We start from the raw sequence: 72089 nt of genomic DNA on the forward strand, positions 1-72089 counted from the left end.
CGCACTCAAAAATCGTGTTCCCTGATCCCGTCGCGGAAACACGAGTGCGCATGCACGGGTTTTACGTCACCTGCTCTCCACCTCGCGCCGCCAACGATCTCTGTTCCTCTTCCACCATGGCACGCCAAGCATGTCCGCCGCCGACCTCGAGCTCCTGAGGGCCGGCGCCACGAGCCGCCCGGCCGGTGCTGAGGCCCCGCCTCCCGCTCTGCACCACGATCGAGAGAGGAGCTGCGGCGGCGGCTTTCAACTAAAAAAAAAATACACAACTGCAGGTCGCCGCTCTCACCCGGCTCTCAGGGTGCGGCTGAGCGCTGGCGGCCGCAAACCCTAATTGCAGCGGCGGCTTTCAACTACAAAAAAAAACAGCTGAAGATAGCAGCTCTCACCCGGCTCTCACAGGAAAATGGACAGGGGAAGAAATGCTGCTGCAGCTGCTGTACAGGGAAGTGGGGAGGGAGGAAAATGCTGCACAGGGAAGTAGGGAGGGGGGAAATGCTGATGCACAAGGAAATGGAGGTGGAGGGAATGCTGATAGGAGCCGCATGCTGGACAGGGGGAGCAGGTAAGGAGTGCTGCTGGATAGGGGGAGCAGGGAAGAGGGTCAGGGGGAGAAAGTAAGAAGTGCTGCTGGGCAGGGGGAGCAGGGAAGAGGGTCAGGGGGAGAAAAGAAGGAGTGCTGCTGGACAGGGAGAGCAGGGAAGAGGAACAGGGGAGCAGGGAAGAGAAACAGGGGAGCAGGTAAGAAGTGCTGCTGGACAGGGGGAGCAGGGAAGAGTGACTGGGGAGCAGGGAAGAAGTGCTGTTGGACAGGGGGAGCAGGTAAGGAGTGCTGCTGGACAGGGGGAGGTAATAGGAAGGGAGAAGGCCTACTGCTGGACAGGTGGAACAGGCAAGGGGTGATGGTTGACAGCCGAGGAAAGAGAGAGACAGAAAGCGGCCAAGGGGAGAGAGAGAGAAAGAAAGAATGAAAGACAGACATACATATATTCTAGCACCCGTTAATGTAACGGGCTTAAAGACTAGTAAGTATATATTTTTCTTCCCTGTTTGGTACAAATGAAAAATTGAGCGGGGGGGGGGGAGGGGGGATTTATTATTGAAGAAAATGATTTTATGAAATATAAAAGGGAGGGAGGGGGATAAATTTAATTTGATAAAGTTTAATTGTAAAATCTCAAGTGAATTATCTATGTTACAATGTTAATATCAATATTGATGTACTTAATGTAAGTTATAAAATGAATAAAGAATTGGAAAACAAAAATGTAATGACCCCATCCTTGCCTTTAATTAAGGGCTCCTTTTACTAAGGTGCTACACTGCGCGGTACGCTTCTAGAATAATGCCAGCTGAATGCTGGCGTTAAGGTCTAGCGCACGTGTCAATTTAGCGTGCGCTATTCCGTGCATTAAGGCCCTAACGCACCTTAGCAAAAGGAGCCCTAAGTTGCAATAAGAAATGGCTTTTGCACACAATTATGGGGGCCTTTCCCACATGCTAAGGCCATTTTTACTGTGGCCATGAAAGAGGACTATTTTTTATTTATTGTTAGAATTATATCACTACAAACAGATTGAAATCAAATACACGGGGACATATATCAATCACTCTCTATAAAGGTATAAGTGCTTAGAGAACCGTTGTTACTAAGAGACTGTTGGGAGAGCAAAATTTGCTCACTACTTAAAAGGCTCATTTCTCAATCACTGCACCAAAAGTACCTTTTAAAATATTGAAAACATGGTCTGCTTTAGAAAGTTGCGCGGGGACAGAAATCCCACCCCTCCCCACCCGTCCCCGCCAGGATCCTCTCAGTCCCCACCCATCCCCGCCTGTCCTCATAAAAAGCGCTGCTGTTTTCCTTGTGGAATCTCTTTGGTGGAACCCTTTTTTTATTTTCTGTTCAGGTAATTAACTTATAAACCCCCTCTTTTACTAAGGCTGACATGCCCATTATATTATATGGATGAACCCTGCTTCCAAAGCCTTCCATCCCCGTGGGAGTCCCGTGGGCCATAGAGGGATCCCCATGGGAGTCCAATGGGTTAGGGGGGATTCCCGCAGGACCCCCACAGGACCCGCGGGATTCCCGTGAATCCCATTCACGTGCAGGCCTCTAGTCTGCTTTTCATATACACAACATGCTTTATACTTTTAAATAGGTAATAACCAGACTTAGCTTATGGTGGAGACCTCATTGAAACATTTCAGTGTATCGTATAAATATAGTAAAAGATCTCATGCCCCGTTTACTTTTCCGTCAGTGCAGGGCTGTAAAAGCAAGAAATTTCGTGGCCAAACTTTAGCATTCCAAGCGGCTTCCCATGATAGAGAATTTCGATTGTTATTGCTTGGAGCTTGTTCTTATAAACATTTCAGAACCCAATTGAAAACTCATCTTTTCTCAAAATATCTGGTCAAATAATTTTCCTGCCATTATCAAATTGTCTTTAGTTTATAGGGCTCCTTTTAGGAAGGTGCACTAGGGCCTTAACGCACGGAATAGCACGTGCTAAATTGCTGCGCACGCTAGCCGCTACCGCCTCCTTTTGAGTAAGCGGTAGATGTTTGGCTAGCGTGCGCTAATCCGGTGCGTGCACTAAAACTGCTAGCGCACCTTCGTAAAAGGAGCCCATAATCTTCTTTTCAACCGCGTAGAACTTATGGTTACGCAGTCAAGAAGTACATTGTTATGTTAAGTGAGGGGCCTGACACGTTTCGCTAATCACTGCTTCAGAGAACCCACACTAATACAGGCCCACACTGTATCTATTCCTAGTATATTTACTTCACTATTAAGTAGTCTTAATAATGAAGGAAATATACTAGGAAGTGGTTTAGAGTGGCTTATGGGCCTGGGTCCTCCTCTCTATGGTTCGCTAGCCCACCTACCAGGCTACCAGGTGCTGCTGTTTTAGAGACAGGTATGTACTGTTTTTTTCAGACCTTTGTTGGGTTGGGGGGGGGGTAGTGACTACTGGGGGAATGTGGGAGGGTCTTAACCTAATCCTTCTAGTGGTCATTTTGGGTACCTTTTTGGCACTTAGACGCTTTAAAACAGGTCTAGCTCAGAATGTCTAAGTTCTCTGCTGGATGTCTTGGGAAAGTTTTGATTACTACCACAAGATGTCCAAGTCTATGCATGCCCAAATGCTTCCCAAAATCTACCCAGAACACACCTCCAACAGCCCCCCCCTTTTAGTTTTGGCTAGGGGTGGTGGCGGGAGAGAGTGGATATCCCTCCTGCCAGTCAATTTGGGGTGGGGTTTGGGGTTTCCCTGCTGCAGCTACTCAACTGATCATAGCAGGAAGATTTCCTTGCTATGATCAGTTTAGCGGCCGCATCTATTTGAAATGTAGTCCACCATTTTGATGGCCTACATTTAGGTTCCTATTGTGGCCTTAGGGAGTTGCCTAGGGCTGCTTATGTTCGCTGGGAAGAAACAAGGGACAAATTACAGGAGTCGACTAACCCAGAAGTGGAGGTTAGAAAGATTGTAGCAAAAGAGAAGACACCAAAGACCGAAGCACAGGGAAAGGAAATGAGAAGGATGAAATGCCAGGATCTAAATTGCATATATGCTAATGCAAGGAGCCTAAGAAACAAAATGGAGGAACTAGAAGCCATGGCCAATGCAGAGGACATAGACATCATTGGAATCTCTGAAACGTGGTGGAATGAGGAAAACAGATGGGATACAGCACTGCCGGGATACAAGCTCTATCGCCAGGACAGGTCAGGACAGAAAGGAGGAGGAATAGCCCTATACGTAAAAGAAAGCATACAATCGACAAGAATGGACACAGCGGAGACGACCAACAAACTGGAATCGCTATGGGTTAAAATACCGGGTAGGAAAGGGCATGAAATAAAGATGGGCTTATACTATCGTCCACCCGGGCAAACCAGAGATATTGATAAAGAAATGGATGCCGAGATGAAGCGAGAATGCAAAAGAGGTTACACGGTTGTTATGGGAGACTTCAACTACCCCGGGATAGACTGGAGTCTTGGAAGCTCAAGATGCGCCAGGAAGACAGAATTCCTGGAGGCTATACAAGATTGCTTCATGGAGCAGCTTGTTAGAGAACCGACGAGAGGAAATGCAACTTTGGATCTAATCCTAAATGGGCTAATGGGACCTGCAAAGGAAGTGGAAGTAGTGGGACCGTTGGGAAATAGCGATCATAATATGATCAAGTTCAAGGTTGAAGTAGGAATACCGAACGGAAAGAGAACCATAGCGACAACTTTCAACTTCAGGAAAGGAAACTATGAAGCAATGAGGGAAATGGTAAGGAAGAAAATTAGGAACACTTCCAAGAAATGGCAAACGGTAGAACATGCCTGGTCTTTTTTCAAGGACACGGTGAGCGAGGCGCAAAATCTGTACATCCCCAGATTCAGAAAGGGGTGCAAAAAGAGTCGAACAAAAGACCCGGTATGGATGACTAAAATAGTGAAGGAAGCGATAGCCAATAAGAAAAATTCATTCAGGAAATGGAAGAAGGACAAAACTGAGGAGAACTGGAAAGAGCATAGGAAGTATCAAAAAGAATGTTACAGTGTGGTTCGAAAAGCCAAAAGAGAGTACGAAGAGAAGCTAGCCAGGGAGGCACAAAATTTCAAACCGTTCTTCAGATATGTTAAAGGGAAACAGCCAGCTAGGGAGGAGGTGGGACCACTGGACGAAGGAGACAGGAAGGGAGCGGTGAAGGAGGAGAAAGAAGTCGCGGAAAGACTTAACATGTTCTTTTCGTCTGTATTTACAAACAAAGACACAACCAACATACTTAATTATATTTAATCAGGTTTCCGACTTTGTTGAATCAACCAATGTATTACATCCCAATCAGACAGGTTTCCGCAAGTACCATAATACAGAACACTCCCTAATTGGCTTAACAAACAACATTCACTATTTTCTGGATCATCACAGATCCGTAGTCTTGTTTTCCCTAGATATCTCCGCAGCATTTGATACAATAGATCACGATTTACTTCTTAGGAGATTAGAATCAATAGGCTTTAGTGACCAAGTCCTTAATTGGTTTGCTTCTTATCTTACTAATCGAACTTATCTTGTGAAATTTAATAAGGGATTTTCAGAAGAATATACGACAACCTTTGGTATCCCTCAAGGATCTATCCTATCGCCTCTGTTATTCAACATTTATCTTGCACCATTACTGAATCTGTGCCAGTCTGTTGGTTTCACTGTTTTTTCATACGCAGACGATATACAATTAATTCATCCATTTAATCCTGAAAATCATGAAGAAATCAAAACTTTAAATGCAAAAATTGAACAAGTTCATAATTGGCTTAATAATAATAAATTATCATTAAATATAAATAAAACAAAAGCTATGATTTTTAACTGGAAAAGAGACATTAGACTTAATTCTCCTTTCCTCCTTAATAATAAACCAATCGAAATCGTTCCTAAAACGAAAATCTTGGGTGTTATAATTGATGAAAGACTAGAATTTAAAGATCACATTAACAATATAGTTAAAGTCTGCTTTTACAAATTACGTCTAATTCGATCTATTTCTAAATTTCTCGAATCCAAATCCCGCAATATCTTAATTCATTCATTGGTAATATCAAAACTGGACTATTGCAACTCTTTGTTGCTTAATATCACTCAAAAGGAAAAACGACAACTGCAAATTGTTCAAAACACGGCAATAAAACTAATCTATGATGCTCGGAAATTTGATCACGTCACTCCACTTTTCAAAGACGCACACTGGCTTCCTATTTGCCAGCGTATACAATATAAAGTTTTACTACTTATTTTTAAAAACTTGATTTTCAAAGAACCTCAGTACATTTCTAAAATGCTAATTCCTTATAGCTCCGCACGCGCACTTAGGTCATCTTCCCAAAACTTATTAGTTATTCCATCTTTAAAAATTATAGGCACCCGTAGATTAGACATGTTTTCGGTCGTGGGCCCCCAATGGTGGAATTTATTGCCCCAATATATAAAAAATGAAAAAGACATTCCCTCTTTTAAGAAATCTTTAAAAACATTTCTTTTTAAAAAGATTTTTAATACATAAAAATTTTGCTTTTTAATAAAATTTTTTCCGTTTCAAGAATTTTACTACCTCCTTAATGTTTTACCCTTAAATGTGTTTCTTATTATAAGATATGTAACTTTAACCTCCCTTTCCTCCCAATTGTTGTCTGTCTTGTCCAATATCTAATGTTTATATATTTATTGTATGTTTTTATCTTAATTAATTGTTTTTTTTTAATGTACATCGCTTTGTATAAAGATATAGCGATTTATCAAATATTTAATAAACCTTGAAACCTTGAATACCGGAACCTGAGCAAATCTTCAATGGAAATCAAGCAGAAAAATTAACATCCATGGAAGTGAGCCTTGATGATGTATACAGGCAGATAGAAAAACTTAAAACTGACAAATCCCCTGGTCCGGATGGAATCCATCCAAGGGTTTTGAAAGAATTAAAGGAGGAGATAGCTGAACTACTGCAGCAAATTTGCAACCTATCCTTGAAAACAGGCATGATCCCGAAGGATTGGAAGATAGCCAACGTCACGCCCATCTTTAAAAAGGGATCAAGAGGTGACCCGGGAAACTACAGACCGGTGAGGCTGACCTCGGTTCCGGGGAAAATGGTGGAAGCACTGATAAAAGAAAACATCGATGAACATTTGGATAGAAACGAACTTCTGAAAACAAGCCAACATGGTTTCTACAGGGGGAGATCGTGCCTAACTAACTTATTGCACTTCTTCGAAGGAATTAACAAAAGGATGGACAGGGGAGACCCCATAGACATCATATACCTTGATTTCCAAAAAGCCTTTGACAAGGTGCCTCACGAACGTCTACTCCGGAAACTGAAGAATCATGGGGTGGATGGAGACGTACATAGATGGATTAGAAACTGGTTGGCAGGTAGGAAACAGAGGGTAGGAGTGAAAGGCCACTACTCGGACTGGATGAGGGTCACGAGTGGTGTTCCGCAGGGCTCGGTGCTCGGGCCGCTGCTATTTAATATATTCATAAATGATCTAAAAACAGGGACGAAGTGTGAGATAATAAAATTTGCAGACGATACAAAAATATTTAGTGGAGCTGGAACTAAAGAGGAATGCGAAGAATTGCAAAGGGACTTGAACAAACTGGGGGAATGGGCGGCGAGATGGCAGATGAAGTTCAACGTTGAGAAATGTAAAGTATTGCATGTGGGAAGCAGAAACCCAAGGTACAACTATACGATGGGAGGGATGTTATTGAATGAGAGTACCCAAGAAAGGGACTTGGGGGTAATGGTGGACATGAAAATGAAGCCGACGGCACAGTGCGCAGCGGCCGCTAAGAAAGCAAATAGAATGCTAGGTATAATCAAGAAGGGTATTACAACCAGGACAAAAGAAGTTATCTGGAATACTGCATCCAATATTGGTCGCCGTACCTTAAGAAGGATATGGCGTTACTCGAGAGGGTTCAGAGGAGAGCGACACGTCTGATAAAAGGGATGGAAAACCTTTCATACGCTGAGAGATTGGAGAAACTGGATCTCTTTTCCCTGGAGAAGAGGAGACTTAGAGGGGATATGATAGAGACTTATAAGATCATGAAGGGCATAGAGAGAGTAGAGAGGGACAGATTCTTCAAACTTTCTAAAAATAAAAGAACAAGAGGGCACTCGGAAAAGTTGAAAGGGGACAGATTCAAAACGAATGCTAGGAAGTTCTTCTTTACCCAACGAGTGGTGGACAACTGGAATGCGCTTCCAGAGGACGTAATAGGGCAGAGTACAGTACTGGGGTTTAAGAAAGGATTGGACAATTTCCTTCTGGAAAAGGGGATAGAAGGGTATAAATAGAGGATTACTGCACAGGTCCTGGACCTGTTGGGCCGCCGCGTGAGCGGACTTCTGGGCATGATGGACCTCAGGTCTGACCCAGGAGAGGCATTGCTTATGTTCTTATGTTCTTATTTCCAGGCAAAACCACACCCACACCCAGCCTTAGGCGAGCTTAAGCGCCCCTAGGCACCTCCCTAAATCAGCAACAGATGCCTACAGTGTAGGAGGCCTGCCTCGGGTTGTTTTTTGCAATAGAAAACGTGTGTCTTGATTTGCTGGTTAGACAGCAATAGGATGGCTACCGCTGCCTACAATCAGGATGCAGTTTATAGAATTTGGCCCTTAGATCGGGGCCCCTACCGCTGTAGACGCCTAACAATGTTTTGCTAATTGGCTAACTGGTGCTGATAATTGAAAGCACCATTAAATACTGATTAGAAAAACAATTAAAAAAATTAATTATAGTAGACTCTCAGTTAACTGACACTCTTGTGGATTGATGGATACCGGATAAATGTAGTTTCTGGTTGCTTGAGAGTTACTAAAAAAATAGTCCTAACTAATACTATACCACATACTATGCCATACCATAAACTATTCCAGACAAACTACTGGACATGTGGTAGGAAAAGCGTGGGTGTTCTCAGGTGTGGTATGCCATGTTTACACTTAAATTTCTGCCAAAAATCTACTAGTGCCTAACTACAAGTTATATTTTGTACCCAATATTTCCCACTAATAACCAACTATGAATAAGTTGGTATCTATCATAGTCTAAGAGAGTTAGCCTCAGTAATGGAGCCTACGCGTAGCCATTCAATGACTGGGGAATTCAGCGTAGCTATACTTGCTCCTTTAATCTCCATCTCCAAAGGAGCAAGTATAGCTACGCTGAATTCCCCAGTCATTGAATGGCTACGCGTAGGCTCCATTACTGAGGCTAACTCTCTTAGACTATGATAGATACCACCTTATTCATAGTTGGTTATTAGTGGGAAATATTGGGTACAAAATACGATTTATATGTTTTCCCATTGGGGATCTCTATCTAGTGTGGTAACTACAAGTTATAGCCAGATTCTAGTGCACTTTAGTAAAAGGACCTCTGTATATACTGGCATATATGTACATGAGTGAATATAGGCAGATTTTTGGTATTTAAGTGCATTAGCATTATTTTATAAATACGTGCATATCTTATATAGCCCATATTTAACACATAGGCATGCACATAGATGGACTCTGAGCAGGGCTTCCACTTTTCACTGTTCCCTCTAAGCTGAGCAGGTGTCCTCCAGCTGCATTGCTACCACTAGGGGGTGGAATATTTTCAGTCGCTAAGGACAGGTATGTTCCCTGGAGTCCTGCAGAACTTGCCTGTCCCTCACAATTGAAAAATGTGACAGTAAAACAGCACCCTCTATTGGTGAGACTGTGGGTGGAGGACTCCTGCTCAGCTTAGAGGGAACAGTGAAAAGTGGAAGCAATTTATTTCTGGGGCAATTCTCTAAGCTTGTGCCTAGAGATATGTGTGCATCAAAGGCACCCTTACTATTTCTGCATATAAGTGAACTAGGTGCACTTTATAAAGTAGCACGTAAATACTATAATGGGGGAGGAGCATGGGTAGACCATGGGCATGGTACCAAGTAATGGACATAACTTATAGAATACTATCAATTATGTGCATCACTTCGCACACCTAGGCGTGACCATTTATACCTGTAAAGGGTTATACCTAAGTTTTGGTGTGCCAATGTGGGTTTGCACTAGTATTCTATAGCACCTATGGTTGGCATAAGTGCTCATGCCTAACTGGATACATATGCTACTATTTTATAAGGGAAAGTATGCACCTACATTCCTTTATAATATATGCTTCTATCAGTTGCCTATATATAGGTGCACAGTTATAGAATCAACCCCCATGTGTAGCAGAGTAGCAGTGATGGCAAGAATACAGACGCTGAAGTTAAAATGGAAAATATGCTGCCACTGGGATGATATAGATAGAATTATCTTTGCACAATTGTTCTAATTAGCATCCCTCTGCAGATCTAATTATTCAGTCTATATTTTTGAAAGAATTTGATGAACTTGTAACAGATTTCTTAAAGACCAATTTCTAAGCCTTAAATTGCTCCATTTGCAAGTAGAGACGTAAACAATGGATATCTCAGCTGCACATAATCTGTCATTTCGGTACAAATTTCCCACAAAATTAGATCTAAATAAGCATCCTTAATTTTCATGCAAATTCTTACCATTTCCCATCACTGCCTCATGTGCAACATTTTCTTTAAATATGCCATATATATTTGCACCTCTAATTTCTTCTGTTTTAAAAAAAACATAAATATTCACTTCCACAAATTCCCTAGAGATGGAGCTGCATATCAAATCCAGAAATATACTATCCAGTGTTGCTCAAAATACTACAGCTTATGATGTGCATGATTAAATGGTTCACTCTAGGTATGTAATGGAAATACCTACTTCATATCAGCTTATGGAACAGATGTAAACACTGTTTTTTGCTTAATTGGGCAAGAATCTCAGTTATTTGCACAAGTTTCTCCTGCAGCTCTTTTTTTTTTTGCGGGAAGGGAGGTTTGAAGAATTGTTTGAAGTAGCAAGAAATTGATGGGTCATCTTACAAAGCTGCGCTGTCAAGCAGCGCATACTTTATTAATAAATGTTGAGCCGCCCATTCTATTTCTATGGGTGGCTGAGTATAAAAGCCCACCTAAATGCTTAAGCCAGACTTGGTCTATCCAGGCTATGCAAATAAATTTGATTTTTAAATTGTTTGTTGTATTTTTGACTAGATGTTAAATTCTGGAGTCATGAGTTCCATGTGATTAGAATGCATTGAAATTAATGTATTTGCTAATTGCCAGTGGTTTGCATGTTAGTTAATGGTTTCAGCACTAAAGGCCAACATGGGGCAAAAATTCATTATTTTGCACATACGAATGCAAGCGCTTTAAAGTTTAAATGCCTGTATATACTAAACTGGGGGATAGCAATTTTAAAAAGACCTTTACCTGAGCAAATAACCCCTATGTCTATGTCAGTGGTTCCCAACCCTGTCCTGGAGAACTCTCAGGCCAGTCAGGTTTTCAGGATAGCCCTAACAAATATGCATGAGAGAGATCTGCATATAATGGAGGTGCCAGGCATGCAGATCTGCTCCATGCATTTTCATTAGGGCTATTCTGAAAATCCGACTTGCCTGGGGGGTCCTCCAGGATAGGGTTGGGAACCATTGGTCTATGTTCTACGTATACTAATACGCAAGCCAGTAGTCTTTGCTAATTTTTAAGCGAGGGCTATTTTGGGTCCAAAAGAGCTAAAGGAGAGTTGACAAATGTCTTCCTACTTGGGGCCATGACAGAGGTGAGCTTTGAGGGCACTACAATGATCCCCCCAGGGCTTTGATAGTTCTCCTCTCATTTTGATCATGCAAGATCTTGTCTCTAAAATAACCCGTGAAACTGTAGGGTCATGAAATGGTTAACTGTTGTTTAAAATATTGCTCTGGCCTACATAGCTGAAGAAAGTGTACAATCTATTGACTTCATCTGCCTAAAATGTATGTCTCTACCTTACCACATTGTAAGCTAAATAGATAAGAGTTTGAGCCATGATGTACCCTGCCCTTCTGTACATTTAACTGTAAGAGTTAGATAAGTGTCCTGCTAGTGACCTGCTAGTGTGAGCTTAGAACCAATGAGTGTTAAGAAAAGTAACACGTGAAAAGCTTTTTCTAGAATTCAGTTGTATAGCCAGAAAAATGAATAAATATCTCTGTAACTTCCTGGTTTCGGCACTTCTGAGCCAGCTTGGAGCTCAGGGGTCCAGCATGCATGCTGTGAATAAAACTCTTGTACTTTCTTCACGCCTCTGACTTTGTGTGTCCAAGTGACCTTTCAAAACCAACTGAGAACCCTGTCTTGAATTCCAAATTCATGCAGGATAGCAATAATTGGTGGCTGGTCAAGTCAAAGGCACTAGTAAGATCAATTGTTTTATTAAAGAACAACATCCTACATCAAGGCCCTGTCAGTGGTTTACAAAGTCCAAAAGGATTTACTCAGCCAGAATGAACTAGACCTAGAAGAATGGGAGCTTAATGATGAATTTTTTTGTAGCTTGATGGCCAGGTAAGATTCCTATTATGGGCCTGATAGCATCTGCCAGAAAACCAAGATGAACAATTTATATAGTAGAAGGAGATAATCCAAGACCAGTGATATAGATGCATTGGTATAGCCATAGCCTTAGGATGAGGTCCTCATGGTGGTCCATATTATTGAAAAGTCCCTTCCAACCTTAGTTATCATAATAGCACTGAATTGACCCAGAAGATCTCATGAGGCTCTGATGCAGAAAATTGCATTGACTCCCTCTGGCCAGTAGTCTAATGCATCAAGATCCAGTGGATCGGGGGGGGGGGGGGGGGGAGGGGAGGGGGAGTGCATCTAGGGCCATTCTTGCTTATGGCTTGGCACTTGAGAGGTGTTAGATAAAGAACATTGTAGTAGTAGTAGTAGTAGTTGGGAGCTACTTATTACTTAAAATTTCCCAGTTAGTGTATAATTAAGCTCCAGGAACATGAGTACATTTTTGGGATGTTAATCAATTAGAACAGTTTATAATCCAATGGGAACAACATTTAATGCTAAATAACAGATTTATTTTTTTTTATTGAGAAGTCAAGAATTAGTTTACACTGTGATTCTATAGAGAGTATAGTATTGGCTATTTTTGTTTGATATGGATAATATCCTTTTTCTTTTGTCTGTATAAATACTCTCTGGATTACCTTGTTATTGATATATATAAAGATGAAATGTCCTTAAATAATGTGGGCTAGAGGGATATTGATGTAAATTACAGTAACATAACTGAAATATTTTCTTATATTATGTTGTTCTTGATCTATTTCCTTGCTGTATATGCAGAATTGTAATAAAATGTAAATAATAATAAAAAGAACATGGTAGTTGTGATAATACTCAATGTCTGGTGTACTTCTGAGGCTTGGTGTAGGGTGAAATCACTTTATCCTGGAGGTGTTCAATACCAGAAATTCCAGCCTTTTATCAGGCTAGGGGGCAAGTGGCTCACTCTGAACATCTTCAAGGTTCAGATAATTATGATCTCATACTACTGGGGCCAGTGCAGGGTAGGACCATGACCATGCATCAGGATGTGACTGAGATCCTAAAGGGGATGAATCATCTGTGCTCCTGTGAAAAGGGTCATCCTCTCACATAGGATCTGAATGTGGTCTTGTAGGCATTGTCTTCGGTACGGTTTGAACCGGTTTGAACTAGTGTACCATATAATTATTAAGGGTTTGACCTGGAAATGCTTTGTTTACCAAGATTTATAATCTGCCTATACCTTATCATGGATTGCATAAAACTAGCTAGAAAATTTTGGCCAGGAATTTCAATAAAATCTATTATTAACCCCAATTAAAATTTATCCACAGACAGATTACATTTATGAAATAAAGTTTTTAAATTCTTTCAAAATGAAAAATAGAATCCGCAGGATCTTAGAGAAACTGGAAGTTGGTTTCATAATTCAGCTATCTGGTATTGTATCGAAGAAGAACTATGTCTAATTGATTTCATATTTTAAACATATAATACTCAAAATCTCTTTTTATTAAAGTTTCCTATCTTAAATTGGAATGTAATTGGGTTAATAAATCTAACATATAGGCCCTCTTTTACTAAGCTGCAGTAGAGGTTTCCACCAAGGCTCAGGTGCTAAATGCTCTGACGCTGCTCCAATGCTCATAGGAATTCTATGGGTATCAGAGAATTTAGCACTCCAGGCCACAGTAGAAACCTCTACCATAGCCTAGTAAAATAAAAGGGGGAGGGGTTGTGAGGTGGTTCTCCAATTAAAATTTTAAAAATAGTGACACGTAGTTTAAACTGTATTTGTGTAATTATAGGAACCCAATGAAGCTGGATAGAACATTTTTTAGGTGATTCATATTTAGATAAGCCAATGATCAACCTTACAGTGGCGTTTTGAACTATCTGTAGTCAGATCATAAGTGATTTAGAACAGATGATGATGATCCTAGTTGTTTATTCTGTGTAGAGTGTTGGAGTTGCAGTGCAGACACTGTCTTTCAGAGACCCATTTGTGTTCTTTACTGTCAAGAAAGTGACAGTTAGGTCAATAGCATCCTTTTGGCTTAGGTGGTTTCTTTGCTTCTCTTGAAATAGAAGGTGGTACTCCTGCATTCCATAGTACAGCCAAAGAAGAAAAAGAGGCAGGACTGCATGCCTTAGATGTATGCAGGACTCTGTTGTGTTATATGAAGGTAACTAACCCCTTCAAGAAGTCAGCCAGGCTTTTTCGTGTTTGTGGGACCTCACAAGGATGAGATGTATCCATTTAGAAATGGTTGACTTGGATGCAGAGACTATCACCATGGCCTAAATTTCTCTTACAAGGAATTTGAGCCCATTTGAGGACACAAGCATTATGGTTTACCATAATAGAAACCTGTGCAAAGTAAGCAGAGTAGAAGTCTTCCCCCTCAGCACACAGTGTCTTCCTTGCATGCCTTTATGAAAAACTACTACGTGATCAGTGGAGTGCCGCAGGGCTCGGTCCTGGGCCCAATTCTATTCAACTTATTCATAAGAGATATGACGCAGGGACTTAGAGGAAGGGTATCACTGTTCGCCGACGATGCCAAACTTTGCAACATAGTAGGCAAAAGCTTATTACCTGATAATATGACACACGACCTACTGTTGCTGGAACAATGGTCGACTACTTGGCAGCTAGGCTTCAATGCTAAAAAATGCAAGATAATGCACCTGGGTAAGAGAAACCCGCGTAGAACTTATGTACTAAATGGTGAGACCTTGGTTAGGACCACGGCGGAACGCGATCTAGGAGTGATCATTAGCGAGGACATGAAGGTTGCCAATCAAGTGGAGAAGGCCACCTCCAGGGCAAGACAAATGATGGGATGTATCCTCAGAGGTTTCGTCAGCAGGAGACCTGAAGTTATGATGCCGTTGTACAGAGCCATGGTGAGACCTCACGGAGTACTGTGTTCAGTTTTGGAGACCACACTAACGAAAGGACGTGCTGAGGATCGAGTCGGTTCAGCGAACGGCCACCAGGATGGTCTTAGGGCTCAAGGATCTCACGTATGAAGAAAGACTAAAGAAATTACGGCTGTACTCACTTGAGGAAAGAAGAGAACGGGGAGATATGATTGAAACATATAAGTACATCATGGGACGCATCGAGTCAGAAGATGATATCTTCTGGCTCATGGGACCCTCGACCACCAGAGGGCATCCGCTGAAAGTCAGGGGAGGGAAGTTTCATGGCGACTTCAGGAAGTACTTCTTCACTGAGAGAGTGGTGGATCATTGGAACAGACTCCCACTCCAGGTGATAAAGGCCAGCAGCGTGACGGATTTTAAGAGAAAATGGGATACTCACGTGGGATTTTTAAGGGAGTAAACTCAGGGAGGAGGGATACTTGGAATGGGCAGACTTGGTGGGCTATAGCCCTTTTCTGCCGCTTTTGTTTCTAGGTTTCTATGTTTTCTATGTTTTTCTACCACTTGGATGTGCAGTCCAAGGCTTATGCGGCCTTTGAGCCTCTGTCTTAAGGGAACAACGGTTTTCGTTCCACCCAGTTAATGGAGCTTGCGTACATCCTCTATGTGTTGACTGGTCTGTCAGAATGAGAAGGATGATAACAATTTGACTTACCATTACTTTCCTTTTCTTATATCCTGCCATACTAGTCCAGGACCCAGCAAGGAAGTCAGAGGCTGCCAAGAAAGAGAGCAAGAGTTCTAAAAGAAGAGATGTAGTACAGATAAGTTAATGGTGGCACACAGATCTGCATATTAGGCTTTGGAGTGCTCCGAGTCTAGAGGAGGGAAACAGACCACCTTGGAGTTATAAAAAAAATTAGAAGAGTAGAAGTTGTATTGCAGTAAGTTGTTTCCAACATGGCATCTTGGCTTTTTCTATAACTGCCTATGCAACTCAGGATGTAAATATGGATAATTCCTCTCTGCCTCAGTCTGCTGGTTGAAGAACAACCTAAACTGTCTGGACTGATCAGGCAGAATTCAAAGGGGATAAAGAGAAAATAACAACAGTAAGTGCAAATTTCATCTTTGTTTGTATACACTGGCTTTTTTGAAACAAAAAAATATATTTTATAAAATTACCACCTCAATGTTCTTTGTTTCACCATCAGCTAAAAATTTGCTGACTTCATAACAAGCAGCTGCCTGCAGGGTAGGCTGGTCAAAAAAATGTGATTTGTCCTGCAGCTTTCTTGTCCCACCTCAATGAATTCTGCTCAGTCTACGGTTGAAGTACACAAAATACATTGCTTTCCTTTCTCCATAAGCTTTAATGTGGATGAACTAACCCCCTTTTACAAAACTGTGCGGTAATAACCATGAAGCCCTTTAAATCCCTATAGTCTTTGGGGCAGTTACTGCAGTGGCTCGCGCTACCAGGCTTTGTAAAAGAGTAGGTAAATCAGCAAAACATTTGGAAATTTGGGGAGAACATTAGAATAGCCATAATGAAGCAGACTGATGGTCCATCTAGCACAGTATCCTGCTTCCAACAGTGGCCAATCCAGGTTACAAGTATCTGGCAGAATCCTAAATAGTAGCAAGATTCCATGCTACTAAAACCAAGGACAGCAGTGGCTTTCCCAATTTCTATCTCAATAACAGACTATGGATTTTTCCTCCAGGAACTTGTCCAACTCTTTTATTGTTTACGCATCCTCTGGTAACGGGTTCCAGAGCTTAACTATTTGTTGACTGAAAAATATTTCCCCCATTTGTTTTAAAAGTATAACCATGTAGCTTCATTGGCTGTCTCCTAGTCTTAATACTTTTTGAAGTACCATGAATGTTTGGTTTGGAATCTAAAACTGGCTATTCTGGATCATTTCTCCTTTTGTAGAAACATAGAAAACATGATGGCAGATAAAAGCCAAATAGCCTATCCACAATTTGTCCATCCACAGCATCCACTATCTCCTCTCCCTAAGAGACCCCACATACCTGTTCCAAGCTTTCTTGAATTCAGACACAGTCTTTGTCTCCACCACCTCTCCTGGGAGACTATTCCAAGTATCTTCTACCCTTTCTGTAAAAAAGTATTTCCTTGGATTACTCCTGAGTCTATCACCTCTTCATCCTATGCCCTCTCAGTACGGAGCTTCCTTTCAAATGAAAGAGATTCGCCTCATGCACATTTATGCCACATAGGTATTTAAACATCTCTAGCATATCTCCCCTCTCTCCCCTTTCCTCATATACATATTAAGATCTTTAAGTCTGTTCCTATATGCACACTATAACTGTAAATGTATGTGAACATTGATCTGATTTACTGTAGGTTGATGCAAGGATATCATTCTACAACCAGGTCCTTTCAATTTTCCCCCTCAAAGTGTGTAAGCCCTTTTTTGAACAAAAAACTATTGCATCTCTGCCCCAAAGTCCCTCTGTGAGTCCTGCTGAACAAAGATTACACAGACGCAATCAGTCTTCTTCATCAAATGCTTTGACGACAAAAAGGAAACATATGCATTGCTTCTACTCTTCAATCTCAGACTCTTTTCTGTGCTTCACATGTAGAGATATAGTTGAATCGATCTTGTCCCTTAAATGCACTACAAAACTCTTAGCCTTCCTCAGCTTAGATGAGACTGTGCTTTGAGTATGTTTTCCTTTCCCTGCAGTGGTAAATTGATCTTATGCTGTTAGCCTAGGGAGAGAATGTTCATGATTTTTTGCTTTTCAGAGCAAGTTTTACTAAGACTCCAGTTTTATCTAGGACCAAAATGGCTACTTGAGTTATTTATCAAAAGACTTGCTTTTCCTGAAATCATTCTCATAGGGCTCTTTTTACTAAGGTGTGCTAGTGTTTTTAGCGCATGCACAAAATTACCGCGCACTAAACCGCATGGTACGCTTCTAGAATAATGTCAGCTCAATGCTGGTGTTAAGGTCTAGTGTGCACGGCAATTTAGCGCACGCTATTCCTCACGTTAGGGCCCTAACGCACCTTTGTAAAAGGAGCCCATAGTTTACCATAATGGAAACCTATGCAAAGTGCACATGGGAAAGTATAAATGAGGATTTGAAAATGAAATGACTAAACTAAAAATTAAAATAAAACTTAATTTTATAGACCGGGTCTTCAACCAAAGGTGCTCAACTCAGTTCACAATAATGTAAATATAGTACATAAATATAGAAGAAGAATGTAATCTAGAATGGCTTAGTTTCAAAAATGTTTAGTAAACAAGAAAGTTTTCAAAGTGTTCAGAAATAAAACGAAGGGGCCTAGACTTCTGAATGAAAGCGGTAACTCATTTCAGACCTCAGTTAGTTTGAACATAAGAACATAAGAAGTGCCTCTGCTGGGTCAGACCAGAGGTCCATCCTGCCCAGCAGCCTGCTCACGCGGCAGCCCACCAGGTCTAAGACCTGTATAGTAACCCTCTATCTATACCCTTCTATCCCCTTTTCTTTCAGAAAATTGTCCAATCCCTTCTTGAACTCGAATACCGTACCATGTCCTATCACGCCCTCTGGAAACGCATTCCAGGTGTCCTTCACCCGTTGGGTGAAGATGAACTTCCTAGCGTTGGTTCTAAATCTGTCCCCTTTTAGTTTTGCCAAATGCCCTCTTGTTCTTCCAGATTTTGAAATTTTGAAGAATCTGTCCCTCTCCATTTTCTCTATGCCCTTCATGGTCTTATAAGTCTCTATCATATCCCCTCTAAGTCTCCGAATCTCCAGGGAAAAGAGCCCCAGTTTCTCCAGTCTTTCAGCATATGAAAGGTTTTCCATACTTTTTATCAAACGTGTTGCTCTCTTCTGGACCATCTCAAGTATCAACATATCCTTCTTCAGGTACGGCGACCAATATTGGACGCAGTACTCTAGATGCAGGCGCACCATTGCCCGATACAATGGCAGGATAACTTCTTTCGTTCTTGTTGTAATACCCTTCTTGATTATACCTAGCATTCTATTTGCTTTCTTAGCAGCTGCTATGCACTGTGCCGACAGCTTCATTGTCTTGTTGACTATTACCCCCAAGTCTCTTTTTTGGGTACTCTCACTTAGTTACAGCCCTCCCGTCGTGTAGTTGTATCTTGGGTTTCTGTTTCCTACATGCAAGACTTTACATTTCTCTACATTGAACTTCATCTGCCATCTCGTCGCCCATTACTCCAGTCTGTTCAGGTCCCTTTGTAAATCTTCGCATTCCTCTATAGTCCTAGCCCCACTAAATAGTTTGGTGTCGTCTGCGAATTTTATTACTTCGCACTTCGTCCCTGTTTCTAGATCATTTATAAATACATTGAATAGCAGCGGTCCAAGCACCGACCCCTGCGGGACACCACTCGTGACCCTCCTCCAGTCTGAGTAGTGGCTCTTCACTCCTACCCTCTGCTTCCTACCCGCCAGCCAATTTCTGATCCATCTGTGTACGTCTCCTTCCACCCCATGGTTCCTCAGTTTCCGAAGTAGGCGTTCATGGGGTACCTTGACAAAGGCTTTTTGGAAATCTAATTATACGATGTCTATGGGATCCCCTTCGTCCATCTGTTTGTTAATTCCTTCGAAGAAGTGCAATAAGTTCGTTAGGCACGATCTTCCCGTACAGAAGCCAGGCGGTGGTGGAGGATAGGGATTTTAAAAACTTGATTTTACGATTGTACACATGTATTTTACTTGAATAAAAACTTTGGGGGGGTCAGTTTTCAAAAGCACTTTTGTAGTTGTAGTGTGTATCAACCACACAAGTGATTTTGTTTTTCAGTTTTCTGTCATGGAGAGTATACAGCTTTCGGCTCTAAATTCACTATATGGTCAAGCTGTTTGGCCATTGTGAGGCAGGATTAGGGGCTTTTGAGTTATATGGAAAGATGCAAAATTCAGCTATTTTTCATATAAATTATTCATTCAGGTGTGGCCACAGAAATAACAGGCCTAGCTTGAAAACATAACCATGATCTCTGTCCCTACTAGTCCCATATTTTTAGAAAAAAAATAGTTGAGACTACATGCTCCCTTCCCCATCCCTATTATAAAAATTATAGTTGCAACAGAAGCTTCCCTTTTCTACTCTTATTTATAAAATGAAAATACCAATGGACCCTCCCATCTCCCATGCCTCCCCATCACCCATCAGAATCCTTCAGGAAGCCCCCTCCCACATAGTCACATTGTATATTTAGGAATGACATCTTCTGATGTGTGTGCTACAAGTTGTCCAAAACTCTATTATTTGAACTTTGGGATTGGGAAGTATGAACATGTTATTTCACATTTCTTGGGGAGCAGAGCAGAAGAAAAGGCAAGGGAGATGTCCATTCGACCAAACAGGAGTCTTCTTATTCAAAACACAGTCCCAACTAGGATCCCTTCCTCAGGGGACACTACAAAACATATAAAACATGGATGGACTGATATAAGTTTTCAAGTTTCAAGTTTTATTAGGATTTTATATACCGCCTATCAAGGTTATCTAAGCGGTTTTTACAATCAGGTACTCAAGCATTTTCCCTATCTGTCCCGGTGGGCTCACAATCTATCTAACGTACCTGGGGCTATGGGCTAACATAGTAACATAGTAGATGACGGCAGATAAAGACCTGAATGGTCCATCTAATCTGGCCAACCTGATTCAATCTAAAAATTTGTTGGTTTGCTTTTTTTTTTTTTTTCTTCTTAGCTATTTCTGGGCAAGAATCCAAAGCTCTGCCCAGTACTGTACTTAGGTTCCAACTGCTGAAGTCTCCATCAAATCTCACTCCAGTCCATCTACACCCTCCCAGCCATTGAAGCCCTCCCCAGCCCATCCTCCACCAAACATAAACCCATGTGTATACAGGCATATCAGTGTATTAAAACACATTAATCATGAAGAGAACATGAAAATAAAATCATGCAAATGCAAAGCATATGAATTAACATAAGCAATAACCCCATATGTAAAAATCCAAATACGGATTGCCAATAGCAAAATGAATATAAATACAAAAACACAAGTGAATAATTGAGACAAAAGAGAACAAGTCACCAAACGTAATTTAGACACAGAAAGGGATGGTCCAAGATAAAAACAAACCAACCTCCTGGCAGTCACAAAGAGACCCCAAGATACAATGATAATAATTTTAAAAAATTTGAAAAAACTTCTTGGAAAACTGCCAGGTGAAGTTCTTTTTTTTTTTTAAATATCTTTATTACATTTCCAAACTATCAACAGTGCATTTACAATTATGTGTACATATAATAAATCCAAATAAAACACTTTCAACTTTCAATGAACCATGAACAATCATTTTTACCCCTCCCGTCCTCCCATCCAAATCACTAAATATAGCGCTTATGTGAATGCTGAGCAGTGAAAGTGAAAGTAAACAATAGAACAAGAATGAAAACACCAGTGACATATTTAATAGTGTGACCATATGGCTCCAGAAAAAAGGGGACGGATTGAGACATCCGGGTTTTACTTCTATTGAAAGCAATGGAAATAAGGAGAACAGATTACCGTATTTTCGCGGATATAACGCGCACCATTGTAAAACGCGCACAGGGGTATAGCGCGCAGAAATCACGATGATATGTACAAAAACTTTTCTATACCGCGCTCAGGCATATAACGCGCATGCTGCCCGACTCTCCTCTGGCCACCCCGACTCTCCTTTCGCTCTCCCCGACTCTCCTCTGGCCACCCCGACTCTCCTTTCGCCCTCCCCGACTCTCATCTGGTTGCCCCGACTCACCCTGACTTTCGGTGCACTGCCCCGACTCTCCTCTGGTTGCCCCGACTCACCGTTCACCCGCCCTGACTTTCGGTGCACTGCCCCGCCTCTCCGTGCCTGTCCCCCTTGAAGTCCTGTCCCCCCTTGAAGGTCTGCCTGTCCCCCTTGAAGATCTGCCTGTCCCCCCTTGAAGTCCTGTCCCCATCCTGAAAGCCTGATGCCCCCCCTCGACGTCCGATTCTTCTCCCCCCTCGGCAGGACCACTCGCACCCCCACCCCGAAGGACCGCCGACGCCCCGACAATATTGGGCCAGGAGGGAGCCCAAAGCCTCCTGGCCACGGCGACCCCCTAACCTCACCCCGCACTACATTACGGGCAGGAGGGATCCCAGGCCCTCCTGCCCTCGACGCAAACCCCCTCCCCCCAACGACCGCCCCCCCCCAAGAACCTCCGCCCGTCCCCCAGCCGACCCGCGACCCCCCTGGCCGACCCCCACGACACCCCCACCCGCCTTCCCCGTACTTTGTGTAGTTGGGCCAGAAGGGAGCCCAAACCCTCCTGGCCACGGCGACCCCCTAACCCCACCCCGCACTACATTACGGGCAGGAGGGATCCCAGGCCCTCCTGCCCTCGACGCAAACCCCCCTCCCTCCAACGACCGCCCCCCCCCCAAGAACCTCCGACCGACCCGCGACCCCCCTGGCCGACCCCCCCACCCCCCTTCCCCGTACCTTTGGAAGTTGGCCGGACAGACGGGAGCCAAACCCGCCTGTCCGGCAGGCAGCCAACGAAGGAATGAGGCCGGATTGGCCCATCCGTCCTAAAGCTCCGCCTACTGGTGGGGCCTAAGGCGCGTGGGCCAATCAGAATAGGCCCTGGAGCCTTAGGTCCCACCTGGGGGCGCGGCCTGAGACACATGGTCGGGTTTGGCCCATGTGCCTCAGGCCGCGCCCCCAGGTGGGACCTAAGGCTCCAGGGCCTATTCTGATTGGCCCACGCGCCTTAGGCCCCACCAGTAGGCGGAGCTTTAGGACGGATGGGCCAATCCGGCCTCATTCCTTCGTTGGCTGCCTGCCGGACAGGCGGGTTTGGCTCCCGTCTGTCCGGCCAACTTCCAAAGGTACGGGGAAGGGGGGTGGGGGGGTCGGCCAGGGGGGTCGCGGGTCGGTCGGAGGTTCTTGGGGGGGGGCGGTCGTTGGAGGGAGGGGGGTTTGCGTCGAGGGCAGGAGGGCCTGGGATCCCTCCTGCCCGTAATGTAGTGCGGGGTGGGGTTAGGGGGTCGCCGTGGCCAGGAGGGTTTGGGCTCCCTTCTGGCCCAACTACACAAAGTACGGGGAAGGCGGGTGGGGGTGTCGTGGGGGTCGGCCAGGGGGGTCGCGGGTCGGCTGGGGGACGGGCGGAGGTTCTTGGGGGGGGCGGTCGTTGGAGGGAGGGGGGTTTGCGTCGAGGGCAGGAGGGCCTGGGATCCCTCCTGCCCGTAATGTAGTGCGGGGTGGGGTTAGGGGGTCGCCGTGGCCAGGAGGGTTTGGGCTCCCTCCTGGCCCGATATTGTTGGGGAGTCGGCGGTCCTTCGGGGTGAGGGTGCGAGTGGTCCTGCCGGGGGGGGGGATGTATCGGACGTCGGGGAGTCGGCCGGGCAAGAGGGCTTGGGCTCCCTCTTGCTCCGATCGTGGATGCGGGTGCGGGTGGGAGCGCGTGCGAGCGGTCGTTCGGGGTGGGGGTGCGAGCGGTCCTGCTGGGGGGGTGAATCGGGCGTCGGGCGGGGTGGGAACTATGTTTAAAAACTTTTGTATACCGCGCTCAGGCATATAACGCGCGAGGGGTATGCGCGGTACGTAAAATCACGTATAACGCGCGCGTTATATCCGCGAAAATACGGTAAGACATCTTGGTTGCTTTCAATGGAAGTAAAACCCGGATGTCTCAATCCGTCCCCTTTTTTCTGGAGCCATATGGTCACAAATAAGTATGAAAATGTAAACTCATCAAGATAACAAACAAAACACATTGCTGCCACAAAATGACCCCCAGAGACAGTAATGTTGATAAAAAAATGTAACCAAAAAATAACAGAAAGCTCTGTGCAAATACCAAAAAGTGAAAGTGAAAATATAAAGGCCAAGAAATAGAGAAGCCGGAGACATGAGAGCATACCTGAGACAATTAGAAGATAAATGAAAAGCACTGCAAGAAAAGAATGAATGTATATATTAATGAACAGCACTAGCATAGCGGCAGGCTAAAGCAACCATAAAAAAGAAGCTGCTCCTAGCTTGCAAAATCAAAATCTATTAAAATGGTGGCGCATAAAGCACAGTTACTTACCGTAACAGTTGTTATCCAGGGATAGCAGGCAGATATTCTCAACATGTGGGTGACGACATCCATGGAGCCCCGTAGCGGACAGCCTTGCAAGAAGACTTGCTTGTAGAACTTTCAAAGAGTTTGCGAGTGCTGCACCGTCCCTTCTGCCTTACTGCACCATATGCTTGGAACAATCTGCCCGAATTCCTATGGTGGGCTCCGTCACTGCCAGTGTTCAAGGCCTAGTTAAAAGCCCACCTCTTTGAGAGTGCTTTAGACTCTTAACTCCTCTCACCTTGGGTTCTGCATCCCCAGTCCTATATGCCATGTCTGTCTGTCCAAGTTAGATTGTAAGCTCTTCCAAGCAGGGACCATCTATAAATGTCAAAATGTACAGCGCTAAGTAATAGTAGTACTAAAGGTGCAGTGTGAGAGATAGGAAGAGAACCAGGAGAGAACAGGGCCCTGGAATCCAAGTGAGGACAGCATGTCAAGGAGAAGGCAGTGATCTACAGTGTTGAAAACAGCAGATAAATCAAGAAGATTGAGAATAGAGCAGTGGCCTTTGGATCTGGCCAGGAAAAGGTTATTGGAGACTTTGGCCAGGGCAGTTTCAGTAGAGTGCATGGGGTGATAGCCTGATTAGAGTGTGTCAAGGATGGCTAGGGATGATAGGAAGTCCAAGCAGCAGTGGTGATCAGCACACATTTGAATAGCTTGGATAAGAAGGGGAGGAGGGAATTGGTCAATAGTTGGCATGGCAGGTAAGGTCCAGTGAAGGTTTTTTGTAATTTGAAGGCATCGGGGACGGTTGCAGTGGAAAGTGATAGGTTGAGGATGTGACAGATCGAAGGGGTGACTGTGAGAGAGATAGCATTGAGTAGAGGGGTGGGAATTGGGTCAGGGGAGCAAGTAGTGAGTGTGAAAGAGGAGAGAAGATGTGCAGTTTCCTCTAACGAAACTAATGAAATAAACTACAATAACACTCTTTTCTGCTACAGGGCAAATAACGTCAGATTGAGGAAGTTGGTTGGGCTGAGAACTTTTCAGAACCCCCTTGGAGAAATGGAGAGTGCATTTAACTCTACCAGACTTAATACCTTTGGCCCTCTTTTACTGAACTGCGGTAGAGGCTTCTACCGCAGCCTGAGGCGCTAAATGCTCTGACGCTCATAGGAATTCTATGAGCATTGGAGCATTTAGCGCTCTGGGCTGCAGTAGAAACCTCTACCTTGGCTGGGGGGGGGGGGGGGGTGTTGTGAGAACTCCATCTCTTTTAAAGTGTTATTTGCTGCTTGGGGATTTGTGAGGTGATGATTTTCTTTTCTCATCCCTTCCTTGTTTTTTTGTTACTGTTTTGTAAAGAATGAACTAAAAAAAATGATGTAGATTCAGGTATGATGGAGAGATACACTATCAAATTCTTGGAATATGTATCAGGATGTCCCAAAGGGTTCGCTCCTCTTTCCCATCCTCTTTAATTTATACCTCAGTAAAATGGGTACTTCAAGTAACAGAGGGAGGTTGATTATTTCTCTTATGCTGATGGCATTCTGTTGATTTTCCCAAAACTCTTGAATTTGATGACAACGATGGGACTAATGAACAACATCTTTTCTGAAAATTATGCAAGATGATATGATATTCTTTAAAGAAAAATCCTGATAAAACAAATGTACTTTAGTTACGATCAAGTTTGATGACTCTGCCGTTGAAAGCTTTAAAATACAAGGGGCGGAGAATCTTGTTAAAACAGAGATAAAATTATTGGGTATTTGGTCAGATTCAGGTGGACAATGGAACTTCATATAAATTATTTGGATAGAAAGATCTTTTTTTAGGTTGAAATTGCTTTAAGGATTGAAAGTTTTTTTGGGGGGGGTAAATATCAATTCATTCATTATTTGACAATTGCAATATCTGTTTATTGGAGGAAAGGCAGGAGAGGGAAGATATGATAGAGATGTTTAAATACCTACGTACTATAAATGCGCATGAGTCGAGTCTCTTTCATTTGAATGGAAGCTCTGGAATGAGAGGGCATAGGCTCAAGTTAAGAGGTGATAGGCTCAGGAGTAATCTAACGAAATACGTTTTACAGAAAGGGTGGTAGATGCGTGGAACAGTCTCCCAGTAGAGGTGATGGACACAGAAACTATGTCTGAATTCAAGAAAGCCTGGGATAGGTACGTGGAATCTCTTAGAGAGAGGAAAAGATAATGGTTACGGCGGATGGGCAGACTGGATGGGCCATTTGGACTTTATCTGCCATCATGTTTTTATGTTAAACAATTACAAAGAATTCAGGTTCTTCAGAAAGTATCTGCTAAACTGATCGTGGGAGGAGGAAAATTTGATCATGTTACGCTGTAATGTGAATTGCACTAGCTACCTGTCATAAGAGGACTGGATTTAAGGTGTTGACATTTGTTTTTAAGCTTTTACATGGCATCAGTCACATTCACCGTACAAATTTGGTATCAGTTTTTCAGACACTATTTTCTTTAAGATCTTCAAGGGAAATGTTATTGGCCTTACCATTTCTGTCATTTACCCCCCCCCACCCCCCCACCCTTTTTACTAAGCTGAGGTAGAGGTTTCTATAGTGGCCCATAGCGCTAAACGGCCAATCAAGTGGAGAAGGCCTCATCCAGGGCTAGGCAAATGCTGGGTTGTATCCGGAGAAGCTTTGTTAGTCGGAAGCCCGACGTCCTAATGCCCTTGTACAGAACCATGGTGAGGCCTCATCTGGAGTACTGCGTACAATTCTGGAGGCCACATTACCGTAAAGATGTGCTGAGAGTCGAGTCGGTACAGTGAATGTCCACCAGGATGGTCTCGGGGCTTAAAGATCTATCATACGAAGAAAGGCTGAAAGAATTGCAGCTATACTCTCTCGAAGAACGTAGGGAGAGAGGAAACATGATTGAGACGTTTAAGTATGTCACTGGTCGTATCTAGGTAGAAGATGATATTTTCCTTCTTAGGGGACCCTCCACCACAAGAGGACACCCGCTGAAAATAAAGGGCGGGAAGTTTCATGGCGACACCAAGAAATACTTCTTCACCGAGAGAGTGGTTGACAGCTGGAATAAGTTCCCAGTGCAGGTGATCGAGGCCAGCAGTGTGCCGGATTTCAAGAACAGATGGGATGCTCATGTCGGATCTCTATGAGGGAAAGGTCATCAGAGAGCGATTAAATAGGGGGGTGGGTCAGTGGTGTGGGCAGACTCGATGGGCCTCGGCCTTTTTCTGCCGTCACTTTCTATGTTTCTATGTAAATGCTCTGACACTGCTCCGATACTCATAGAATTCTTATGAGCATCAGAGCATTTAGTGCCCCAAGCTGTGGTAGAAACCTCTACCATGGCTTAGTAAAAGAGGGCCTTAATGAGTACAAGAAACAGGACTTTAATTGGAAAAGACACTGGATTATGCATTTATTTGGGGTTGTACTACATGCAGAGTCTTGAATCTTAGGGTTTCTTTATATACAGTGGCGTACCTAGGGTATGTGGCACCCGGGGCCCATCATTTTTTGACACACCCCCCCACCCAAGTAAAAAAATTTTTTTTTTTTTTTTTTTTTTTTTGCAATAACCATGAAATGGAATAAATGGTCAGAATAGAAACAGGCAGTGAAAATTTTCTTTTATTGAACCTCATATATGTAACCATTATTCCAAACATAACATAACATAAATTATGTCTAAATTGTCATGACATTAGAAGTACATATGGAGTAGTTGCAGGTGATGCTTGGGACAGTTCTGATTGTGTTAGTTCGGTTTTATGTGTTTTTTGAATAGAAGGGTTTTTATTTCTTTTTGAAGGTTTTGCAGTCTGTGGTTGATATCAATTGGTTGTAGAGTTGGGGGTCGAGTGTTGCAGCTCGAATGGCTAGGAGGTTGTCGAACAGTTTTTTTCTTTTGACGTTTTTGGTTGGAGGGTGTGTGAATGGTGCACAAGTTCTCCTATGTCTGTTTGAAGTGGATTGAATTATTTAGCTGAAGAAATTAGTTACCCCCCATTCCACACACATTAATTCTCTTCCATTTTTGTTCCCATTATAAAAAACACTGATAAGTTCCCAGAAAAAAAATACATTAAAATAAGAAGTGAAAACAAAGGCCCCTACAGATGAGAACATAACATAAGAATAGCCTAACTGGGTCAGACCAATGGTCCATCATGCCCAGTAGCCCATTCTCATGGTAGCCAATCCAGGACACTAATACCTGGTCAAAACCCAAAGAGTAGCAACATTCCATGCTACCGATCCAGGGCAAGCAGACACTTCCCCCATGTCTTAATAACAGATTATGGACTTTTCCTCCAGGAATTTGTCCAAATCTTTCTTAAAACCAGCTACACTATCTGCTTTTACCATAACTTCTGGCCACTTCATTTTTAAGTTTAGATCTTTCCTTTCAAACAGAGACCTTGCTAGATGTCAAATACAGCACAAGGTAACTTCACATGGACTTAGCTGTGCAGGAAATGTGAATCTCCTCATACACCCACCATATAGTGCAAAAATGTGCAAAGGTCTGTTTTTTTCTTTCGATCACTACATAGCCTAATGCCACACAAGCAGCGCTGTTACAAACATATTCTGTAGGTCAATGCTAAGGATAACAAAGTTTCCTTCCTTGGACCAGAAGGAGATAAACCACTGGAAGAGATCCCAACACAACACCCAAAGACCCACTCAGTGTGTGAATCAGTTGAGTGGAGTGGACTAACTGGGGGGTGGAAATGGGCCCGGAGTTTGCTCAGCAGAATTTCCCAGACCACCTCTTCCTCTCAACACATTGACACGCTGCCACCATCACCACTAGGAACACCTCACTGGGTAGGCCAGCTATGCTATAAACTTTATAAAACACATTATTATATTTTCTTATAAAGCAAATATTTTAACTGACCTCTCTGACATCCTCAGCCTTTCCATTCACAAAATAGAAGGAAGAAAAGTTCCCATTTCCTGCTGTCTCATGTCCCCGGCCTATACAATATTTTTTTTCTGCAGACCCTTCAAAAGTCTGACCAAATCCTCGTTTCACTTGCATTATAAAGTACTGAGGATGCCATCTCTCCCCAATCCCAGGTCCTAAAGTCTAAGACAGTAGCGCAAACTAATGCTGCCAGATACAGGAAAAAAAAATTTTGATTCGATTCAGCCCTATTGAATTGGTTTTTCAATTCGATTTTCCTGCCCAGTTGGGTGATTTTTTTCAAAACTCCTGGTGGGTTTTATAGCTTTTTCACCCCCTTTGGCTTCTCCTAACCACACTGGCGCTGTGGTGTAAATAAAATAAAGAAACAAAAAGGACTTTTCCTCTTTCTGTTAAATCCTAGCTCACGTTTGCAGTCCAACACCAGCTCTGGCAGGATACACATTTCAAATCTGACATGTTATAATCACAAAACAGAAAATAAAATTAATTTTTCTACCTTTTGTTGTCTGGTTATATTTCAAATCTTGTTGGTCCAAGGCTCTGGTTTTCTTCTGATAACTTGCTTGCCAGGGTCTCCTTCTTTCTGCATGCTAACCATCCATCTGCCAACTCTGTCCTCCCTTTCCATTTCCCTTCCCTTCCCAGGAAGTCTGGTATCTTTCCTTTTTTTCATCTCCCTCCACAGATCCACCTTTTCTTAAATACCCTTTCATCCGGCATCTCTCCCTCCTTCCCCACCATCCCAGAGTCCACCATCTCTCCGTTTCTTTTCCTAATTACCCTCCTATCCAGTATCTCTATCCCTCCTCCACACCATCCCTTGTGTCCAATTTCTCTCCCTTTCTGTTCCTTCCCTCCCTAAATCCCATGGTCCATCATCTCTCTCCCTCTCCTCTATTTTCAGACCCATTATTTCTTCCCCCCCCCAAAGTTTGGCATATGCATGTCTCTTTGAACACCCCCTTCCCTCCGTGTACTTCTAAATCATGGTCCCCCCCCAAAGGCCTGTCCCCCCTTAAAGGTCTGCCTGTCCCACCTTGAAGGCCTGCACCCCCCTTGAAGGCCTGTCCCTTCCCCTTGTAGGCCTGTCCCCCCCTTGAAGGCCTGCCTGCCTGTCCCCCCCTTGAAGGTCTGCACCCCCCGAAGGCCTGCACCCCCCCGAAGGCCTGTCCCCCACTTGAAGGCCTGTCCCACCCCCCTTGTAGCTTCTCCCCCCCCTTGTAGGCCTGTCCCCCCTTGAAGGCCTGCCCCACCCCCCTCGAAGGCCTGCACTCCCTTGAAGGTCTGCACCCCCCCCGAAGGCCTGTCCCCCCACTTGAAGGCTTGTACCACCCCCTTGTAGCTTCTCCCCCCCTTGTAGGCCTGTCCCCCCCTTGAAGGCCTGCCTGCCTGCCTTTCCCCCCCTTTGAAGGCCTGCACCCCCTTGAAGGACTGCACCCCCCCCCCGAAGGCCTGCACTCCCTTGAAGGTCTGCACCCCCCCCGAAGGCCTGTCCCCCCCTTGAAGGCCTGTCCCACCCCCTTGTAGGCCTGTCCCCCCCTTGTAGGCCTGTCCCCCCTTTAAGGCCTGCCTGCCTGCCTTTCCCCCCCTTGAAGGCCTGTCTCCCCCTTGAAGGCCTGCACCCCCCTTGAAGGCCTGCACCCCCCCTTGAAGGCCTGTCCCCCCCCTTGTAGGCCTGTCCCCCCCCTTGTAGGCCTGTCCCCCCCCTTGTAGGCCTGTCCCCCCCCCTTGTAGGCCTGTCCCCCCTTGAAGGCCTGCCTGCCTTTCCCCCCTTGAAGGCCTGTTCCCCCCCTTGAAGGCCTGCACCCCCTTGAAGGTCTGCACCCCCCCAAAGGCCTACACCCCCCCCGAAGGCCTGCACTCCCCTGAAGGCCTGCCTGCCCCCCTTGAAGGCCTGCACCCCTTGAAGGTCTGCACCCCCCCCCCGAAGGCCTGTCCCCCCTTGAAGGCCTGCCTGCCTGCCTGTCACCCCCTCCCCCTTGAAAGCCTGCTTGCCTGCCCGCCCGCCCCACCCTGAAGGCCTGATGCCCCGACCCACCCCGAAGGACCGCTCGCCCCCCTGGCCTCCCCGCACCACCTATGAACAGCCGCAGCAGGATCGCGAAGTCAGCGTCAGCGATCCCTGCGCTGCTTCCTGCACCACGGTCCCGCCCCTCCTCTGACGTCAGAGGAGGGGCGGGATCGCGGCGCAGGAAGCAGCGCAGGGATGCTGACGCTGACTTCGCGATCCTGCTGCGGGCTGCTTCACAGGTGGTGCAGGAAGGTCAGTGGGGCGAGCGGTCCTTCGGGGGTGGCGGGGGACTGAACGGCAAGGCCGGGAACACCCCCTTAGGGCTGGTACCCGGGGCGGCCCGCCCCCCCCCCCCCCCCCCCCCTAGGTACGCCACTGTTTATATATACAGTAAAACTTTGGATTACAAGACAAGCAAAACATTTTATTAAATTTTAACTTGATATACAAGCAATGTCTTGCAATACAAGTACGTACAGTATACATATGTCACATCATCACAACTGAGCTGATGGTTCTTCTCTCTCTGACAATGCGGGAGTGTAGTGACTGTTCTAAATGAGCGAGGTCTTGCAATACATGTACGTATAGTATTTTATATTGAAGTTTTTGGGTTGTGGAACAAATCATCTGAGTTTGCATTATTTCCTATGGAGACATTTGCTTTGATATAGGAGTGCTTTGGATTACAAGCATGATTCTGGAACGAATTATACTCGCAAACCAAGGTTTTACTGTATTAGTATTTTTAGTTTGTGGTTCCGTATTTGCATAGGGGTTATCTGTGTTCTGGTAGGAATGAATGTTGAGAAGCATAAAGTGTGCTTTGTGTAGTTTAATTTTGTGGTTACCTATTATGTGTTGTTAATAAGATTATATTGTGTGTGTATATATGAAAAATAAATGGAAAAAAATGGTATTACACTTAGTACTATTATGGGGGCTGAGGTTGGGTGTGGTCTGGCGCAGAGATTGGGTGTGGTCTGGGGCAGAGTTTTCGGGCCTCCCCCAAACAAAAAGCATTCCGCTGCCTATGCTTACAATGACTATTTGAATAAAGTTGGGATTGGTAACATCTATGTCTCAGGGTGAGGAAGGATCTATACTTCTACTAAGACTAAGGGTTCCTTTTACAAAGCTGTGCTAGCGGTTTTAGCGTGTGATAGACACTAACGCCTGCATTGAGCTGGCATTAGTTCTAGTCGCATAGCACGGGTTTAGTGCATGCTAAAATTCTGCCTGCGCTAAAAATGCTATCGCAGCTTAGTAAAAGGAGCCCTAAGGGATCCTTTTATCAAGGTGCGCTACGGAGGTTAGCGCGTCAGACATTTCATCACGCGCTAACCCCCGCGGCAAGCCAAAAAACTAACGCCTTGTCAATGGAGGTGTTAGCGACTAGCGTGGCAGGTGGTTGAATGCGCGGTATTCTGCACGTTAACCGCCTACCACACCTTGATAAAAGGAGCCCTAAGTATCTTAATAAAAAAAATTTGGCCTGTGCCTTAACCTGTGTTTTAGATTGAGTTTGACACCCCTGCTCTAGGGAAACTGATAGCTAGTAAATTTACATTGATAATGAAGCAAGTATCTGCCAGGGAATATGAATGTAAAAGTATCCCCCTTGGCTCAAGTCACTTTACTTTTACCAGGTCATTGAAAGTGGGACAAAGTGCTCTGGGTTTCCTGCTCAACTAAAAGAAACAGCTTTGTTTATGTGCTGATGCCATCATTTGCTGGGAAACAGAAATGCAGGAATGCTTTTGGGTGGATAAGCTCTAAAACACAGTTCAAAAAAACATCATTTAGAATCAACACATTTTTTTCTTTTGTTAGATGCACTTAACTATATGTCTTGTCCCTGAAGAAATACATTTAAATAGGGCTATAGTCTATTGGCCTAGCAGCACTTAACAGTAATGCAAAATATTCTCTGTTTAATGGTAAGATGATGGGCAGGTAACACTTCTCTCTAAATCTGATATCTCATTTGTTGCATCCAAAACTAAAAACTTAGAAAGAGGTACAACTGAAAGATCTTTAAGGCGGAAACGCAGTTGATATGTTTGCAAATGTGAAACAAAGGTAGTGTTCAAGAAAAACAAACATAAATACAAATAAACCAGATAATTAAAAAAATTATAGAAAACTGGATGCTTTGAATGGTTGAATCAACTATATTCATAACACACAGAATGACAAATAAAACACAAAAATGGGCCCTTTTACTAAGCTGTGCTAAGGAATGGGTTTAGTGCGCCTTTACCTGGGTTTTTCCCATATTCTAAGATGAGCATTTTCGAAAGGACATCTAAGTCAGAGTTTGGACATTTTGAGAAAGATGTCCAGAAATTCTGTAGTAAATATGTCCATTTTCAAACCTTCCACAAGTCTAACTTTAAAAAAAAAGGCCAAAAAACTATATATTTACCCCTTAGTAGTTCTATTTTTTTTTGACATTCCCAAATATAAAGATGTCCACATGAAAAACACATAAAAGCAAACTGTTTGGATGTAGTTCTACTCTGTCAGAACAGCTTGCCATCAGCTGATTGTGGCAGGGGGATCCCCATCAGCTGAGCCGGTTTCAGGGATTCCTGCCAGCTCACCCCAAACTGCGGCATAGCTGAACTCGTTCCACTCCACCCTGACATCCCTGATCCCGTTGCACGCTTGGAAGGGAGGGAGGAAGGGAAAAAGAAATCTCCCTGCAGGCTCAGCTGATCCTGGCGGGGGAATCGCCATCAGCTGAGCCAGCAGGAATCCCCAAAACTGGTTCAGCTGATGAGGATTCCCCTGCCATGATCAGTTGATGGGATGCTTACTATTTTTTTCCCCTCCACAGGTGGTAGGAGGGGGTCGTGACTACTAGGGGAATAAGGGGGGGGGGTTATGCCTTAAATCCTCCAGTGATCATCTTATCAGTTTGGTTTCCTTTGGAACACTTAGATGCATGTAAAACAGGTCTAAGTAAGTTCCTCCTTGAACATCCTGAGAAAGTTTAGAATATTGTTGCAGGATGTTCAAGTTTAAGCCCGCCCAAGGCCCACTCATAACACACCTCCCAACACGTTCCTTTAGGCTCTGGATATTCAGCAGCTTGGAAGTCCTTCTGGACATCCAGAAAGTTGGCTTTGATTATCGGCACTTGGACGTCCAAGTGCCAACTTAGGCTGGTTTTTGGATGTTTAAATATTTTGATTATAAGCCTGCAAGCCATAATTTATCATGGTCACCAAAAAAGGGCTTTGTCAATTTGTCTCATTAAAGGCTGTGCACTAATGTTAGCATTAGCGCATGACCATTTCAAGAAATTGCTGCAGGATTGCTTAGTGCCTCCTATTTGGGTTCCTGTGTTATGGACACGCTAATCTGTTAGCACTGCAATAATGTGCATGTGTTAGCTGATTAAAGCATCCATGCCCATTCTCTGATGCTAACACACCTCCACCCAGTCCCCTCCCCCCCAAATAATTACTGCTTGGTTAGCACATAAAGATGGCAAAATTAACACAGAATGCTTTAGTGCATCCAATGGCACAGCGATGGTGTCACCCTGCGCCCTCCTCTCTGCTTCCCTGCTCCTTCTGTGCCTCCCCACTCCTTCCCCATCCACAATGCCACATTCACGCCCTCCCTTCCCCCCTATCTCTTTAAATCTTTGCCAGAGTGAGCAGCTTATCTGGTCTGCTGCTTGTGTCAGTGTTGGCTTTCCCTCTGACGTCACTTCCTGGTCCTGCAACAGGAAGTAATTTCAGAGGGGAACCAGGCTGGTGTGAACAGCTAGCCAGAGAAGTTGCTTGCATTGGCAAAGGTTTAAAGAGCTCCAAGGGTGGATGGGAGGGCTTGAAAGTTGTGTGTGTGGGTTGGTAGGTGGGGCAGAGAGCTGCTGGTGTCCCACTACGAAGGCAGTCCGCCCCTCCTTACTATGTCACTGGTGCATCCCACATTAGGCTATTTTTATTATGCTAGGTGCAGATTAGTGCCTAACACAAGCATAGTAAAAGGACCTCAAAGAATAAAGCCCACAAGTTGGTAGAATCACTTTCAGTATATTGCCTTGTAGGATGTTATTAATTTTGGATGTAATATTCCATCATATTGTATGCATCATGGATAACATTTGCAGTACAGAGTAAATAGCAATTCAGAAAAAAAAAAACCTATTGTATAGAAGACACTGAGAATAGGTCCATATATCATTAACAGCCTAATTCTATAAAAAGCGCTAAAAATTTAATTTAATTTGATAGCATGTGCAATTTAATTGAGTGAGCCATTTAGCACTGATAATTGGGATCTTAACAAGCAAATACTGATGTGGTAGTATTTGATGATCTTAAGGTAGCCATACAGATTGAAAAGAAGACTGAAAGCTAGAAGCATGCTTGGGTGCATAGGAAGAGGAGTGGCCAGTAGGAAAAAGGAAATATTGGTGCCTCTGTATAAGATTCTGGTGAGACCTTATTTAGAATATTGTGTACAATTCTGGACATCACACCATCAAAAAGATATAAAAAGGATGGAGTCGGTCTAGAGGAAGGCTACTAAAATCGTGTGTGGTCTTCATGATAAGGGACAGACTTAAAGATCTCAATCTGTATACTTTGGAGGAAAGGCGGGAGAGGGGAGATATGATAGTCACTTAAATACCTACGTAATGTAAATGCGCATGAGTCGAGTCTCTTTCATTTGAAAGGAAACTCTGCAATGAGAGGGCATAGAATGAAGTTAAAAGGTGATAGGCTCCGGAGTAAGCTAAGGAAATACTTTTTTACAGAAAGGGTGGTAGATGCATGGAACAGTTTCCCAGAAGAGGTGGTGGAGACAGAGACTGTGTCTGAATTCAAAAGGGCCTGGGATAGGCACGTGGGATCTCTCAGAGAGAAAAAGAGATAATAGTTACTATGAATGGACAGACTAGATGGGCTATTTGACCTTTTTCTGCCATCATGTTTCTATTGTGTATTAATTAGTGTAGATAATCTAAAAGCTAACAATTTGGAAATATTTTACCCTCTACATTTATCAGTAAAAGTGGGTGGTAATTTGAGGCATTTAAAGGATCCCTCCCAGGTATGAGCAATTCTATTGTTAAGGTTTCTGCCATAGAACCAAATATCACACCCTGAGATTTCATATCAATAGAGGTTGTAAACATATTTGGTGTGAATTTTCTATGTAATGTTATTCAATAGTTAGGCCATCCATGCCCGGCGTTTTGCCATTTTGTAACAAATTTATAGCTTCCACAATTTCCTACTATGTGATCATCTAACAATTTGTGCCTTTGTCTAGTTCCAACGGCTGGAGAGCTTGTACATGTTTAAAAAATGTATCACAATCAGAAGTATTTACAGGTGTCTCAGAAGTATATAGCTTGTTATAAAAGTTAGCAAACTGTTCAGCTATTTCTACTTGGATGGTTCAAATTATTCCTTGGCTGTCTTTCAAAGTGTTAATCCTTTCCCTATTTCCTTCCCTTCAAATAAGCAGCCAATATCTTCCCTAGCAACAAAACGAAAGAACCAAAAGTCCAACTTCGTCTGCAGTAAAAAACAGACCAGAGCAAACAAATCAAAACTGCAGGCTTGTACACGATGCAAGCAAATTTTATTATGACAAATAAATCTTAATTAAAAACCTTTTACCAGACAGGGGACCCAACACGGTCCGTGTTTCGGACAACCTTCATCAGGGGTCCATAGTGATAAAGGAAAAAAGAAAAATGTCACGAAAAAAGCCTGGAAAGATAACGTTTGGTGGCACGCCAAAAATTCGCCAAAGTGCAGTAAAAGTCCGTCACAGTGACGGACTTATACTGCACTTTGGCAAATTTTTGGCGTGCCACCAAACGTTATCTTTCCAGGCTTTTTTCGTGACATTTTTCTTTTTTCCTTTATCACTATGGACCCCTGATGAAGGTTGTCCGAAACACGGACCGTGTTGGGTCCCCTGTCTGGTAAAAGGTTTTTAATTAAGATTTATTTGTCATAATAAAATTTGCTTGCATCATGTACAAGCCTGCAGTTTTGGTTTGTTTGCTCTGGCCAATATCTTCCCTGCCTTATCTGAACTTTCATTATATGCCGATTGTGAAAAATTTCCGCTCTAGCCTTCTTACTCAACAACATATTATATTTATATTTTTCTCCCACCAGTTAACACTATGGGCTCCTTTTACTAAGCTGCAGTAGCGTTTTTAGCGCTATGCGGAATAACTAACCCCAGCTCAATGGAGACATTAGCATCTAGCACGCACGGCATTGTAGCGTGTACTAAGCACGCGCTAAAACCACTAGCGCAGCTTAGTAAAAGGAGCCCTATAAGAACCGTGAGTAAACGGCGGAGAAATAACAAACCCCAATGGTTCTCTGCGGAGATCTCGGAACTCGTAAAACAGAAGAAAAGAGTATTTGTATCCTACAAACAATCACAACGACCAGAAGCCAAAGAAGCTTATCTAGAGAAATCTAGAACTGTTAAAACAGCGATCAGAAATGCCAAACTCCGGATGGAAGAAAATTTAGCTAGGAATATTAAAAAAGGGGATAAATCCTTCTTCAGGTATGTTAATGATAGAAAGAGGAATACAGACGGGATAGTGCACCTGAGGAAACCCGATGACAACTTTGCAGAATCAGACTCCGATAAAGCCGAACTACTGAACAAATATTTCTGCTTAGTCTTTACCTGTGAGGCACCGGGATCCGGTCCACAGCTGCAAACAAGGGAGAGCTCAGAAGACCCGTTCAGGAATTTTGAATTTTCCACAAGCAGCATCTACCAAGAATTGTCAAGGCTCAAAGTGAATAAAGCCATGGGACCGGATAAATTGCACCCCAGAGTGCTTAGGGAATTGAGAGATGTCCTGGCAGAGCAGTTAGCCACACTCTTCAATCTTTCTCTGAGCACAGGAAAAGTTCCATTAGACTGGAAAACAGCTAACGTCATTCCGCTCCACAAAAAGGGATGCAGGTTAGAGATTGCAAATTAAGACCGGTAAGTCTCACATCAATAGTGTGTAAACTTATGGAAACATTGATTAAACACCAATTAGATACGGTTCTAGATGATGAGAGATTGAGGGATCCCCACCAGCATGGATTTACAAGGGGGAGATCCTGCCAATCCAACCTTATCAGCTTCTTTGACTGAGTAACAAAAAACTAGATAAGGGAGAGTCCCTAGATGTAGTGTATCTGGACTTCAGTAAAGCTTTTGATAGCGTCTCACACCGTAGACTTTTGAACAAGATGAGTTCATTGGGGCTAGGAGAAATATTAACTGCATGGATTAAAGACTGGCTCAGTCTTTAATCCATCAAAGGCAGACATCAAAGGGTGGTGGTAAATGGTACTCCCTCTGAAAAGTCGGAAATGCACAGTGGAGTACCGCAGGGCTCAGTCCTAGGTCCAATCCTATTTAATATCTTCATACGAGATCTGCCTCAGGGACTTCGGGATAAAATTGCATTATTTGTCGATAATGCTAAATTATGCAACATAGTGGGTGGAGGTACCATGCCCGACACTATGACACAGGACATACTTTTACTGGAGCACTACTATTTGGCAGCTGAATTTTAATGCCAAGAAGTGTAAAGTTATGCACCTTGGAAGCAGAAACTCATGCAGAACCTACACTCTGAATGGTGAGACCTTAACTAGAACTTTTGCAGAATGGGACCTGGGAGTAATCATTTATGAAGATAGCCAATCAAGTGGAGAAAGCCTCATCCAAGGCTAGACAGATGCTGGGTTGCATCTGGAGAAGTTTTGTCAGCTGAAAGCCCGAAGTGGTAATTCCGCTATACAGGTCCATGGTGAGACCACATCTGGAATACTGTGTACAATTTTGGAGGTCACATTATCAGAAGGATGTGCTGAGAATAGAATCGGTTCAACGGTTGGCCACCAGGATGGTCTCAGGACTCAAGGATATCCCATATGAAGAACGTCTAGGTAAGTTGCAGCTATACTCTCTCGAGGAACGCAGAGAGAGGGGTGACATGATAGAGACGTTCAAATACGTCACTGGCCGTATTGAGGTGGAAGAAGACATCTTTTTCCTTACAGGACCTACGGCGACAAGAGGGCATCCGCTAAAAATCAGGGGCGGGAGATTTCATGGTGACACTAGGAAGTACTTCTTCACCGAAAGGGTGGTTGACTGTTGGAATGATCTTCCATTTCAGGTAGTTGAGGCCAATAATGTGACTGACTTTAAGAACAAATGGGATCAACATGTGGGTTCACTTCAAAGAAGAACCTAGGTGGGGAGGGTTGTTTGAGTGGGCAGATTTGTTGGGCCGAAGGCCCTTTTTCTGCCATCATATTCTATGTTTCTATATTATCTCATTTTCTTTACAATTTTGTTCCAAATCAGCTATTATGTTTATAAATGTTAATTCCTCTTTATTCCTTCATTTATTTTGATATGCTAAATATTGCAATATAACACCTAGAATGGTCGCTTTAAAAGCATAAAAACAAAAGACTGTGGATGTCCTGAAAGATGATTTTATTTGCTCTTCACAATAAAAATGCAGAAAAAAGTCTGAATTAGTAAAGCACGTATGATTGTCCTGACGGACCCTACATGGTCCATGTTTCGTCGAGACCGCCTTCCTCCAGGGTCCGGATGATGTAGGGTACAAAGATACAAATATGAGCAAAACAATGTATGTGTCTTTGAGCATAAAACCTGAAAATGGCTTGAAACAAGCAGATATTTCATTGTCTGAATTACGCAAAAAATTTTCTTCAGTTTTTTTGTTCTATGAACTGACAAAACTGGATGTCTAGTGACAGGGCAGTCTTGGAGGAGTTCAGGAGAGGAGATCAGATATTTAGGAGAGGGAGTGCTGCCACCAGTTTTCGTGACAATGCATGTGGTAACGACTGTCAGTAATGCAGCTGCACATACCGTCTCCTCTTGAGGTGGCAGTAAATGCAGCTGCACTATCTGTAGACATGATAGCTAGAATATGGAAATGGCCCATGTGTTAAAATTGTCACAGCTGGCCACACATCTGTCCACCCATGTAACATCCTAATCCTTTCCACTCTTTGTCCATTCCCATATTAAAGAGCTAACATGATTTTTAGTGCAAAGGCTGCCTTCTTAGTCCGAATTTGCAGAAATTCTCCACACCAGTTCCTTGAATAAAAGTTATCCAAGGTGTCCAAAGTTGCTCCAAAACATAAAGCTTTTTCTGGGCTTTGCAGACTTTATCTTGACTATACATTTATTTAATTAATTAATTAAATTTGTTTTCTAGCCTGTTTCCCCAAGGAGCTCAGAATGGGTTACAGGTTTAGCATAAATAATTTCTTTACAAGTTTATGATACAAGTTTTTTTTAATCCTAACTTGATACATGGTAGGGTGTAATAAAAATACCTGTATACAGTTTACTGGTTGCAATTTGCTATAGTTGTCTTTATGGTGCAAGATTTTCAGTACATGTCATATCCTAATTTGACACACAGAAAGTTACAGTGTATGATACAAGTTATCCTTATGTGACACATACCGGTTCTGGTACCAATATACATTTCTTTGTAGTCTATCGGTCAGGGGTAGGAGTTTAGGTGAAGAGGTATGTTTTTATTGCTTTTCTGAAGCTGAGGAGTCCGTCAAGGGATCTGATCTGCGGGGGCAGTTGATTCCAGTGGCTCGGTATGAAGTGGGAGTAGCACCGTCACTTTGCAGTTTGCAGTTGAAGGGATCCAGGAACTTTTTAAAGTTTGTTATAAGTAGGTTCATCGATATTTAAACTCCATAGTCGGTGAATTTTTAAAACCCAGCCAGTAAATGGCACTGAATATTTGGATAAAGCCCTGATTGGAATTCTTGACCCTATTTTGAACCGGGGCACCTGATAGGCAGGAGTGACTGGGAATTTCACCTGCTCCATCTAGTAGACACCACAGAGACACCCCCCCCCCCCCAATAAGTGCAAGGCAAACTTATGCAAGAGAGAATTTGATCTTGATGGATCAGAAGAAGGATGGTGGAAGGAAAGGCAGAGTTGAAGAAGAGACAGGAGTTATTTAGGCCCCGGTGATATTCAGTGCTAGTGCTCACATAGCTAACTCAGCGAGTCAAAGTGCATATATATAGCAGTTCAATCTTTGCCTAGTTTAGGAGGATATGGCACTGAATATTGACAATATCCATATAAATTCTGGGTACTGCTTCTAATCTGGATATTCAGTGCTGGTGCCCGAATGTAACCCATACTTAACATCTGGACTAAATTAGCTGGCAATTGTCAGTATTTACATATATTTTAAAAAATCATAATAAAAATGCTAACTGCTGATGGCTCTGTATTGACCTGTAAAAGTTAATGAAGTTGAATTAAAAATGGAATTTCCCTCTCTCCCTTTACACTAAAAATTAGTTGGGCTGAAGTATTGTGGATTGGTTGAAATCAAATGTCGCAACAGATCCAGATAAACGCCATTACAATAATCCAGGTCCAAGACAGCAACAGCATGAGCCATCAGTATCGAATTTGGTTCTGTCAGAAGGCCAAAGCAAATTTGCCTAACCAGGCATAGAGTTTGCGAGCAACTGATGTCACCTGGTCTTCTATGGAGATTGTTGACCCCTACTTGCATTCTTTTTCTTTTTTGATCATATGGAAGTGCATCCATCTAAAAACGTTCCTACCTTGTGATCCCCAGAGAAATGGTTACATCGAGTAATTTGATTTTTCTGCTTCTGTATACCACAAATGATGTGTCTGTAGCCCTGGGGGGTGGGGTGGGAGAACTAATTATCACTTACTTTATCATTTGAGTATTTATTGAATTCATGAATGATTTTATAGTCTATATTAATGGATTAGAATGACTGTTGAGCACCAAAATCTATTATAACATGTCCATTATATCTGTTAATGAGCTCATCCATTCTCCTTATTTAGTCACTATGACATCCTCACTATTTAACCTTGACCTGCTCTGTCAGAATGAAATTCAGTTTTAACATTTTAGATATTAATGCGTGATATTAGATGTAATGCCTTTCAATTCTAGCATTCTCATCATCCCTCCACTGCACACACCACCATTACAATTGCTATGAACATTAAGGTGGATTTAGATCTTCATTCGAATTAGTTTTCATGTCCTGAAAAGTTACAAAATAGTGAGAAGCCACACAGTAGTATAATCCGAATCACTGGGCAATCACTGTTCATCCAAAAATTCTTCTAGAATAGTTTGCCTGTTTTAAATCAGCATGTTGACTATGTTAAATCTGCATTAACCCCCACCTTTACAAAGCTGCGCTAGTGCTTTTTGCGCCGGCTGTGGTGGTAACAGCTGGGACGCTCCTAGGAATTCTATGAGTGTCGGAGCTGTTACCGCAGCGTCTGGCAATAAAAACACTAGCGTGGCTTTGTAAAGGAGGGGGATCATTTTGATAGCGTTTGTATTCCAACCAGCCCCGCCTTCAAATGGCCAATACAAACTGAGGAAGGCAAGCTTTCTTTTCACATAAGTATTCTTATTTGCATGAAGGAATATTTGTGCACCATTCCCTGTTCCTCTCAGGAGATTAAAATGCCTATTTTTAATAGCATTTCCAAACAGAAGGCTTGGGCTTGAAGGATGAGCAATGCACAGAAGTGGGACAGCCAAAGTGGCCTTTTGACAACCATATCCACCCTAATTAAAGCCACTCTTCCTGTGCCTTTTAGGGTACCATAACTATGCATCAAGAAGTGAAACTACAAATATAATTACTGTATTTATTCAGTGAATTCTAAGGATGGATTGTCATCACTGTTCCCTCTAAACCAGGGGTGTTAACTCAGGCCTGGAGGCCAAATTTGGCCTGCAAGGTAATCAGATTTGGCCCTCTGTTCCTTCCCTCCCTCCATCCCGGCTTCCCAGTCTCACATTAAAGCAGCCTGCAGGGGATCACTGGTCGGCTGTAGCTATCCTAGCAGGCTGCCGTAGCCTCTGCAGCACGTTCTCTCTGCTGCAGTCCCATACATCAGAGGAGGGGTGGGACCGCAGCAGAGGGAACGTGCTGTGGAGGCTGAAGGCAGCCTGTTAAGATTGCTGCAGACTGCTTTAATGTGATACCAGGAAGCCAGGATGGAAGGAGGGAAAGAATAGAGGGCCAAATCTCGGGCCAAAAGGAAAGATGCCAGACCTATGGGGGAGGGAAGGGAAATGGAAGGGGAAGACAGAGATAAGAACATAACATAAGAACATAAGAACTGCCATCTCTAGATCAGACCTTCAGTCCATCAAGTCTGGCGATCTGCACACGCAGAGGTCCAACCAGGTGTACACCTGGCATAATTTTAGTCACCCATATCCTTCTATGCCTCTTGTAAGGAGATGTGCATCTAGTTTGCTTTTAAATCCTAGAACGATGGATTATGCAATAACCTCCTCTGGGAGAGCATTCCAGGTGTCCACCACTCATTGCGTGAAGCAGAACTTTCTGATTTTGTCCTGGACTTGTCCCCCCTTAGCTTCAGTTCATGTCCTCTTGTCCGTGTCACATTGGACATTGTAAATAATTTTTTTTCCTGCTCTATTTTGTCGACTCCTTTCAGTATTTTGAAAGTCTCGATCATATCCCCTCCCAGTCTCCTTTTCTCAAGGGAGAACAATCCCAGTCTCTTAAGTTGTTCCTCGTATTCCAAGTTCTCCATACCTTTTATTAGCTTCGTTGCTCGTCTCTGCACCCTCTCCAGCAGTTTTATATCCTTCTTTGAGTTGGGAGACCAATGTTGGACACAGTATTTCAAGTGTGGTCTGACTATCGCCCTATAAAGTGGCATTATAACTTTCTCCGATCTACTCGTGATTCCTTTCCTTATCATGCCTAACATTCTATTTGCTTTCTTTGCCGCTGCCGCGCATTGTGCTGACGGTTTCGGGGTCCTATCTATCAGTACACCCAGGTCCTTTACTTGTTCGCTCTTACCCAGAGTTGCACCTGACATTCTATACTCGTGTTCCTTGTTCTTTCTGCCTAAATGCATTACTTTGCACTTTTCCACATTAAACTTCATCTGCCATTTCTCCACCCATTTCTCTAACTGACACAAGTCACTCTGGAGTTCCTCACTAACCTTCTGTGATCTGATTGCCCGGCATAGCTTTGTGTCATCTGCAAACTTGATGATCTCACTGGATGTTCCTTCTTCTAGGTCATTGATAAAAATATTAAATAAGATGGGCCCAAGTACCGAGCCCTGGGGCACACCGCTAGTCACTTTCTCCCAGTCTGAGAACTTCCCATTTATGCCCACTATCTGCTTTCTGTTCTCCAGCCATTTGCCTATCCATCTTAGTATATCTCCCTCTATTCCATGGCTTTGTTGTTTCCTGAGAAGTCTTTCATGTGGAACCTTGTCAAACGCTTTCTGGAAGTCCAAGTATATTATGTCCACCATTTCTCCACTATCAATTTGTTTGTTCACGGTCTCAAAAAATTGAAGTAAATTCGTCAAACATGATTCCTCTTTCCTGAAGCCATGTTGACTGGCTCTCATCAGGTTGTGTGTATCCAAGTGCCAGACTATGCTATCTTTAATCAGTGCTTCAACCATCTTTCCAGGGACAGATGTAAGACAGCGCCATTTTTTTCAATTTGAATGTTTGGGCTTTAACAGCTCAATACTGTTTTGACCCCTGAGGAAGCCCCAAGTTGGGTGAAATGGGGCCCGTTGGGTCTGGACTAGCAACGGAATACCGGCAGTGACCACACATGCTTAAAAGCTAAGTGCCGGTTTTTCAGTTGCTTTTTATGCATTAAGTTTTAACTTGCATTTAAAAAACTTAAAAAATTCTCAAATTAGAAACTCTATAGCTCAATGAAAGATACCTCCTTTCCTGCACAAGTTGGCTTATAAAACTATGCTATAGCTAATGCAGGCATCTGAGAGCTTAAGGGATTTCTTTAAGTCTACTTCGGTGACAACATTTTAAGTCCTTGTCTTGTTTGCTTTGGCTAATTAGGACTTTCTCCATCATTTTGATACAGATGTAAGACTCACAGGTCTGTAGTTGCCCGGTTCTCCTCTTGATCCTTTTTTGAAAATTGGCGTGACGTTTGCTATCTTCCAATCGTCCGGTATCTATCCAGTTCTAATTGACAGGTTGGCAAGTTTTTGCAAAAGCTCTCCGATTTCAACCTTCAGTTCTTTTAAGACTCTCGGGTGAATTCCATCAGGTCCAGGGGATTTGTCGCTTTTAAGATTGTATATCTGGTCCAAGTCCACTTCTACTGTGGAAGATGGATGGTTAGAATGGAGAAAGAAGGAGACCCTGGCAAGCGAGTTATCAGAAGACAACCAGAGCCTGGGACCAATATGATTTGAATAATGATCAGGCAACAAAAGGTAGAAAAAATAATTTTATTTTTTGTTTTGTGATTACAATATGTCAGCCTAGAAATGTGTATCCTGCCAGAGTTGGTGTTAGACAGCAAGCATAAACTAGGACCTAAAAGAGAGAGGAAAAGTCTTTTTTATTTATTTTGTTTTCATCACAGAGCTGGTGTGGGGTTGGAGAGGTTGTAACACTATACTTCTACTAAGACTAAGGGGTCCTTTTATTAAGGTGCGCATTTAGCGCGAGCTAAATCGTTTAGCATACCTTAATAAAAGGACCCCTAAGTATCTTAATAAAAATTTGGCCCACGACTTAGCCTGTTTTAGATTTCGGCCCCTTATGTGATTGAGTTTGACAACCCTGGCATTCACCTTTTGTGGATTGTTTTTATGTTTATTGTTTTCAAATTATTTGGACACTGATTAAACTACAAACTGGTACATCTAATCTTCTGTTCCACAATCTTTTTGTTGTTTTGGTAGTTCATTTTCCTGCATATAATAATATCATAATATATCCTAATATACAATACAAATAAAGAATAAAGTTACCCAAATATCACTATCAATATTTATTCCCCTCCCTCCAACCCCCCACCCCCCTGGATGTGTAAAGATAAATAAACCAAAGAAAAGAAGAGATATGATGAAAATACATTATTATGTTTTTACAAATTTAGTTAATGGGCTCCAAATTGTATTAAATACCTCACTAAAACCCCTACATTCTTCGTTAATTCATTCATATCTGTATGTAGTACACACATTCACCCACCAAAATGTATAATTAATTCTATCATGGTTTTTCCAATTACTTGAAATCAATTGAATGGCTATACCTGTTAGGATCATAAATAGACGACTCTTATATTTATCTAGAGTGGGTTTCACATGTAAAATTGTTCCACAAATTATAGCCTCATATGACATTGGAACATTTGAATCTAGTACTAAATTTATTTGTCCCCAAATTGACTTCCAATATATTAATATAAATGGACAAAAATACAACAGATGATCCAAAGTCCCTATATCAGTATGACAATGCCAGCATCTATTAGATTTAGAACTATCTATTTTATTTAATTGAACTGGGGTCCAGAAAATCCTATGTAACAAAAATAACCATGTTTGTCTCATAGATGCTGAAGCTGTACATTTCAATCTCCAAGTCTAAATTCGTGATCAACGAGACACAGAAATATACTGTTTTATCTCGATGCTCCAGAAGTCTCTAAGACTATTTTTTGGCTTTTTATTCAAAAATCCAGAAATCAATTTGTACCACTGAGCCGCCTGATGACCTACTAAATCAGTTTGGTAGCAAAGGAATTGTAGGCTAAAATATGTTTTAAAATTTTTCCATTCAGGGGAACCCACTCTGAATAGCCTGCTTTAACTGCAACCACCTATATTTTTGAGATTTTAAAATTCCAAATGACTGTTGCAATTGTGAAAAATCAAGCAGATTTCCATTAGACATAACGTCATCTAATGTCTGCCTGCATCCAGTTCATCCAAGCGATCCCAGCACTGCCTATTGGAATCTTGGAGTTTAACCATAAGGACTGCAAATAATCTTAAGTGACATAAACTAATCGAGTTTTGTTGTCCTCTATTGCATGGATGTGCTGTAATTTTATTTTCATTTTATTCCAAGTCCTAGAACAAACTTGAAAGATTAAAAAAAAAGTGCCCAAAGCAATTTGTCTCTCTTGTACATATTTCTCATTAGGTCTTTATTTCATTTGGGTGTAATATGACATAATTACAATTCTAAGGGACCTTTTTGCTTTACCGCATTAACCCCCTCCCTTACAAATGTGCTAGCGATTTTAGCGCCGGCTGCAGAGGTAGCAGCTCGGACGCTCATAGGAATTCTTATGGAAGATCTGCATTTCCAAATGCTTGTTACTTGGCACTGTTGTTCTCATTCAACATCAAATTACATAAAGCAGCTGTTTCGCCATCTGCCAATTAAAGGGTTAATGTAGGAAAAAAGGCTTATCTCAAAATGCATTGAAGATTTTTGTGGTAATTTGCCTCTTAGGGCTAGATTTGTAGGGTCATGAAATGGTTAACTGTTGTTTAAAATATTGCTCTGGCCTACATAGCTGAAAACAGTGTATAATCTATTGACTTCATCTGCCTAAAATGTATGTCCCTACCTTACCACATTGTAAGCTGAATAGATAAGAGTTTGAGCCATGATGTACCCTGCCCTTCTGTACATTTAACTGTAAGAGTTAGATAAGTGTCCTGCTAGTGACCTTAGAACCAATGAGTGTTAAGAAAAGTAACACGTGAAAAGCTTTTTCTAGAATTCAGTTGTATAGCCAGAAAAATGAATAAATATCTCTGTAACTTCCTGGTTTCGGCACTTCTGAGCCAGCTTGGAGCTCAGGGGTCCAGCATGCATGCTGTGAATAAACTCTTGTACTTTCTTCACGCCTCTGACTTTGTGTGTCCAAGTGACCTTTCAGATTCACTAAGCAAACTGATTGTGTACCGATCGGTTTGTGACCCCTTTGCGACCTGATTTTACTCCGGCCCGATTCACTTACCTCTCTGCCAACCATCCTCCGATCCGTGCATGTAAATGAGGGGAATGGCATGCAAAGTAGGTAGGGACGAGATTCACTAACCAAAACTCTGCAACACTGACATAAGAACATAAGAATTGCCGCTGCTGGGTCAGACCAGTGGTCCATCGTGCCCAGCAGTCCGCTCACGCGGCAGCCCTTAGGTCAAAGACCAGTGCCCTAACTGAGACTAGCTTTACCTGCGTACGTTCTGGTTCAGCAGGAACTTGTCTAACTTTACCTTGAATCCCTGGAGAGTGTTTTCCCCTATAACAGCCTCCGGAAGAACGTTCCAGTTTTCCACCACTTTCTGGGTGAAGAAGAACTTCCTTACGCTTGTACAGAATCTATCCCCTTTTAACTTTAGAGAGTGCACTCTTGTTCTCTTTACCTTGGAGAGGGTGAACAACTTGTCTCTATCTACTACGTCTATTCCCTTCATTATCTTGAATGTTTCGATCATGTCCCCTCTCAGCCTCCTCTTTTCAAGGAAGAAGATGCCCAGTTTCTTTAATCTCTCACTGTACGGCAACTCCTCCAGCCCCCAGTACCCTTTTGAGTAGTACCATGTCCTTCTTCATGTACAGCGACCAGTGTTGGACGCAGTATTCCAGGTGAGGGCGTACCATGGCCCGGTACAGCGGCATGATAACCTTTTCCAATCTGCTTGTGATCCCCTTCTTAATCATTCCTAACATTCTGTTCGCCCTTTTCACCACCGCCACGCATTGCGCGGTCATCTTCATCGACTTGTTGACTAGTACTCCCAGGTCTCTTTTCTGGGGGGTCTCTCCGAGTACTGCACCAGACATCCTGTATTTGTGTATAATATTTTTGTTACCGACATGCATCACCTTACACTTGTCCAAGTTAAACCTCATTTGCCATGTCGCAGCCCATTTCTCAAGCGTGTTTATGTCACATTGCAGGTCTTCGCATTCCTTCTGCATCTTCATCACTCTGGCTGATCATAAACAAGTGACTTCTGAGGACCAGTTGCTCAAGCCCTTTCCGACTGCCCTGCCCTCTGCCGCCCTGCTCTCTGCCTTGCTTCTCTGCTATAAGCCCCGATATCCTGCCTACCCCGAATGAATCTTCTGCTCTCTCCTGTCTGCCCCGAATCTCCTGCTCTCTCCTGCTGCCCCAGTTCACTGCCCCAACTCACCCCAACTCGCTCCGAATCTTCCTGCCTGCCGCCCCAACTCGCCCCAAATCTCTCCTGCCCTTCCCGCAGTGCAAGACCGTGGTTTTAACTCGTGAGTTTAAAGCAGGTTAAAAGAGATGGTCTGCGCATGCATTGGGATCGCTAGAGACCGATCCCGACAGTCGGATGGGTAATTCGTGAATCAGCCCCCCAGACACAGATCGGATCGCATCTCTCACAGATCGGATCCGATCCATGCCCTTTGTGAATCTAGCCCATAGTGTGCATTAATCATGCGGATTTGTTTTATTTTGGGAGGGGGTGATGGCATGCCATAGGCAGAAAATGGACATAAAAGCATTATCTAGCTAATGTGTTCACATTAGCATACACTAAAGCCCTGATTTTGTAAACAGCGCCTCACTTATAGGTTTCATTGAACACAAATGTCAATCATCCACTAGGTGCAATTAATAGAATCATGTCTAGTGGTATCTAAACAGTTTTAGTCACTGGTAGGCAATGAGACCTTAGGTGCACTGCCATGTAGGCCAGGATTTTCTTGGCCTAAACGAGTGTGTCTGAGTCAAACCACACCCAAAATCTGTCACTAACCATGCCTACTTTCTGGTAGGTGCCACGGGGTAGATGCTTACCTTGAAGTGATAATCCAATACCAGTGTATTAGTTATTAATTCTAACACCAACCCTACTTCAATGGTGATAAAGGGAAAGCAATACTAGGTTGGTATGTTCAAAAATGAATGGTTTATCTGAAATACCTCAGCCCCACCACTCCTATGGGAGTGGTGGGGCTGAGGTATTTCAGATAAACCATTCATTTTTGAACATACCAACCTAGTATTGCTTTCCCTTTATTACCTTGAAGTGATAGGCATCTACTGAATTAATTTTTTAAATCATTAAAAAAATTTATTTTTAATGGTGTTTTTCAATTATCAGTGCTGATTAAGTTACTTAAAAAATTAAGGAATTCCATAGGAGCCAGTAAGAATGCCTCTCAGTATCAAGCAGCAGCGCCAAATCGTGCTCCTGCTCATGTCGCTCAGCGGCCAAAGGAACTTGCGGCAGCTGGTTAGCAGCAGCGCAGGAACTTGGAAACTTTGCTCCTGCCCACTGCACCTCCACTGCGGATCACCAAGATTAGGTATTGTATGAGGCTAGGGTAGGGAGGGAGGCGGGGGCAGAGCCTGGTGGCAGCGGCCTTAAAAAAATTTTTGCGAGAATGCATTGACCCGAATATAAACTGGGACCCCAATTTTTGGGCCAATTTTTTGGCCCAAAAATCCTAGTTTATATTAGAGTATATACAGTACCATTTAGTAGCCTTCCTCTGGACCGACTCCATCCTTTTTATATCTTTTTGAAGGTGCAGCCTCCAGAATTGTATACAATATTCTAAATGAGGTCTCACCAAAGTCTTATACAGGGGTATCAATACCTCCTTTTTCCTACTAGCCTTACCTCTTCCTATTCAACCTAGCATCCTTCGAGCATTAAAAATAAATACAAAAAATTACACACATAAACATGCAAAATTGTTAGATGCCTGAGCATGCCCCCCTTCCCCCAGTAAGTCCCTTTTTCTAATCTAATCTAATCTGGAATTTCTGAGTCTTAGCATGTCCAGAACAGATTCAAGGCGACTTACAATTTGAGAATTATAGGCATGCAAATTAGTGCATTGCAAATAGAATAGGAGAGGATACAGTTCTATTGAAGGAAGGAATAGATCAAATGTTGAACAGCACAGAAGTAGGTAATAGGCTTGGGTTGGTAAATTGCATGGTTTTAGATACCAGTGGGATAGGTCCGCAGTGTAGGTTTTTTGTAGTTTTTAGCATGTGTTAGTGCTTAGTTAAAGGACTGCTAAATGACTTGCCCAAGGCCACAAAGAGCTGCTTTGGGTTATGAACCTGAGCCATCAGAGTCACAGCCTACTGCTCTTAACCATTAGGCTAAACCCTCACTCCAAGGCTAGGTCACCATTTCAGATTATTAATATGATATCTGTCATAACGACCACTTTTGTTCGCAGCTCTTCTACTCTTCTCAAAATCTTCAGAATGTCACAAGGAGTTTCTCTGTCCTTCATCGACCCATGAAAATTAGCACCATACTGGGCTAACCAAGTTTTATAATTTGATTGGTCGTCTATTTTTGCTCTTCTTTTTTTCTTTTTTTTCTTTTTATAACTTAGTCAGTGCTAGAGAACAAAATAGAATGCCAAGGCCAGCAAGTCAAAATGCTGAATATTTAAAAGGTTAAAGCAATAAAGTTTATTAAAAAAAATTTTCAAGGACATGACAGATCTTTAAAATTCTGATGCCTTATTTTTTTTAACAAGTGAAGATTATTAGTACACCAGGGAATGGTTGAGCATGAATCCTTTCTTATTGCAAATGTTTTTAATATGGTTGAGATAAACAATTTTGTTGCAATCAAAGAACTTATGCTGTGCCAGTCTCTTCAGATGTGCGCTGACATTATTACAGCTCATCTTCACAATAGACTCAGCATACATTTTCTGCTATCACATGTAACAGGATACATAAGCAACCAGTCAGAATTGCCAAGTTACAATATGAAAAAGGATTACAAAGTAATTGGATTCTAAATTGCAATGTATAGTTGAATTTTCGATTATATTCCTAGATGCAGTAATATACTATTTTTAAGAAATGTTCTCATCAGATTATTGAATAAAATGCATTCATTAAGCTGATTGTGCTATTCTCCAATCATTCATGTTCATTACGGGCTCAATTTGCACAATTTTGTTTTGGCCTCTGGAATGCAAAAAATAAATAATGAAAAAAAAAAATATAACAACTGTCATAAAAACTAAAACTATAACTATCATAAAAACTAAGAACAAATTGATAAAAGTAGCAAAAAAAGAATATTAAAATATTATCAGATACTGATTATTGTTTTAAATCCAAATTGACAGCATTATAGTTTCTGTAAAGGTTTGGTTTGAGACATCTACAATAATAATTTATGGGACCTTAAACAACTATGTTTTATCAAGATTGGTTTAGAAACACAGCTTAACAGACCTGGCTTTCAAAACATAAGCTCTTCCTGTGGGTCATTAGAATAGTTTCTCCTCTGAGGATTCCATGCTTGATTCTAGTCCTTGGTCTTACTTACAATATATACTTGGACTCTGGATTAGGACAGTTTGTGCTATGGTTTTCTTCTCTGAGCTCTCAGAGAGACCCTCCGGAGCAGTGGTACTTAAGCCTGTTCTGGGACACCCCCCAGCCAGTCAGGTTTTCAAGATATCCCTAATGAATATGCATGAGAGAAATCTGTATGCCTACTACCTACTATATAGGCAAATCTCACTCATGTATATTCATTAGGGATATCTTGAAATCTTGCATATCTTGAAAATCCACTGGCTGGGGGGGGGGGGGTCTCCTAGGACAGGTTTAAGAACCACTGCTCTGGAGGATACCTCAGGATTCCCCTACCTTTTCAGGCTTTTAATCTGAGAAGAAAATCATCCACTTTTATCAACTGGCAACTCCCTAGTCAGGTTTTAAGGTGGACTGTCTGGATTCTCTAGGTACTTTATTTTCAGGGGCGCCAACATCCAGTCATTAGAAAGGGGAAGGGTACTGCATTGACGTTTTTCATAGCTGTGCCCCAGATGTCACAACACCTAGTTTTGGTGCTGGGAATGTCTCAGCTTACAGGTGCATGTATGAATGCTGTGGACCTACTTGCATACTGCTACCCATATACAAAGTGGGCAACTTTCAGAGAGTTTATATACATGGGTAAAATGATTTATAGATGTACTAAAATATAGCTCAAAGCTCTCCCTAACAATAATATTATCAGTTTATCATTGATAGCCCTTCAAACTGTGTGTCCTGCCCTTCAAACTGCAACGATAAAAAAAATTAATAAAAATAGAATGCATAAATAAAAATAAACACATTTTACAGCATAACCAAGGGCTCCTTTTATTAAGCTGCAATAGCGGTTTTAGCACACGCTTATCGCGCACAGAATTGCTGCACACACTAGGCGCTAACGCCAACATTGAGCTGGCATTAGTTCTAGACTGGTTTAGCGCATGCTAAAATTCTGCATGCGCTAAAAACGCTATCGCAGCTTAGTAAAAGGAGCCCCAAGTCAATAACTGTATACATTGAAGATTGTAATAAAATAAGTACAGTAAATATAAAGCATGTTCTCTTAGGCTTCGCGACTGGTGTCATGATTGTTGCAGTTGTCTGGGTCTTGCCATGTCTGAGTAAGTTGAACTGATGTTTCAGCAACACTTGGATAAGTGCAACAATCAAACATAAAGTATGACAATTAAACAAAAATATCATAAAAATTTTCTACATCTTAAATCAGAATAAACTAAACTAAACCTTAAGTTTATATATCGCATCATCTCCACAGAAGTAGAGCTCGGCACGGTTTACAAGAACTTAAAAATGAGAAAGGGTAGGAAAAGGTTTCCATAAGTTTATAAGTTGAGTAGAAAAGTAAGGGAAAAAAGAAATTACATGTTAGAGAAGAGCCAGGTTTTTAGTTGCTTGCGGAATAAATGGAGGGAGCTCAGGTTCTGCAGCGGGATGGTAAGGTCATTCCAGAGACCTGTGATTTTGAATAGAAGTGATTTTCCCAGTTTACCTGCATGGAGAATACCATGTAGGGAGGGGAAGGATAGTTTTAATTTATGGGTGGTCCTGGTGGAGTCAGGGCACGAGGAGTTGAAGGAAAGTGGGATTAGGGAAGGAAGGATGCCGTGAATAATCTTAAAAGCCAGGCAAGAGCATTTGAATTGGATTCTGTAAATCACTGGGAGCCAGTGGTGATTGGCCAGGAGTGGGGAGACGTGGTCAGATTTACGTTTTGCAAAGATCAGCTTGGCTGCTGTATTCTGAATAAGCTGGAGTCTTTGGAGGCTTTTTTTGTTAAGCATAGGTAAATGGCATTACAGTAGTCAAGTTTGGAGAGGATGATGGATTGGACAAGGACAGTGAAATGTTTTTGGCAGAAGCAGGGTCTTGCGTTCCTTAGCATGTGGAGGCTGAAAAAGCATGATTTTGTCAAGGATTTGAGGTGGTCGTTGAGGGAGAGAGAGGAATCAATAATGACGCCAAGGACCTTGCTTGAGAACTCAAGGTGTAAGGCAGCGCCTGAGGGTAGTGCAAAGAGGGAGGGCAGGTGTTCTAACTTTGGGCTGAGCCAGAATAATTTTGTTTTTGATTCATTTAGTTTCATCTGTACCGAGAGGGACCAGGAGTGGAGTCTCATTATGCAGGATGTTATGTTATCGTGGAGGTTGGTGAGGTTTTGGCCTATTTACTAAAATGCACTATGTATTGATCAGGCAAATTAGAGGGGTCCTGTTACTAAGACACGCTAGCTGTTTTAGCGGGAACTAAATATTAGCATGTGCTAAATGCTAACGCGTCCATAGGCTATAATGGACGCATTAGTATTTAGCGTGCGCTATAAGGGCTAGCGCGCCTTAGTAAAAGGACCCCAGTATGCAGTAACATTTATTACACAGCTACAAAGTAGTAGTTACCATATGGCAGCAACAATTAATATGCATTAATTCACTTGAAAGAGTGTGGAAAAGGAGTGAAGAATGGGTGGATCATAGGCATGGACAATGTTTGCAGTAAGTGCCCTGTAAGTTACTATGACAGACTGCTACCACTAAGGAAAAGGTAGCTAGAACAAATGCAGAAAAGGTGATAAGTGTAGCCGGATTATCTGTAGCCTGTTATGGGCCACTACAGGTAAAATAAACCCCAATAAAAACAGCAATTAAGATCCAAAATACCTCCAACTCTCAATCAGGCTCCAAAAAAACCCCCACTATTGCCCCAGTCAAGATCTCACTCAAACCCTCTCCAATCAACAGCATTTCATTCTCAAACCCCTATCAGTATGAGCATCAGTATCACTCCCCAACCTCAATTATGACCAATATTACCTCTGACCCTCTTGATCCCACCTGACACTTATTGGTCGTGCCCCTGATAGGTTAGTGGCAGGACAGGAGCAATCCTCAGATGCTCCTACCCCATTGTCAGCTTAAGAAAATAAGAACAGCCATACTGGGACTCCTAGCATTAATCTTGCAGAACTTCTGTTAAAGGTGAAGCTGCCAAAAGATCCTGTTCATGCAACTACTTAAAATAGTAACATAATAATTGACAGCAGATAAAGAGACCTGAATGGTCCATCCAGTCTACCCTATAATTACATGCTTTACAATTTCATGATTACATTAAAATGTCTTTCTTTGTTATTTCTGAGCCTTAGACCTTAGAAATTTACCCAGTACTATCCTTAACTTCCAACTACTGAAGTTGCCGTTGAAGCTCACTTCAGCCTATTCAAACCATCTCATTTGCGGGATTCAGACCACTAAAGTCTGCCCATTCATATTCTAATTACAGATCCTCTGTGTTCAACCCATACAAAAATCGCACATTAGCTTCCTAATGCGTGAGTGGGCAAAAGATGGGAGGAAGAGGCGTGGTCAGCTATAACAGCCAGCTCGTGGCTTGGCACTGCATGCTAGCTGCCAGAACTGCCAATAGTGCATCTGAACTTATTATCGTGCAAAGAAGAGGCTGTAAATGCAGTTATGCTACCAGCAGTTCACTATATAGCTGTAATATACACAGTGGCTAACCTTCTACTGGGATATTCTTCACATTAAACAACGATAAACAGTATCCCAGTAATCTTTTTAAATCAATTATAATTTTTTTGATCCTCAGTAGGCTCTTCTTTTTCCAGATCATACAACAAATCGCATGAGCCATATTTGTTATAGAATCAGTTTTCAATATATAATGTTAACAATAAGCAGCACTTATCTCATTGAAATTTTCTTTCAGGGAGCGCCTCCATATTTCAATAGTCTTTCTTCAGGGCCGAGGCTCCTGATATAATGAATATCATGCTAAACTATTCTACCGTATTTTCACGCATATAACGTGTGCGTTATACACGATTTTTACAAACCGTGCATAACCTTGTGCGTTATATGCGTGAGCGCGTTTTACAATGTTTTTTTTACATAGTTTCCCCCCCCCCGACGTCCAATTCACCCCGCAGGACCGCTCGCACCATCACCCCCGACGTCCGATTCACCCCCCCCCCCCGCAGGACCGATCGCACCCCCACACCGAAGGACCGCTCGCACCCCCACAGCCTCCCCACCCCCCCCATCATGGAGAAGCTCCTACTGTTCTCCTGCTGCTTCCTCTGCCGGCGGTCCCGGCCCTTCTGTGAGCCCTGCTCTGAAATGCTTCCTCTTCCGGTGGTCCCGACCCTTCTGTGAGCCCTGCGTCTGCGCTGCTTCCTCTTCCGGCGGTCCCGCCCTTTCTCTGACATCAGAGAAAGGGCGGGACGTCGGGGGGGGTGCGAGCAGTCCTGCGGGGTGAATCGGATGTCGGGGGGGGGCATCAGGCTTTCAGGGTGGGGACAGGACTTCAAGGGGGAGAGGAGAGTCGGGGCGGGCCAGAGGAGAGTCGGGGCGGGCGAAAGGAGAGTCGGGGTGGCCAGAGGAGAGTCGGGGCGGGCGAAAGGAGAGTTGGGCGGCAACAGGAGAGTCGGGGCGGCATGCGCAGTATACGGGTGTGCGCGGTATATAAAAATTTATTTACATAAATTACAGTTTCCCGCGCGCTATACCCGTGTGCGCGTTTTACACAGGTGCACGGTATATGAGTGAAAATACGGTAATCTTCAGTTTATATATCAGGTCATCTCCCTAAGGAGCTCATCTTGGTTCACAAATGATTAAGATCAGAGTGACATAAAATATAAGCCTAAAAAAGAAAATGCTTTTAATGCATCATTTCCAGAAAAAAACCCACTGGGATACTGTTTATTGTTGTTTAACCAGCAGTTCAATGGCACAGCATGTGGGCAAAGGAGCTGCAGTGGTGATCCTCTTGCAAATCTGATCCCCCTCCCAACACCCAGACAGAACATTGATGCAATCCCAGGTAGCAGCAGGGGCTCTGCTGGGGTGTCGGGAAAGAGACTGGGGATACTAATGCCTTGACAAGATGTTAGTTCAGTTTTGTGCCTAGGATCATGCCCTGAAGCAGCGCATGGACAGATTTCAACCAAACTTGGTATACATATCAAGTAACATCTGGGAACAAACACTGTGGGGGTGGGATGGGGGTGACATGTAAAGAATCATCAAAAAAGATATATATTGCTTTGACCAATTGTGTCAAGCTTGGAGAATGATGTCACAATGTGCTGTGCTGTCATTGATGTAACAATGCCTCCAAGGAAACGTAAGACTCCAGCAGTATGAGGCCAGACTACAGGATATGAAAGAGAGAGCAAAACTCTGAAACACATGGAGTCATTTCAACCAAACTTGGTATACATATCACTTACTATATGGGGAAAAGTACTGTGGGGGTGGGAAGGGGGTGTCTTCACTAAAGAACAAGGAAGCAGAAGATATACAGGAACTAACACTGACCTTCAGATATCTACATGCAGTACCATAGAGAGGGCCATTCTTGCTGTTGAGATTGGGATATCTGGGACTGGGATATCTGGGCAATGCCGGATGATCAGCTAGTAGAACATAAAGTATACTTTTAAATTTTCTGTAAAATGAAGGAAGAGTTGGCAGTTATTGGACCAATAATAATACAAGTGAGTTATGAGAATAAGAACATAAGAACATAAGAAATGCCTCTACTGGGTCAGACCTGAGGTCCTCGTGCCCAGCAGTCCGCTCATGCGGCGGCCCAACAGGTCCAGGACCTGTGCAGTAATCCTCTATCTATACCCCTCTATCCCCTTTTCCAGCAGGAAATTGTCCAATCCCTTCTTGAACCCCAGTACCGTACTCTGCCCTATTACGCCCTCTGGAAGCGCATTCCAGGTGTCTACCAAACGTTGGGTAAAGCAGAACTTCCTAGCATTCATTTTGAATCTGTCCCCTTTCAACTTTTCTGAATGTCCTCTTGTTCTTTTATTATTCGAAAGTTTGAAGAATCTGTCCCTCTCTACTCTCTCTATGCTCTTCATGATCTTGTAAGTCTCTATCATATCCCCTCTAAGTCTTCTCTTCTCCAGGGAAAAGAGTCCCAGTTTTTCCAATCTCTCAGCGTATGAAAGGTTTTCCAAACCTTTTATCAGACGCGTTGCTATCCTCTGAACCCTCTCGAGTATCGCCATATCCTTCTTAAGGTACGGCGACCAATATTGGACGCAGTACTCCAGAATAAGAACATAAGAATACTAGTCTCATGTGAAATGAGTTGCTTCCAAGGTCTTATGCCATAAGTAATTTTTAATAATACTATTATCAATACTGAGTTTATGAAAGTTTCTTGGACTCTGTCCCCACTGTAGAGGTGTTTGACCTATTTAACCCAAACATGTATAAGCAGCAGCCTTGAGCAGGCTTCTTCAGGTTCAGTCATCTTCTCTCACCACTACAAGACATGCGTTACACTAACCATTTTTACATATAAGTAAAATATTTTGCAATTGTACTTTTCCTATACTTTCCAATTACTATATATTATCCTTACCTATAGCACTATAACAGTTTCTTATTTGCTGTATTATTTGTTTCTGTAAAGAGACATTAACTATACTTGTTCAATCCAATATGATTTGTTTAGATGTTCTCAAAATTCATTATGAAAATGCGGCAGTGAGCTAGTTGGGAACTGAATCCATTCAAGGCAAACAGATTGAATGAGGTTCTGGCTAATGTACATCCTAATATAAGAACTTGCATTATCGGCAAGGGCAAGTAGTTCTTTCAGTAAATGGTTTATTGTGAGACTGGACATGAAGCATGATAAAGTAGACAAGAAAAATCCTGTACCATCTTTATCTCCATAACAACCAGGAACAATTACAAAAGGCTAGAGTAGTCACCATCAGAAAACAATTTTCAAACTCAGCACGTTGAGGCGAAATAGCGCAGACAAATGATCTTGTTTTCTTAATAAGAAAGGGCAGTGATCCAGGGAAAGATAATGACCCCAAATAAGTGAAGAGTTTGCTTAAACCAATTTATTTACCAGAGGAAAAAAAAAGTATACTGTAGGAGCAATTACAGTTGGACTTACTCTATCTGAAACTCTTAGTATGAGTTGTCTAATAGTGAACTACATTTTGTTTCATACTACAAGTATTTCATGCTTGCAGTCGGGTTGATCTTTGTAAATATAGCTTTAGCATTAGATGTGAAGAATAAGCTTTGTTAACGACGAATCCTATGTCGTTTCATATTGTTTTCAGAATGGAACTGAAAAAGCCCAAAAAGCTTTGTTTTCAATAGCATTCACTATGAAAGAGCATAAGCAAAGCATATGCTAATAATGAAAAGGGTGTATGAAACTAGACACTTCTACAAACAAAAGAAATAAAAGAGAAATGAAAATTCAATTTTTTTCCAGTGCACAACCCTATTAATAAACTTCCTGAAAGACCTCAGCCTGACCAACTATTTACTTAATAAACGCCCCATTTTTACTAAGTCATGGTAGAGGCTGGAGTGCTAAATACTCTGAAGCTCATAAGAATAGCCTTACTGGGTCAGACCAATGGTCCATCAAGCCCAATAGCCCATTCTCATGGTGACCAATCCAGATCCCTAGTACCTGGCCCAAACCCAAAAAGTAGCAATATTCCATGCCACCAATCCAGGGCAAGCAATGGCTTCTTCTATGTATTTCTCAATAACAGACTATGGATTTTTCATCCAGGAACTTGACCAAACCTTTCTTAAAACCACAACCTCCCGCAATGTGTTCCAGAGCTTAACTATTCTCCAAGTGAAAAAATATTTTCTCCTATTGGTTTTAAAAGTATTTCCCTGTAACTACATCGAGTGTCCCTTAGTCTTTGTAATTTTTGATGGAGTGAAAAATCGATCCACTTGTACCCATTCTACTCAGCTCAAGATTTTGTAGACTTCAATCAGATCTCCCCTCAGCCATTTCTTTTCCAAGCTGAAGAGCCCTAACCTTTTTAGTCTTTCCTCATACGAGAGGCGTTCCATCCCTTTATCATCTTGCTCGATCTTCTTTGAACCTTTTCTAGTGCCACTATATCTTTCTTGAGATAAGTAGACCAGAATTGAACGCAATACTCCAGGTGAGGTCGCACCATGGAGTTATACAGAAGTATTTCACTTGTTAAAAAGTGAAAAAATGCCTGCATATGTGCAAATACACAATTTGTTTTCACAAACTGAGACAGAAACCAGAAACTCTGAAAATACAAGGTAATGACAGGTAATCTTAAGTGTCAGAAACCAATCATGTTTTGCTGTCTTCTAATGTATGGATGTGACATTATTTATTTATTTAAACAATTTCTTTCCCACTTAATGCCCAAGCGGGTTACAATGAAAACATACACATTCAGAATATACTCAAACATATTATAAGACTATACATCTTCCTATCCTATTTTTCCAAAATCACAGAAACACATTCAGTAAAAAAAACCCTAGCATAACGCTAATAAAAGTTTGCACAGTTCAAACTATAAATATACAATAAAAAGCTTTAACAAATCAATAAATTTTCAGCTGCTTTTTAAATAATACTTTCTCTCTACACAGTCTCAAAGGCCCTGGCGATGTGTTCCATGAATATGGACCTACAACAGAAATTGCTGTTTGCGTTTTTTAATAGCGAGTCTTACCTAACGCTTCAATCGATAACCTCATAGTCTAATCTAATCTAATCTAATCTAAATCTTGGGTTTATATACCGCATCATCTCCGCAGATGGAGCTCGACACGGTTTACATGGTTAGGGAAGGAACGGAACTCCAGTGGAATTATATAAGTATGAGAGAAGAGAGGTTGGTGTGAGAGTGCCAGGAGCGGGACGGGGTTACGTTCTGGAGAAGAGCCAGGTCTTCAGATGCTTACGGAATGGTAGAAGGGGGCTCAAATTGCGGAGAGGGGAAGGGAGACTGTTCCAGAGCTGAGTGATTCTGAAAGGGAGGGAAGAGCCAAGTTTACCAACAAGGGAGATGCCTTTTAAGGAGGGGTAGGATAGTTTTAATTTTTGAGTGGATCTAGTGGAGGTTGGATTTGAGGAATTCCAGGATAGAGGGATAAAAGGAGGAAGGATACCGTGGAGGATCTTGAAGGTTAGGCAGGCACATTTAAAGTAGACCCTGGAAATAACGGGAAGCCAGTGGAGTTTGGATAGGAGCGGTGTGACATGGTCAAATTTACTTTTTGAGAAGATAAGTTTGGCCGCGGTGTTCTGGATTAGTTGGAGTCTGTGGAGGCTTTTCTTTGTTAAGCTTAGGTAAATGGAATTGCAATAATCCAATCTGGAGAGGATAATGGATTGTACGAGGACGGCAAAGTGTTTTTGGTGGAAGCAGGATCTCACTTTCCTCAGCATGTGAAGGCTGCAAAAGCATTTTTTTATCAGGGAGTTGAGGTGGTCATTGAAGGATAATGATGAATCTATGGTGATGCCCAGAACTTTGCTAGAGAATTCCAGCTGTAGAGAGGAGCCTGTGGGCAGTGGGATGGAAGTGGGTAATTGATCAAGTTTAGGGCCGAGCCAAAGTAGTTTAGTTTTGGACTCGTTCAATTTCATTTGTACAGTGTGAGCCCAGGATTGAAGTTTGGTTATGCAAGAAGAAATGTTAGCTGCGAGATTGGTGAGGTTCGCGTCGGTCTCGATGAGGACCAGGATATCGTCGGCGTAAGTGTAGAGTGTTTCTAGGGGGGATAGGTGGAGAAGATTCAGGGAGGACATATAAATGTTGAAGAGGATGGGAGAAAGGGGGGAGCCTTGTGGGACTCCACAAGTCGGTTTCCATGGGGAGGAAGAGGAACCATGTTTGGTGACGGTGTAAGAGCGAGAACGTAAGAAGTTCGAGAACCAGTCAAGGACTGTAGAACTAATGCCTATCTCGGAGAGTAGGAAGATTAGAATGTCATGGTGGACAACGTCAAAGGCAGCAGAGAGGTCGAATTGAAGGAGAACGGCAAATTTTTTGTGAGAGTGAAATTGTTGGATCTTCGAGATTAGGGCGGCCAGGAGGGTTTCGGTACTGAAGTTGGGTCTGAAGCCGTATTGATAGGGTAGGAGGACAGAGAATCTTTCCAGGTAGGCTGAGAGTTGGGAGGAGACGATGGACTCTAGCAATTTGGTTAGGAGCGGAATGTTTGCTATTGGGCGATAATTGGATGGGGAGGAGGGGTCTAGGTCAGCTTTCTTCAGTAGAGGGGTCAGTGCAATGCATCCCATTTCAGGGGATTGCGACCTTAGGTTTCTAAGAGGTATATATCGTTTCATCATCTGTTGTAGGTACCATGGTGTCACCCCATAAATTACTTGATGTACAATTGTCAAGATTTTGTACTCAACCAATGCAGACTTTTCAGTGTTGGTGTAATATGATCGTTCCATGCTACGCCTATAATCATTCGCGCAGCCGCATTCTACCTGCAGTGCTTTAATTTTACATTTTGCAATGCCCACCATTTTATTCCAAGTCCTAGAACAAAATCAAATGATTTTTAAAAATACCCAAAGCTGTTGGGCTGTCTTGGACATGTTTCCAAGTTTTTATTAAAATTTGATTCCATCGCTTATAACTTCTAAGCGAGTTACAAGTAGGATATAAAGGGATAAATAAAAAAGCCAATAAAAATACAAGTAATTATAATTAAAAAAATGTTAAAACAGCTTTAAAACAATTGGCTTAACAAATATGAGACAAACCAGACAAACCAGACAAACTGTCATGAAATGATAGCTAAGTGGGGAGGAAATACAGTTGATATAGGATACAATTACAATTAAGGAAAGTACAAAAGGTCATGGGAAACTGAAAATTGTTTCTTTTGAAAGAATGATGAGAGGAAAAAGGGGTAGAGCTTAAATTTTGAACACATCTTTAAATAAATGGCTCTTAAGAAGGCCTTTGAAGCGGTCTAGGTTTTTTTCGTCTCTCATGAAAGTAGGAAGAGTGAGGAACAACTGAGGAACAACAACTGAGAAGATGTCCTGACATTTGATACCAATTATTTGCAAAGACGGAATGGGTAGTAATCCGCAGTCTGAGGATCTGAGGATGCAGGAAAGCTCATACGGAATAAGATATTTTCAATGAATAGGGGGTTTTAGTTTGCAATGTTTTGAAAGTTAGTAGAGAAATTTTATGAGATCCAATGTTTAATTGGCAACCAGTGAGCTTTGTGTAAGAGGGGTGTCACGTGATCATTTTATAAAAATTTTTGTTATGTGCTTAATGGCAGCATGTTTCTCATTGGGTCTTTATTTCATTTGAGTGTAATATGACAGTTACAATTCTAAGGGGTCCTTTTACTAAACTGTATTATGCGCTAAAGTGTGCTTAATGTAGAAAAAAAAGGCTTACCTCCAAAACATGTTAAAGTGTCTTGTGGTAATTTGCCTTTAGTGCATGTCAATCATATGTTGGTTTTTTTCTACTTTTTTAAGGAGGGAGTGTGTCATGAGCATGTACTAATTGGCTACTCAGGGTTAATGTGGGAATACTTAGCACCTCCAAAATGGGAGATGGTAAGTGCTTTATTGATAATTTTAGGCATGTCTTGCAATCTGCAACCCCCACCCTAAAAAAAAAAAAAACCAAACAAACAAACAAAAAAACCACAACCAACTTGGACTTGGAGGATGAGATGTACAGTGTCAGCATCTATGAGACAAACGTGGGTTTTTTTTGTTGCATAGAAGTTTTTGGACCCCTGTTAGATTACAAAAATTAGATAGTTCTAAGTCAAATAGATTCTGGCACTGTCATCTCGATATAGGAACACTGAATCATCTGCTCTTCTTTTGTCCCTTGATACTTAACTTGTGGCAATCCATTTGGGGGTCAAATAAATAGAATGGAATGAAGTGCTGTCTGTATTGTTAACTGTCGATAATATGATGCACATTGTGTTGGTTTGTAAAATGAATAAAGATTTTTTTAAAGACACCAAAAAACAACCAACTCTTAAATTACTGGCACGTTAAATATGGGTCAGAATACAAGTCATAAAAACCCAGTCCCAGAATACATAAATTTTACCCCCCCCCTATACACACACATACATTGATTACCAGCTTAGCCAAGTCACAGTTCAGGAACGCAGAATACCTTATTCATATTTAATTAAAAACTTATTGGAATATCTAAGGAAAGAGGATGCTCCATTACTACAACCTCCTGTCTTATAGAAAGAAAAAACTTTGCCATAGGCATGTAGTTAAGTTATAACATATCCATGGCCTATCACTGGATTATACTAACTGGCAGTAGAGGTTTCTACCACAGGCCGGCATGTTAAATGTTTTGATGCTCATAGAATTCCTTTGAGCATTGGAGCATTTCATTTAATTCAATTTCTACCCCATTGTCCCCCGGGAGCTCAGAACGGGTTACAGGTTTAACATACATAATTTCTGCACAAGTTTACGATACAAGTTTTTATCCTATGTCAAGTGCCTTATCTGAGAACATTTTTCAAAAGGCCAACTTTGTAGTTAACTTTGTATGCAGTCCATTATATGTGAAAATTTCTAACATATTAGTAATGGACAGCTGCAGCTCTAAACAATGCAAAGCATTTCAGTGCTAATTCTTTCTGTGAGGATGGCTGCAAGAATATGGATTCACAGGCCCTTTTTTGGAAAACATTACTGCAGAAAGGAAAATGGTAAAACCAGAGGGCATAATTTGAGGTTGAGAGGTGGTAGATTCAAGAATAATGTTAGGAAATTCTTCTTTACGGAGAGGGTGCTTGATGCGTGGAATGCGCTTCCGAGGGAGGTGGTGGAGAAGAAAACAGTGACAGAGTTCAAACAAGTGTGGGATGAACACAGAGGATCTCTAATCAGAAAATAATGGGTATACATTGAAGGAACTGAAGCCAGTACTGGGCAGGCTTGCACGGCCTGTGTCCCTTATATGGACATTCAGTTGAGTATGACCTGGGGAGAGTTTCAATGGCTGGGATGGTTAAAATGGGCTGGAGTAAGCTTTGATGGAGACTCCAGTAGATGGAACCTAAGCATACTACTGGGCAGGGCTCTGGGTATCTGACCCAGAAATATCTAAGAAAAAGGACTATTGAAACTAAATTAATATATGGAGCATGTATGATTGGATAGACTGGATGGACCACTCGGGTCTTTATCTGCTGTCATTTACTATGTTACTATGAATGTTACTAAGTTCAAGAAAGTGACTCTGGCTTGTTACATAAGAAGCAGGCTGGAGCGATTAGCAAGGCTTGCCACAAAAGGAGGGGCTTCTCGGGTCACTTCACCCGCCATTTTTTCAGTGGTGTGCCAGGAAGATGTGAATATGGCCTGTTTACCTTCCCCATTGGGGTCATGGCAGAGGAAGCATGTATGGTTATGCGGTGGAAGAAAGCAGAGTGTGCCACCGGATGGGCACCAGGGGAGATTGCCGCATGTTAGCCCCAATTAGTCCCAGCCGAGGGACATATGCTGGCCTGCAGTGGTGCTGCTTTAGGCATGCAGACATACGATGCTGTGCATAGTGAGCATGCTCTGCAGTGAATTGGAGGCCCAACCTTGCATCTTACGGCTTTAGGCAGCCTCTCTTTTTTGCAGAGTGTGAATTGTGACATGGGCAGCAGGTATGCCCCTAGTGCATAGCAGTCCTTGGGAGGTTTAGTTCTCCTAGGATGTTTGTCTCCTAGGCAAGGGCCTTCCCCTTCCTGGTGCATCCTGAGATGCTCTGGGAGTGGTCTAAGGCCCTAATTGGCTCAGACGCTTAAGGCTTCTCCCCCTAGGATGCACTGGAAAGAGGAAGGCCTGCCATTTTGGAAAAGCGGGCCTGCAGGGCAGGAGGGACTTAACTTCATATAACTGGTTCCCACAATATTGACATGATCATGTTTCATTAATATCTTTTTCAGGACATTAAGAAAGACTTGATGATGTCAGTATTTGTGTGGACCTGATTATGGGCCCCTTTACAAAGCTGTGGTAACAATTCCTGGTGCAGCAAATGCGACAAAGCCCATAGAACTTGAATGAACTTTGTTGTTTTTGCCACGCTAGAAATTGCTAACATAAGAACATAAGAACAAGAATTGCCGCTGCTGGGTAAGATCAGTGGTCCATTGCGCCCAACCGTCCGCTCACGCGGCAGCCCCCAGGTCGAAGACCTGTGCCCTAACCGAGACCAGCCCTACCTGCGTTCATTCCGGTTCAGCAGAAACTTGTCCAACCTTGTCTTGAATCCCTGGAGTGTGTTTTCCCTTATAACAGACTCCGGGAGAGCATTCCAGTTCTCCACCACTCTCTGGGTGAAGAAGAATTTCCTTAAGTTGGTACGGAATCTATTCCCTTTTAACTTCAGAGAGTGCCCTCTCGTTCTCTCTACCTTGGAGAGGGTGAACAACCTGTCTTTATCCACTAAGTCTATTCCCTTCATTATCTTGAATGTTTCGATCATGTTTCCTCTCAGTCTCCTCTTTTCAAGGGAGAACAGGCCCAGCTTCTCTAATCTCTCACTGTACGGCAATTCTTCCAACCCCTTAACCATTTTAGTCACTCTTCTCTGGACCCTTTCGAGTAGTACCATGTCCTTCTTCATGTATGGCGACCAGTGCTGGACGCAGTATTCCAGGTGAGGGCGTACCATAGCCCGGTACAGCGGCATGATAACCCTCTCTGATCTGTTCGTGATCCCCTTCTTAATCATTCTCAGCATTCTGTTTGCCCTTTTCGCTGCCACTGCGCATTGTGCAGATGGCTTCATTGACTTGTCGACCAGTATTCCCAGGTCTCTTTCCTGGCTTTGTTAAGTTAAATTGATATATATTTTATTTTTTGTAAAAATGTTAAAAAGTTTTTTAGGCTCATGAGACACTTTAGACTAGAGGGATTGATAATGAAACAGCTGAAGAACTTGCTATATAAATAGTGAACGGACCTTTGAAATCCATCTTTCACATTTTACTGTATATTGTGTATGATATTTATGGCACAGCAAATTAGAGAATAATCTTCTAAATGTCAGCCATATTGATGTGAATAAAAATATCAAAACATAATAGCAGTGTTGGGAAACAGAGCTATTTAGAAAGAATTCTTATGATTGCGGGACTTCATTTTGTTTAACACCAAACAGATATTTATGTGCATTTGTATGAAAAGGCAGGATGAATGATTAAAATTACAGTTCAGTGTAATTTTAGTTTTTTTTGTGGCTATTGTTTTCCACAGTGTTCTTTACAATTGCATCATTATTGCAGTGTAGAAACCCATGTGCATTAAGAATCTTGGAGCAAGTTTTAAGTTTAGGAAGGAAGCATTCCTCAAGGAAGGTGGACTGTGTTCTGCTTGTTATATTGGGACTCCTGACTGGTGAGCTATTTCAGTAATACAAAGCCCAAAGTCCTAGGGGGGATTGTTGGACTGAGTACTTCTGGGGCATGGTTTCTGAAGCTGAGTGGTCAGAGGTTAGAAGGTGGTCTAGTTTTTCTCTCACAAAACCTGCATCCAGCTTTTTGAATTTAGGACTTGACCTACTTGCCTGTGACTTGGATCAGCCTTGAATAGGGTTATCAGATGTCTGGAAAAACCTGAATGTGTCCTCTTTTTAGAGGACTGTCTGGGTGCCCGGATGGTCTTTCCAAAACTCAGCAGTTTGACTGGGTTTTGGAAAGCCACAACCTCCTGTCCGCATTTGGAGGGCCTCTGAGCATACGTGGATGATGTCACACACATCCGTGCATGCTCAAAGACCTTCAAGACACAGCCTAGAGGTCAAAAAACGAAGATGAGGCTTTGAGGAAGGCGGGGCTAGAAGTAGAGTGGGGTGGGGCTGGAGGCAGAATGGGATAGTGCTGGAGGCAGAACTGGGCAAGGCTAGGAGTGGAACAGAGTGGGGCCATGTATCTGGGTTTCTCCGGACAAAAATCTGGTAACCCTTGCCTTGAGCCCAGTCTGCTCACCTGTACACTCCAAAAAGTATCTGTTTTGGACTGGGGCTGTTGGTTCACTACAGGCAGTCCCAGGGTTAAAAACAAGTTCCGTTTTTTATATCGTTCTTAAGTTTGAATTTGTATGTAATTCGGATACTGTACATAAAATAAGGCAGGCATAAAAATATAAATGTATAAACTGGACCCCAACACAGTCCATGTTTCGGCTAGGGTAGCCTTCCTCAGGGGTGCCGATGCTGAAAAGAATGCTGCAAAATACAAAGTATTGCCGGAGTACTTTGTATTTTACAGCGTTCTTTTCAGCATCAGCACAGCGTTCTTTTTGGCATCATGTCAGATAGCAGACTTTGAGAGCAGTCCATTTTGATTAGTAGCAATCTGTCGCCATTTACTGAGCTTCTATTTTACACACCCCTGAGGAAGGCTACCCTAGCTGAAACACGGACCAGAAAGGACTTGTTCTATAGTAATGAAGAAACGTTTGATTTTGAAACTTTAAAAGCCTGAATGGGATTCTTTGGGTGGGATTAGAACAGCTAATCTTTTGGGTGGTTTGATCCCAAATCACTGAGTGCTGACCCAGTACAGGCTCCGTGATGGTCAGGCCTTTCTACAGAGGGCTGGTGGAATTGATAAATGATAAAGGTTCAGGAAGAGTTTAATAGCTGTGGCATACAGAGGTTTTATGTGTACTTGCAGAAGTTGCCCAGGAGAAAAGCATGTAAATTGGGGCAATGAACTGTATGAATTCCAGAAAGACAATAGTTTAAAAAGGTTACTTGCATTTAATGAAGAAGGGAATGGTTTGAATTAGTGGTAACAAACCAAGGCTAACCTCCCGGATGAATATTTGAAGTGTTTAAGCAGCATAAAAGAAGACGTTTTTGTTTGGAGGGGGTTTTTTCCTCTCATATGCTGGACTAATGTTTGAACTGTGACAGCACAATATTGGGATATAACTACTAGGGTAAAACCCATATCTTGGATGGCTGCATCAGAACTGTTTTTGAGAATACCTTTTGGCAAGAATAAAAGTTTTGTTTCACATGAACTATTTATAATTAGTGAACTTCATTTTTTCATAGTGCCTCCCTTTCCACGAACTCCAACTATATGCTTGGTCAGGTGTATGTGCTGAGCATAGAGGCTTGCCCCACACTATCCCATCCTCCCAAAAGAGCTCAGGATGGGTTATAGATCAACATACACAATATACAGTTAACAGGTTACAATTTGCCATAGTTAACAGTACAAGTTTTTTTTAGGTACAAGTTTGTATCATGACTAAACACTTATTAGGGATCTAATCAATATCCATAATATACAGTTTACAGGTTAAATTTGTCATAGTTACAGTGCTATATATATATTAGCCTCTGCTAGTCAAATCATGATAATATTAGCAATAAAGTGGATAATATACCTGTTAATACTAAGGCATAGGCAAGCTTTTAATTTGTGCACTTTTCTCACATCAGCTCAAGCTGTATATAAACAACCCTATTTAAAAATGAACATTATCGATGTCAGAATTTTGGAGATCCTGAGGCGATTTGGACATACTATTTAGATTCTTAGGGGCAAATTCTATAAATGGTGTCCAGATTGTAGGCGATGGTAGGCATCCTACCACTGTCTAACAAGCCAATTGGGACATATGTTGTTTTGTTTTTTTAAAACAACACCCTGAGGCAGGCAGCCAACATTGTAGACTGGGATGCACTGGGAGAGAGGCCTTAGGCTCCTGGGCCAATCAAAGCCTTAGACCCCTCCCCGGTGCATCCCAGGATGCACCAGGAAGGGGAAGGACCACCATTCTGTGGAGATGGGCCAGCAGCAGGAGGGAGTGGGCATCCTTCCTGCTCAGGGATGTCTCGGGGGTGGCGACAGGAGGAAGTGGGCATCCTATACAGAATCCAGCCCTTATTGCATACAAGGTGTTGTTTCAGCCATGATTTCAGTTCAGCCCCATTATGTGGTTTCTACAGATTAACCTCACAGTCATAGTGACAGCCCTGCAGTGTTTTCTGATTTTCTAGCAAGGGAAGGAAGCTCAGCCCAGATGTTAACCAAACCTGATTCATTATCACTTCTAAGCTGAATACACAAAACAACAGATGGTAAATTATAAAGTGGTAATATATGCATTAAGGGGTATGGAATGGATTTATGGAAATTATCAGTTCAAAATTCATTAGTTTGTGATGTCACCTTAACCCTAGATATATTTATAGTTTGTAGCATGTACAAGCCATTTATTATCTTTTGCTTTCTGTAACATAGGCAATCAGGAACTACTGTGATTCATAAACATGATATTACATCAGTAAATTACAGGCTATTGTTGACATTCTCATAAATTATAGAATTTTTTTGGTCAGACTATAGAGGTCAATTATAGCCACTTTCCAGGTATTAAGATTGAATTATCCTCTTATAGTCTGCAAGGAAATTGCTTCAAAAATGTGAACTGTTTCACTCCAATACAAAGAGAAAACTATAGCTCATTAATCATGCCCTGCAGACTGTCATTATTATGGATGTTGCATACTGTTGCCACAGTCGAAGTAAAATATTCTGATTTTCTGAAGAAAAAAATCCCAATTACAAGGTATAGTAAATCACTTAAAATGTTATTGGTGGCACTCAGAAAGTAATACTACAATCTTTTTTATGTATAATTAGTAGTGGTGTCAATAGTATTGGAGGGAAGAGGGCAAACGGATGCAACCCAAAGTGACATTTCTATGCATCACAGCCTCTCTTTCTACCTTTAAATTAGCCATAAAAATATGGCAAGAAAAAGTACTTCTCTGCATAAGGCATTGTTTCCCAATCTTTTCAGGTCCCACGATGTATCTGTATTTTCAAAACGGTGATGTGGCACACTGGCCTCTTCGGAACAAGCTGTATAGACACGGGAGAGGACTATGGCCAAAAGAAAAGCTAGGGAAGATCTAAAAGCTCACCGGAGCCTTTATTTTATCTATTTAATTATTTATTTAGTTTTCTATACCGTTCTCCCAGGGGTGCTCATGAATTTGTTTACATGAATTTGTTCAGGTCCTCAAGCATTTTTTCCTGTCTGTCCCAGTGGGCTCACAATCTAGGCAGTACTTTCCAATTTTAGGGGCTTAGAACTCCATGATTGTGGTCAAATAAAATTATATAACTCCCAGGAAATGCAGAATAATGATGTAGCTATGGAGACCCCATTTGTGTTCTTGACCCACAGTTTGGAAAGCTACGCTTTAAGGACTCAAGAGAGGGAAGAGAGATGGGGACACTGCTGTGTGTAATGTGTATAGTGAACAAAATAAGCCCCAGGTACATTAGATAGCATGTGAGCCTACCAGGACAGATAGGGAAAAGTGCTTGAGTACCTGAATGTAAGCCACGTAGGCTATAAGGATAGCAAGACATTTTGGAGGGAGGTCACTTGCCACCCCTTGCCACCCTGCCTGGCCCCGGGAAAGAGTGGCTGCGAGGCCAGGCAGGCTTGCACTTTTTGGATGCATGGAAGACAGCCTGGACACCGTCTGCAGCTAAGTGTTTGTTTGTTTTTTCCTGCTTACCATTGACTATGTTTGAGACTCATATATGTGCTGCTTGCTTTACTCACATTTTTTGAAGTTTTCTAATTTAGCGTGCTAGAGGGTTTTTTTTTTAGATAGTTCCTATGAGGGCTACTATAGTGTTTCTCACTGCTGGGTGAACTGATACATTTTGGACCTTGCTTAATGGTTGTTTATAAGTGGAGTTTTTTGCCATTTGAAGATGAACTGAGGCTTTTTCTCCACTTTTTTTTTTTTCCTTTTTTTCTTTCTTTTTTGTGTGTTAAGTGAATGAATGGGTCTTTGTATGAGTGCAGTGGGTAGACCTGGTAGTGTCTAGGTAGGTCCCTCCTAGGGTTTCCAATAGGGCATAATTTATTAATAAAATTAGGATTAAGTGACTTGCCCAGGGTCACAAGGAGCAGTGTGGGATATGAACCCACAACC

This window comes from Geotrypetes seraphini, chromosome 9, assembly GCF_902459505.1.
Source record: "Geotrypetes seraphini chromosome 9, aGeoSer1.1, whole genome shotgun sequence".
Taxonomy (NCBI): domain Eukaryota; kingdom Metazoa; phylum Chordata; class Amphibia; order Gymnophiona; family Dermophiidae; genus Geotrypetes; species Geotrypetes seraphini.